This window comes from Haliotis cracherodii, unplaced genomic scaffold, assembly GCF_022045235.1.
Source record: "Haliotis cracherodii isolate W230 unplaced genomic scaffold, xgHalCrac1.p SCAF_8, whole genome shotgun sequence".
In the NCBI taxonomy this organism is placed as follows: domain Eukaryota; kingdom Metazoa; phylum Mollusca; class Gastropoda; order Lepetellida; family Haliotidae; genus Haliotis; species Haliotis cracherodii.
In genome coordinates, this window is record NW_027266341.1 from 11,959,088 (window position 1) to 12,018,114 (window position 59,027).

General features: G+C 39.3%; 2 protein-coding genes across 2 annotated transcripts; both read left to right on the forward strand.

Moving 5' to 3' along the window:
• Positions 1-21,588: 21,588 nt before the first annotated feature.
• On the forward strand, positions 21,589-48,289 carry LOC139450802 (mucin-3A-like). Its single transcript, XM_071232641.1, has 5 exons — positions 21,589-21,985; positions 32,735-32,934; positions 42,073-42,155; positions 42,993-43,188; positions 47,984-48,289. Exons 1-5 carry the CDS (start codon positions 21,589-21,591, stop codon positions 48,287-48,289), a joined length of 1,182 nt encoding a protein of 393 aa, XP_071088742.1.
• Positions 48,290-49,493: 1,204 nt separating this feature from the next.
• Positions 49,494-50,155, forward strand: LOC139450803 (uncharacterized). Its single transcript, XM_071232642.1, has 2 exons — positions 49,494-49,702; positions 49,792-50,155. The coding sequence occupies exons 1-2, from the start codon at positions 49,494-49,496 to the stop codon at positions 50,153-50,155; spliced, it is 573 nt and encodes a 190-aa protein (XP_071088743.1).
• Positions 50,156-59,027: the final 8,872 nt, after the last annotated feature.

The window sequence follows — 59,027 nt, forward strand, 5'->3', positions numbered from 1 at the left end:
TTGAGCCGAGCTCGAGTCAATGGAGTACGACTTAAACGATTCATCGGTTTTGTGGCCGGTAATTTTGCAAATCTCGCGATTTTCAATGCCTGCATTTGACAGCAAAGTAACAGCAGTTGCCCGAAGACAATGGTTTGTATACACTTTGAGACCAGCGTTGGTAGACATTTCTTTCATCATGTTGCCAATGACATTTACACCAACTGGCCTCGTGGTGTACCATTCGGTATCGTCGACGTGGACTCGTCTCTTGGGACCCTGGTAAAAAGCAACATTGTTGAGAGTGAGGAGAGACGTGTATTTTTTTAATGAAAGTACAGGACAGAATTGGTCCGATGTTGCATAAATGCGTTTGTTGGGCCCTTTTGAGTCTTTGAGGTCCCCCCTGTGATTTTTTGTGACTTCGGAGTGTGTCATTTCAATGAACTCAAACCCCTGTTCATCGGTGGATGCACGAAAGGAAGATGCAGTTAATTCCCTTTGGTTTTCTTTACCACGACGAGCGAAACCGAGTGAAAGGTCGAACCACACTTTACTTAGCAAGCCGGAAGGAGTTTCCGTATCCAAACTTTCACGAATTTTTATTATATCATTCTCGGGGATAGCAGCATGATGTGTTGTCTGGTCAAGGCCATCGCGCTTAAGTTTTTTTTATCATGGACAGAAAAACATTGTTTGCAGTGTGAAATTCCCGGTCTTGGATAATGTTAATGCTGCGCTCAGATGGCGGTCCCCTGATGTGCCTGTGTATGACAGTACGAAACCCAACAAAACTCTATTTTGAGTAAAGACTCTCTCAGCATTTCTGACTTGGGCAGAAAAGAACCTGGAAGCTCTTTGAACTTGGTTTCAAAACCTCGGAAACCAAGCCATTCTGGAAGTGAAAAAGATTGCCTTGTTCAGGGTACAAATGTGACAGTAAGTGGGAGTAATTTGTTATTAGTCCTATTACGGCGTCGTGTTTAAATGAAATTTCCGTATATCCATTTAGCATAACATATCTCAAATCTTACAAAACGAAATATTTGATTTACGTTAAGATTTTGGTCAATCTCGTTATATTATTGCCAATTTTTGCGATGACACATTGGTCACGATTTACATTGCTATCATAGCAATGGTGTAAGGGAGGTAACTCTCGCTGATGTTGATCGCATCTGCGTAGGAATTTTAGGTATGTGTTTATGTATTCTTTTATGTTTCAATGGCTTACGTCGAAATATTTTAACTCCCCAGGATGTATTCCGCCCAGTAGATTTGGAGAGGTTCCCATCCACGATGTCCTGTACTGCATTTGCATCAAGGGACGCCAAGCGGTCACTTGACGCTTGAACTTTGGGCTCTACGGAAACGCTGGCTGTATTTCCTAGTTCAGGGGCCATCTCAAACCGGTTTTCAGCTTCAACAGCGGTTGTGAGTAATAAAAATAACAAAATTAGGTGGGTGTATGAAAGTCATAACTATTATAAGAGTTGCAATAAATGTTTTTACTCTGTTAAAAAATGATTTTCTTTTCTTTTCCCTTCGGCCAAGCCCAAAAAAATTACATCATTTATGATTATGATTGAGTAATTAATGAAAAAAGGAGAATTTCATTTACCTTCAAATTCTTGAATTATCTCAATATTTCATCGAAATCTCCGATGTGGAAGTCAGGGTAAGTTTCCATCTGTTCCTCCATGTTGATGATTTCAGAAATAGTTCCATTAATTAATGTATACATACATGGTATTAATGTATACTTTCAGCGATGTTATGCTCATTCGACAACACTTTTTAACCAATCAAGATCAGAGAACATACCAACTTTTATGTTACAATGCTTGTTTTTAAATCGGGAGGTTTGGTGTCAAGGAGGATAAGAAACCGTAAAATTATTGGACCGTGCGATATAGTTTACGGAAAATGTAATGACCGGCCTAACATTCTGTGTTTTCTTTAATGATCATGCGCATGAACGAGAAACTTTTAGTGAACTTTTAGATCGGCGCGCGCCAGTATGGCAGTATCCAAAACAGTAATGACAGACAGCACAAGTTTCTCGTCGGTGCTCTTCTGTACAATTTAGGTCAAAGATTCGGTTTCTAAATTTGTGGTTTTGCGATTTGGGATTCGTTTTATGTCAGTTAAGGGGGAATAGTCCCACTGTGTTATCTTACCTCATGGCAAGTTCTTTGGTCATCCTGAACCATGTGAAATAGAAATATGCATATTATTTAAAATAAGATTGTTTCTTTTTCTTGCTAAAGAGCTCCAGTATTTCATTATAAAATAACAAATTAGAATTACGTTAGTTTGTTTTTCTTTGTTTGGTTGGATTTCCAGATCTTTCCATCGTATTAAAAATAGAAATGGAAATATAAACGAACGAATGCAGCGAAAAAGGTCCCGTTAATGTCAGGGCTCACAATTCTCCAATCAAATGCCGTGAATAACCGAAACGTGAGTTTAATATGTGCAACCTGTGTAAATATCAGAAATATGTGAACCAATATGTTTAAGTCCTGAGGTAATAATGTGTTATAGCAACAAGGCAAATCCTAATTCTCTGTAGCTTTGTTTTACAGTGTACACCATTGTCCCGAAGATACACCACTGAATACTATACATATTTGATTATGTACCAAGAAGGATAGTGGATTACTCAAAATCAAATACTTACGGGATTTTCCAAAATCGTTGTCCACAAGTCAGAGTAGACCAGAAGCCGTCAGCATTACACGTTAATTTATTCAGAATCGTGGTCTTGTGAAGCACGTACAGAACTTTTTATTTATCCACATTAGCTCACTGTCATTTGTATATATTTTAAAAGCATACATGACAATAAGGAAGGATTAGTTCTTTTTTTCAAGTGTATATTTCAATTGACCTTAGGACGAGTGTTCACTGAAGTTCAAATTACACAACTTGGAAGGTTTGACACGATGCAAACTGTATATTGTTAATATGTTTTAAATAAAGAATTTACCGGATTTATCCTGTGTGTTTGTCTACATGTTGTTGTTCCCGCTGACCAGAAACCATCAGCATCACACTGCACTGGTCCAGGTGGGTAAAGCTTGTATCCGTCTTTGCAGACCACATTCACAGCCTTGGAGCCGTTCACGGTTGAGGATGAATGTGTGCTGCTGTTCGGAAGAGGGCTGACTTTAGTCGGGCATAGCGCTGCAAGAACGGAGAAAGAAGAAAGTGAATAATGGTCTTCTATGTCAATAGATAGATAACACTATCAACAGTGATAATTAAAGTAAACTGAGGGGAAAACGAAATGCATGCCTTTCAGTTGATTTATTCAGGTAGCGATAAAATAACAAAAATAACTGTTATATAATAAAAGAAATAACTGTTAAGCCACTCGTAAAAACCGCATAATACACAATTGCTTATTGGTATCTTTGGCATGTTATCTTAGAGAATCATTCGACTTTCTTGTCACGACACAAATTTACAACATTTCAAACATAGTATGGGGCATGCGGTTGCAAATTCATTTCTTATCCCAGTCTTCGTTGAACCATTTTATTTTAACACAAAAGTTCCCAGCCGTAGATTACTTTAAACAAACTGTTGCATGAATGTGTGGTAGTTCAATTGACATAATCCAATTTAACAACAGTTTCAATTTGAAAATTGGCAAGAAGCCACGACTGACCCCCAAATCTCACACAACGGCGAAGGTATATATAAGTCTTCCCCTCCAGTCTCTTGTTTTCAATGGCCAACGAGTAATACGCCGATTCTTTCTGATTACTTACATGACATTGTAAACAAAATATGCTTCCACAACTTACCAAAACTCGGAAAAACATCCTTCGACAAACACCACCTATCAAACACAGTCTCATTTTCCATTTTCCCTCGCAACCTTCACATAACCATCACCACCAGTTACTGTCTAAATGTTTGCCCCTATATTCCTCAGGGACCAACTCCTAAGTCTTCAAAATAGCTTTTTGTCACTGCATCATAACTAACTGATGGTGCTGATGTGAAAGCACGAAAGGGAAGAAATAAGGGAACTTATAAAGAAAAGGTGTAATGACGATAGATGTCTGTAAAATTAATTTCGGGCGTGTAGGTCATTATCTGGTGTGTCCACCATGTTGGGCAATACATGCACGACACCTTGATGGCATATACTGTTGATTAACTTGTGTATGGTTTCCCTTGGTATTGCCCGCCATCACGCCTGAAGCGCTGCCCCACGCTGGGTGAAGTTGGTGGATACTGGGTCTATGGCGTTCACTCTCCACCCGAGAACATTCCACATCCCAATTGCGTGGATCGATGCTCATGATATTAATCACTGGATTGTCTGGTCCAGACCCGATTATTTACACAGCCGTCATATAGCTGGAATATTGCTGAGTGCGGCGTTAAACAACAAACCAACCAACATCCCACAGATGCTCTATTGAGGGAAACGCAAGGGGACTTAGCGGGCCAGTCCAAGTCCGCATGCCATCTCATCGGAGATAAAGGGTGACGACCTGGGCACGAATTGGTTTAGCATTATCATCTTGCAGTTCCCAATTTCTACCGTTAATATATCGGTGACCAGTCCAATGACCATTTATTTATAACTTGGTAGTATATGATTGCTTACTATGATTGTTTTGGTCTCTGATTCGATGGTGATTGAGTTGGTTTTATATTATTGTCTACTGATAGGGTATCGCAAGTCCATCTATACTATCTTCTATGCCATATTCCATAGGAAATTTATCAACAAGCGAGATCCAATATCTTAGTTCAAAACATAGTGGTGTTGTGTACGTCAGTGCATGTGTATACACGTACCCCTTTGTCGTCTTTTAACGTCAGCCATGGCCACACGTTATTCCAATTATGAAACACAATTCGCCGTGCAGAGTTGCGACACACTAGATGTTTCTAGGTTTGTCAGCACCATACCCGTGCCCGTGGGTTTCACAAAATGGGTAAAAAGTCTGAGACCTGCATCACTCCGTGATTTCCTCCCACATTAACCCGACACGCCGTGATATGACTGGAATACTGTTAAAAGCGGCGTAATAAAGCTTTATTTCATATATAGAATTGCAATTCAAATTCTCCAAATGCCTGTCAGTATTTGACACTAAAATATAGCCTGCTGTCCTGTGTGGGACAGATGTGTGTGGTTTTCAGCTATGCCCAGCATCAGAACAGTTTTATGCTAATTTCTGTATATATAAGTTGGAAGTAAGTAAATAATTTTCTAGTAGTGCTATTTTAGCAGAATGTAGCAGAAGCCAGCTGTATATAGAATATAAATATATATATATATATATATATATATATATATATATATATATATATATATATATAAATATATATATATATTCAGCTTCGGTTTTGGTGAGTGTGGCTATCCCAGAGCATTAGTGGTCTAAATTTCTTCTTGGAAGTATTCATGAAACGATTGTGTGTGTGTAATATCCAGATTTGTTTGGATAAGTTTAAACAATGTTATGAATACAAGAGATGGAGTATGAGATGAAAGGAGCTGCCTATTCAAAAACACTATTGGTCGAAGGAAAAGGAGGTGAAAATGTTATTATGTGATACTTTTTTTGCCCAATCAATACTACCATAGGAACTAGGTATATGCCAGTTCACTTCTATGAAAATCCAAAATTCTACTACTATAAGAATTTAGTAGGCAGCAATTCTCGTCATATTCTTATGAATTTAAAAAAATATATATGTCAAGGAATGTTTGACTATTCGACTTTTTTACTTGTAACCATAAGTAATGCCTCTCTGAAGTATGTAATGTTTATATATAAAAGTACATGGACCTATGGCCTATTTACCGAAAGAAACAATAATTATAACATACAAGAGCAATGTACTGGATGACTTGCTTGTTAAAATATGTTGGCTGTAAAACAACACGGCATCTTTAACAATGCAACGTTGTGTAACCGACCGATCGGTCGTACGTTTGGTAGCTAAGTAACTTACGAAAGGCTATTAATCAACCGTTTCTCCATTATCTTCTTACTCTAATTAAAACACCACAGTTCTCTAGCTTTTTCAAGACATATAACTTGTGTAGCAGACAAGAGTTAATAAGTATGCGTCATGATTATTTAAAAAAATATTTTCAGGAATCAATTAGTTGTTTGTTCAGTTTTAATGTTCGTCAATAATAGAATGAGAAATCTTTTTCCCTGGGCAAAACAATCGCGCGTATTAAACCACCATTCGATTTGTTTCCACTTTGCCCAACCATAGTTGACGGAGGTAAACAGGAGCAATGGGTGACAATTCGTAGGTTTGTGATAAAAATGTAGTGGTAAACGTTAAAGACCTGGGGCCGTATGCTTATACATTCTTCCTGGTGAGGTGAAATTGGGTTAACGTCGCGTTCAAGATAATTGCACTTATACAGCGACGTACATACACATATGTGTGTGTGTGTGTGTGTGTGTGTGTGTGCTAGTCCGGACTAATGTCAATTGTATACTGCTAGCTCTCTGGGGTGTGCAGTTGAACATGAATACCCCACTCGGACACTGACTCCAAAGTGACCAGTCCCTCAATGCCGAGCGCCAGGCAAGTACCATATTTTAACGTCGTTAGGTAGGACACACCCGGGGATCGAACCCCAGATCTATACGGCGGTCAAACATTCTTAAAGTGCTTGTGAGGTCTTAAGTCTGTGAAAATTCTGAGAAATACCAAAAGGTATTATTATATCTGATAATTTTCTCAAGTCATATTCATGAAAACTTTTAGCACAAAGAGTACTCCTTAAGTTAAGAGAACTCAAGAGGACTTGAAGTGAATGACGAATGTTCTTAACCTTTATAAATCGACACGATTCACAGAAATGGATATGCCACCTGGGAACTTTCGGGGAGTACATGGTTGTATTTGAAGTACATAAAGTGACTGCAAGATAATTATTCATTTCCACATAATCCGTGACAATCCTTTCATATATTCAGCATACAAAAATGAAGAGTTTATGTTCATATCATTACTGATTCATTCTCAATAGAAATGACAACAACACAGTATGACTGGGTCTAGATTCGGCACAACCCCCAAAACAGTCAAATTATGTATTGAACATTTTAAGGCGCGGTTCAGTGAAGCAGGAAACCAACATGGATGCTATTTATGTAGGAAAATAGCTTCACTGGACGCGGGTATATCACACTTTAATGAAACATTTATGTCGAAATCTGAGTTGTCCACATCCTGTGACTTTAGTTCTAAACTGGACATTTTACTACCAGCTATAAGTGTCGCGAAATTTTATATGGCCCCGGTTAAACATTCACTTAACAGGGTTGCTACGATATTCACGTGCACTTTCGGTGTATGACAGGGCTTGGACAATCACAAAATGGTCATATTTCGGCTATGTGTGGCAGTGCGCTGAGAGCAATACTGCTGTCTTCGTTTGGATCATTAGTGTGGTTCCCCTTTGATTCTGGATGATCCCAGACTCAAACAGGAAAGCCTGACCACCCGATCCAGTTTGTTGCCTCTTATGGCAAGCATGTGCAAGCAAGTGGTCTGTGGTGATGCGAGGGGTGTTCGGGCGAAATGATTTTAGAAGCTGGAAGCTTTGTTTTAGGACGTTTCCACAGAAGGATCGAAAGAAGAAGGAATAAATGCACAATGTGAGATAGGATACGTTTAAACATTTATAATTATAGATTACAAACTTCAAGGTTTCAGTTCCTGACATATTTAAGATATCCTTGGCAATAAATGATCAGAAGAAAACACATACAGATCGACTGAGAGATAGAGATTTCAACACGTGTGTCTCTCAGATACCATTTATCTTACAACGAGTTGTATCAAACAAAGAATTGAAAGATATATATATATATATATATATATATATATATATATATATATATATATATATATATATGATATCTAACAGATACAAGTGCAGTAATCTGCTTCTTACACACCCTAAAATCGCACCATTTTAGCATCGAATCGATACACATACACGGCCTACTGCTTACTACCAACACCTAGTGTGACCCTCCATCATATCTGTGAATTATCAAAGCAATGATGATAAGGCAAACTAGACACGACCAAAGAACATTTATTAGCACTCTAAAACCATAAAGTTTCGACACTTATACTGGGAGACTATTTAAACAAATGTTTTTCATTGATAAATGATAACACGATTGAAAGTAACAAAAATAACTTTCAATATAAATTAGTCCATCGAATATTAGCAACAAACTCCTTTCTTTATAAGACAGGAAAAAATGAGGCTCTTTGTACTTTTTGCAACAGAGAGGGTGAATCTCCTGAAGACCTATTCTTTTATGTGTTAAAACATAAGACGATCTTACAGTTTGAAATTTGGTTAAAAATATAACAGGAACACATTTGGTCATAGACATTAGATCCTTAATGCTTGGAGATTCCAAAGACTAATTTGGTAACTCATCTCTTTCTTATTATCAAACGATAGATATATATTTCAATAATAAACTGTGTATGAAACTGACTTACATATGACGAATCTTACAAATACAACAGAGTTCTATTTTAATCATGAAAAATACATTTGTTGAGAAAACAGCGCGAAATTCAAAAGTAAATGGAAATGTAGTAAATTACACTAATCAAGTATTCATTACCAACCCCGCCCGCGTCCGCTTCCTCTCTACCTATCCACTTTTCACTCAACTCCTATATATTTAACGTTTTTTTTATTACTATTAAATTAAAAATTTAAAAAATGAAAACAAAAACAAAACAAAAGCAGAGCGTACACCAAGGCTGCATGAAAGCTTATTTAAAGGAGTGAACTGGCCCTCGAGTTTCGACACAGAAGCAGGTGAATTCGACCGAAGTACGAGTGACTTTATGTCATTGAAGTACAATCAGGAAAGTAGTCCGTCATAATTTGACCTTAGGTCATCACCATGGAGTAGCCAATCACAGACTTGGCACTCTTTTTTCAGAAACAACAGTAATCGGAATTTTCATAGAAGGAGTTTCGTTGATTGAAGAATCGTATATACATACATGTGTCACTTAAGTAATCAGAAACAATCTGACAATCTGCGTACTGTTATTTGTATTATGTTTTCCAATGTAACCGCGCCAATTAGTCAGTAATGCAGATACCAGCCGTCGTCGTTTTCCGTGATTTTGCGTCATGCCATGGCGTGACAAAAGGACGGAAACCTTTAGATTTCTGTTGAATTTACCTGATCATTGTAATGTATATATTTTTAATTCCAGAATTCGTGCTACGATACTCTTCTCGTGAATATTCTCAAACACGTGAGCCAATGTATGCAGCAATTAGACAAATGAGATCTCTCAAAGTAGGAGAAAACGTCAGACAAGTTCAGTGTTCCTGGCACATCGTTCGTTTCCACACCAAATCTATCTCGCTTAATTTCATCTAGATAATTTGTATTCATGACAAAGACCATTTGTCATTTGTTTCTAAAATGTAAGAGGAATTCAGGGATGTATCGCAGTTGAGTATGAAATATATGTGATCTAATAGGCCTCTCATAACCGGCATCCGTGAAACTTGATTTTGTAAACACTATGAAAATGGCGGAAGTACACTTCGGCCTTCGTGTTTGCGTATTTTCGTAATTCAAGACTACGATGTGTATTTGGCCCTTGTGTGAGCGATTTATTTTTAAATGAGGGTTTGTATGATGTCCCAGCGGCATCCAGGGGGGTAAGACCCTAAAACCATAACGTTCAACACATGTACTGTCGTATGTGAGTTAGACTTAAATTACGATCAGGAAAGTAGTCCGTCATTAACTGACCTAAGGTCATCACCATGGATAAGCCAATCACAGCCTGGAATTCGACCTCACACATGTCAGATACCATTTATCTTAAATAGGCTTCTCACCCACTAGTGTGTAAGAAAATTAATTTCCACATTTAAGAACAACAGTGATCTTGATATTTGGCACGTGTTACGTCACAACAAACAGTGTGACGTCATAGTAATGACCTACAGTGTTGAATTAAACCTCGCGCAGTAGCTTGGCTACACAATGTAGATACCTGTCGAATATGCGAGTAACTATGATGATTTAAAAATCAATGTTTGAGCATATACAGAGCCGTACTTGTTTCTTCCTTCATGCAGATAAAAAACAACAACACAAAAGCATTGAACTCATCCAATGCCGCTTCACTCAAAATCTTCGCTTATACCAAAAAGAGTTCAGGTTAAAATATGCAATGGTACAAAGGAGACAAATAAACGGTATTTTCAATGAACAGCTCGGTTAGCTACGAAAGCCTATCGGGGTCAAAATTGAAATATGTAAAAGACACGAAAAGATTCGCTATAACGGAATAAACATTCGTTATTACGGAAATAATTTCGTTATAGCGGAAAAAAATCGTTATTAAGAAAAAAATTCATTATTACAAAAATATATTCATTATAACGGATAAAAAATCCATATTACGGAAATAATTTCGTTATTACAGAATACGAAAAAAGATTCGATGTTACGAAAAAAATAATCTTTATAACGAAATTATTTCAGTAAAAACGAATCTTTTTTCCGTTGTAACGAATTTCTTTTCGTGTCTTTTCCATCTTTCAATTTTGACCCCAATAGGCTTTTGTAGTTATCTGTATATTTAAGCGCGCTTCATTACTAGCGCTGTAGAATCTATAGATAACCGAGCTGTACATTGAAAACACAAAATGTTAACTGTACTGTTTGCGCAGAAGATTTACAAAGTGAAATACTTACGTCTGTAGTACACATGTCCAGTTGAGGATGAGAGAGAAGTGTGTGTGGCTCTAAATAAGGTGGAATGGAGAAGACATCCGGTGCCGTCCTTGTTGTAGAAGAAGGACACACATTCAGTACTACCATAACACGCAGCTGCGCATTCATGTTTCTTAACATGTGTTAATGCATTTAATAAAGATTCATTACTCGTATAATCAGCCATTGTGTCATCTCTGATAAAGTTCACATCACCGCAGGCTGAGGTACAACATTTCAGAAACAGAAGTATAAAAGACCAGCACGTGTACGCTATCATAGCCATGGTGTCCATCGTTAAATGTTCAGGTATTGATGAACCAGCACAGCAATATTCAAGAGCCTAAGGCAGACTGATCTGCTGCCAATACCCACACTGTCTATCGTGGTATGATTAAGGCATCTGGGGCAACCTAGATCCAGGCGACTTCTGCCTCACATACAGTCTTATATCTACTCCGCTACGCCACAGATTATTGATTTTAGTGACGATTTCACTTCAAGCTATTCTGACTCTTTTTAAACAAGTTAAAACTTATCCAACCGAGTCTTTATTTTTTTCCGAGAGAGAAAGAGAGAAGGCAAGTGACACAAAGGATATTCTAGAGTTTTATCTCCTCATTTTGTTCTTTTTGTTCGCTATCTATTTGAAGAAAGGGGGGTTGTTATCTGAATACATAAAGGATATTTCACGTGTCTCGTGAAATATCGCGTGACGGAAGGAACAGATATGAGTGAAACATGATATTTCACAAGACACATGGAATACCCTATTGATTATATACTTTTTTGTGTAGTCTACCGGAATATAAAATTATTTCATTACAAACGTAAAGCCTTGAAACGTAAATTCTCCCTACCTATCACACAAGGACGGTTCTCCGCCCCTTGTATTTGCAACTTAAAAAGTAGTTTCGTGTTTGCAAAGTCTTAAAAAACATAAACAAAAGTATTAAGAATTATTTAGTGTTATTTACTCTTCGATATGATCATGATTATATACAAAATCCCCTTTAACAAAATATTTATTGAAAACTAGGAGACCGCTGTTGGAAGCGAAAGAATGCACTCTGGTAAAAGTGACAAAAATGGCTCTTTACGAAAGGAACAGTATCGGTTGACGAGTTAAATGAGAAATTTACAGTATATAAGGAAACATATTCGAGAGAATAACAAACGGCAAGAAGTGATATTAACTCCATAAATGACCATCTGTCATTATTTTGCCTTGCCTATGTAGAACTATCGTTAAAAGGACGTCAACAGTTTGTGTGCCGGCTTGACACTTGCGATAAAGGGAGGCAAGTTAAGGGGGTGGTGGGCAAATCTAGGTTGACAATAGTTCCGCCAAACTGTTATGTTCACTGCAGTGAAATATCAAGTGTTATGTTCACTGCAATGAAAATATCACTTTTCACAACTACGGAAGTAGATAATACACTCCTATATTATACATGTTTCAAGTGTTTGTGTCTCTGATGACAGCGTAAAATCAGCCCGGGAGCATGTGTGGACATTATCAAACAAGAAACGTCGGTGTTCAAAAATAGACCGATTCCATTCCCTATTTTGAATTGCACCATGTAGTCTGTGTTTTTTCAGGTGAACACTTGACTTGCTTTTGCATATGTTTGTGACGGGTGCTTCTGGTGGGGCGGGATATGCTTACTTTTCAGGAGACACTTTTTAATAAAGATTCATAAACATGTGCTTATGATATCGTAAAGAGACTGGGACAAAGGACTGAGATTTCGTATGATTATAGAAAGGTTTTTGACACACCTTTAATATCAGCACAACTCGCGCGGTTGTATGTTTCACCAAAGTGGTAAACATCCATGACCGGCTTTCCAGATAAATTAAAAACAATTCATGTCGCAAAATATCTTTTATCGCCCTCTTGCCATTTAGTCAGCCTTCTAGAAATTGTCCCTTCCAGGAACTTCTGGAACGTTGAAGCCTGCCATATTCATGTATACCACATTGGTAAGTTCCCTTACAAAACCTTTCTAAAAAAAACTCCAATCACCTATGTTGACCGCTATTTTATTTCTAGCACGACAGCTTTCAACATCCGTGAATTTACCGAAAAACACATTTAACCCATTTGACGTCATTTTTCTTGGAGGGCCAAGATCAGTTCTTGCTGGTTGGCTAGAGAGTGTTGTCGTTGTCGAACACGACGATCCATCAAGTCCCAGAGGTGTTCTATGGGGGACATGTCGGGTGAGCGTGCAGGTCACGGCAGGACGTTGACGTTGTTGGCTGGGAGGAAGTTAGTGACAATTCTGGCTGTATGGGCTCTAGCGTTGTAAGGCTGATAAATGACATCACTTGGCTGCTGTTGGAGAAATGGTAGGACAACTGGACGAAGAATGTTATCCATGTAACGCTGAGCTGTCAAGTTTCCGTCAACGATGACCAGCGGTGACCTCTCCTGGCCACAGATCCCTCCCCACACCATGAGACTCCCTCCACCATATGGTACGACCTCCTGCACGCAACACGCCGCCGTTCGTTCACCCCTTCGGCGGTAAACACGTTGTCTTCCATCAGCCCTAAACATACAGAATCGACTTTCGTCAGTGAAGACAACCCTCTGCCAGTCACGTCGTACAGTACGGGCCCATCTCAATCGCAGACGACGATGTTGCGCTGTCAATAGCTGTCCTCTGTATGGTCTAAAAGCCCTGATTCCATGAGCCCTGACCCTCCTTGCCACTGTATGTCGACTAACCCTGTGACCTAAGGCATTTGTCGCCAATGACGTCACTGCAAGGAAGCGATTTCGGAGGTGCAAGGTACGCAAGTTCGGGTCATCTATGGGCGTGGTCACCCTTGGTCTGCCTGTTCTTGGCCTGTCAGCGGTCCGCCCTGTCTGTCTGTAACGTTGCATCAAGTTGGTAACGGCAACACGGGTGCAACCAAAGGTTTGTGCAATATGGGCGTGGGTGGCCCTCATCTGTACCATACCCAAGGCTCGTTCACATTGTTCGACTGTGAATCGTGGCATTTCTTTTGTGTTTTTTTTATCACTGTTGATGTCTGACTTGCCGTTGCAATCGTTTTATACCCTTACCCACACGTGCATTTGCAGTTGTCTGTGGTGCACGTGTTTTTCACTTTTTAGCGTGTTATCTCGCAAGCATGTAACAGACGATTAACATTTTCTGCATACGCTATTGTTTGTATTTAGGTTATGTGTTTTAGATAAACTTCATCGAAAAAAATGTATACTTTATCTGAAATTTATATTTTCAGTTGGTAAAGTTTCTTTTGGTCGTCAGTTTATATAATTATATATATATATTGTTTTTGCTTATAAAATACGGACGTACGTTTCATTTTTGGATGGAAAAATCTGATTCAACCAAAACCATCAATCATTTTCACGAGAGTAATTGAATAGAAAATAGTATAGTTTTAAACAAAGCCCAAAACCTCCCTTTGTGGTAATAGGAATGTCTGTAATGTGGGGAATGGTATGGCACGCCTGGTCTGTTATGGAATGTCTGGAATGTTGTAGAATGTCTGGAATCGTATGGTACGTCTGCTCTGTTATGGAATGTTGAGAATGGGTATTGGCATGTCTGGAATGTTGTTGAATGTCTAGAATCGTATGGTACGTCTGCTCTGTTATGCTAGGAATGTTGAGAATGGATATGGAAGGTCTGAAATGTTATACCACGTCTGATCTTTTATGGAATGTTGTAGAATGTCTGGAGTCTCTGCAATGTTCTAACGCACCTGATTTATTATAGAATGTCGGGAATATGTATCCACAATTTCATTACACATATATATTCCTTTACCATCACATGCAACACTGACCCCTATCTCAACGACCATAACGCTGAAATTCTCCTACTTGTTACGATAAAGTGTCAATGTCTTGACTGTTAGCCTAGATACGCGCCCTACCCATAAGTTTACACAGTGTCATTGGGTTCGTCCCTTTCTCTCCCATCACACTTTGAACTGCTTATTGTGATCAGACAATCAGTCAAAACATTACCTCGTTTGAAAGTCCTTTTGCCGCGATAGTCAAGCCACTGTTACGCTAGTAGTAGAAAAAAAATGATATATGGCTTTGAAAGGAATCACGACAATTGTATTGCAACAACAAGGAAACGCGTGTCGACAACAATGTTAGATTGAAACATTTGCACACAGGTCCACGACCTCTCGGCGAATCACCGATTATATCTATTATGCCATATTTAAACGTCGACAAGCCTCTCACGTTATTCAACCTTGAGTCACTGATTCGCGCTTGGGCGTAGAAGCAATATTTTTCGTTCACATCTTTTGTATATATTATATTTCTTGATACAGTGTGCGTATACACGTTTTTTTTTCATTAAAGAGCAGCTTGTTCGTCGCTGGACATCGCTTGAACGCACACTCTACACAGCTGCTGGGTCGTTAAAATCACCGAGGTGGAAACGACTTTATGGTCTCGTTTTGAGGTAAACATACTACAGCGACTGTCGAACATTGAAATATACTATGTTTAAAAGTTAACGATCATTCCAGTTCTTGGCTTAGAGTGGAAGCAATATTCACCGTCTTCCGTTGAGGTTCATGTTTCCTTCCTTTTTTGTAACTGAACGAAAATTGTACAACATGTCATCTCCCGATGGAAAGTGCGCCCGAGATTTATTGGCGAGATCTGAAGTTCATCAATGAAAACCTACAAGTCATAAAAATATCTAGTGGTAGAGTGTCCGCCCGGAGAGAGGAAGGACTACACAAACATGCGTGCCATCTCAAAATTAGTTTCTACACACAGAGCATGGTACCTCCTACTCTATGATGCCTTACAGATGCTCTTGCTTGGTGTTGATGTTGTCGTATTTGTATGCATCGCAGAGCAAGATACACTAAGTATCAAAACTGTTCAGAGGGTTAGAGGGTTAGCGAGCGGGATGGGTGGGTCGGCGGACAGTGCCCACCCCTAATATGAAGACATAGATCATATAAGATGACTAAATATTAGCTGAGATAATGATAAAGATAAGGATAAGATCTTATAAAAAGTATTTGAACCAGCATTCTTGTATCACTTAACGATACACTGCTTGGGCCCCCAAGCTTCAATAGCGTAATTGCTCTGAGCTGAGATAATCGAGACTGTGTATTCTCTGTTATTTATTTGCAAGTGAATCGTGAAAGGCAGTTTCACGATGGTAATTGTGATTAAGAAGATCATTGTGAAACGAGATATTTTTGTTGTGATGTTTATTTATATATTCACAGAAGACAGCTTTTCTCGACATTGCTGACATATGTTGAAATGTGAACTGGCCCCCCCTAGAAGTGTCCCTAAACTCTGTTAGAGCATTCATCCTCCTGCTATACTTTTGAACACCCTGGATGACCAAGGCTATGTCCAGGCCTCCAACACTGACAAGGCAGCGACAATGCTCCATCTATAGAGGATGCTTTCAAGCTACATATGTTGATGTTTCAGACGACAATATGCCTGCAGATAAATCACTCATCTCATCTGCAGTGACAGGTCATATGTGATATGAACCCGAAGGCTTGAGTGACAGTGGCAGTGACTAATTGTTTCTTACTATATTGGAGAAAAATAATGGATTTGTTTATGAGTTACCGACAATATTGAAGCAATTGCATACAAGTAAGTCAATATGACCAGCAATTGTAGTACATAACATAGGCGATAATTATCTTACATATGACAATGACACGATAGATGGAGTTAATGGTCGAAACCTAAATTTGACATTTAAATTTCTCATACATTCCGAAGTGAAGACGAAATATTGTCATTTTCCTATCTCGGCGGCCATCTTAGATGCCATTTCGTCCACCTTTTTAGACAAATCTATGTTTTGAAGCTCATATATGTAAGATACTTAGATGATTCATGTGTCATTTAAACCTATTTGGTGTACAAGAATGTTAGTGTTGTCATAGTAATTATTTAAACATGTAATTATATAATTGTTGTTTTCTTAACAGGATGAGGGTGTGAACCCATTTACTAAATTTTCATACATTATATTATATCTACATTAATTATGGATTTCCCTAAAGCATTCAGGCAGATTTTAGATGTCACGCGACATGATTGTCAATATGGAGGTTATATTTGAAAATGAAAAATGAGTGATTTGTTTCCTGTTTTTGACACATTTTGGCAAATAACTCAGCAGGCTTATATAATTTTGCTTATTGTTTGTTTATTATGTTGTAGATTTCCTAACTCAGCACACTGTTTTTGTTCATAAAACGAGCATTTCAATATGCAAATTTACTTGTTTAGAGCCATTTAATTTATTTATTTCATTTTGACACAGAAATGTGCATTTTACCAACAAAACATGTCTTCCACCAAAAGAAATCAACACAACCAGCATTTTTCTAATGCACAAATGACATTTTGTGAAGAAAAATCTGGTTGTGCTTTGTTTTACTGTGGGTAGGAGTTACTGATATGCCTCTTTTTAAGAGTCGGCCGCTACTCTATTAGTCGCCTCTTACAACAAGCATGGGCTGCTGAAGGTCAATTCTAATCCGGGTCTGCAGGACGTGTTCTACAAAGTGATTGACATGTTAAGGTAATGATCACCAATCACATCTAGTAAATATGTAAATGCCAAATCAGAAGATTCGCCGCAAGTATATAACATTGTAAGCAGCTATCACGACCCTAATTTATGAAGGCATACCAAAAATGCATGTACAGAAACGCTGGTCAAATTTCATAAATAATTAAAAATTGTTAAGGCACGTGAAACTCACTCACCCTTCATAGTTCATAGGCATAAAGAATATCGCAAGTAAATAAAACTGCGTTGAAGCTTTTACAATAGTTTTTCACAAATAAAACATACATGTACGAAAGAAATGACAAGTAGATAGTGAATCAAGCGCCAAGAAAATATCTGTTACCTACACTTTGGCTCTCTGAGTCAGACTGTATGAGCGAATCATTGCAAAATTATCCGCCACCAAGCGCTAAAGTACTGTCGGAAATGCTAGAAATCTGCTTTTTTGCCTGTTAAAAAAGGATCAACTACCGATCGACCTACCCGTGGTTTGAAGGAGACAGGAGACAAATTCGAACGAAAACATAGAAATATGCGCACGTGACTTATAATGATAATAATGTAGTCTTCATAAAACATCTAATCCACACACAAAACTCATTTTGAGACAATTCTAGATATGCGTCTTCTAAAATGACGCTGCCTTTGTTTTGTCAACATTGCTCCGATGTCGCATATTACATTACAGCCATAGCTACGGTACACGATAGGGAGTCAGTGTTGGGAAATGTAAACACGTTCTTTACACTTTAGAGAGATAGAGGGATAATTAATTTATTATGTAAGTGATTAATTGAGACAGGGTGAATAACCGAACTGCCCAAACTATATGGTTTTCAATTCATACTATCAAGTCGATGGTATGATAAATAAAACAAAACAGGTATAGGATTGGTCTCAAAAACATTAATGGAACGACCATGACAACACACGAATATTTTCTAAGTTTATCATCATTTTACCTGTAAAAGTACATTTTAAGGGTAATCACAATGTCAGTTAGGGCAGGCTAGATTAGGGCAATTTGCGTTATTTTGATATATGCTCTTTTTATAGTCCTGTGACTCGTATTTATTACAAGAAGCCAGAAATGCAGTTTTCTAGCATTTCCGACGCTATTATAGTCCAATGTGTCAGACTTTACAATGATGTGTGAGTGAATCATTACACAGATGTAAGACCAACCCAGGTGCACAAAGAATGTCTGTAAAGTTTGTAGATTGTTCCCACTGACAAGGCTATAAAATAAAATAACCAATATATGTAAGCAACACTACATTAATTGTTTGATCAAAGAACTTGGTAAAATCGACATTTAAAATATTGCCACATGTGAAACCAGTATGTTACCTGAGTAAGAAATCTGCCAAAGACCATGTATCAGTATTATAAATTTTGTACTTGACTCTAAAGCCTGAAGACATGTCCATTCTTCTTTTGTGCTGCATTCCAAAGCTCCATAAAACGTCATACAAAAATCCTAACTACAATCAAGGAAGGACTTTCTTGATATTCACAGAAAGTATTTGCGACAAGTCTAATTAAAAAACTCTCAAAAACTAGATTTGCCAAAAACCAGAAAGGAATCATGTTTAATTCTGTTAACACATCTGATTTTCAACTTTGGACAGATCTAAATACGAAACAGATGGTTATTGAACGATATCATATTATCGATATACCTGAAGCTTAAATTAAAGTTTTGTTTTGAAACAGATTACCTTGATTTGAAACAGATCAGCGAGGAAGGAAGCCCAATTGGTGCCAATGGGGATGCCTACTTTTTCTGTCTTACCCCCAAATATTACAGAGATGTTATGTCATTGAGGAAGTTCAGCATTTCGCATATTGTTTTCTCAGTAAAAGTTACAAAGCATTTGATTTCTTGTTTCACAAATTGTCCTGAACATCTGAAGTTAGATATGTAACTGTATCTATGGTCACCACGTTTTCTAACAAAGGCCCCAAGGACCAAGACATGAAAATTGTGCATAAAGATTCAGAGTGACAAAACACACTCCACAGGAATGTATGACAAGCGGGATGACTTCAACTTTACAATAGTAACTATCCCGTCATGTCGAGCATGTGTTCAGTAGCCCCAGCCATTGGAGTCTACATTTCACAACTAATGTCTGTTAAGATTGTAAAGAGCGTCATACAACACTTGCTCAGAAGTTGTTTGATCAAGGTTACAGCATTCAAGGCCCAAGTGAAGCGTTCCAAAAGGTTTATAGTAGACATGTAGAGGGCATTTTCAATTTTGATGCTTCAGTGACAAAAATTATGTCCGATGCAATTCCCTATTTTGACTTGTACCACATGTATATTGTTTATCATTACACATGTTTTATATGAGAATATAAATTCTTTATTAATGTTAGGAATTTACCGTTAATCCCACTTTTAAACGTTTTGTTTTTCCCCAAAGGACCGAAACTTTAGTGAAATCTAAAAATGCGCTTTTCTGTGTTTTCCTAAGCCTGTTTGTTCTCGGCATAGTACATTATTACTTTCAAGAAATGTATCCATTCTGTGATTGAGTATATTTGTAAATAGTTTGCGAAAAAGGGTTGAAACATCGGTGTAAGTAGGCCCATACAAGATAAAAGTGTCAATCAAATATTTATTTTTAATATAAACTGGGACCGATGCCTCGTTGCCCTATAAACCTTTTGTGGCAAACTGTATGTCCTCAAGTGCAATATCATTGCTCAATATGTCAGTTTCATACTGGCTGAGGTCTAAGTGACCGCCTCCATGGTTTTCGGTAGAGATTCCGCCCGGTGAGCGGAAGGTCGAGGGTTCGATCCCAGCCCGCGTCATACCTAAAGACGTTCAAACTAGTACTTGTTGTTACCCTGCCTGGCGCTTGACGTTAAAGAACTAAAAGAAGGTCTGGTCGGCTTGGTGTTAGTATTGGTCTGAGTGGGGTATTCATTTTAAACTGCGGTATGGTATCTCAGTGGGCTAGTACTATAAATCGGCATTGGTCCGGACTAGAACAAGCAGCCACAAAACCACAGACACACACACGTGCATGCACGTCGAAACGTAAGTGCTATAATCTTGAACACGACGTTAAACCCCATTTCACCTCAACTCACATTCTGGGTCTTCATTATCATCATCAATATCATTGTTACCTCCATTTGATTGGCTGTTTAGATTCTAAAAAAATGTCAGATAATTTTTCCAAATCTGGTTCAATATGTATTTGCTCTGAATCATGAGCGTTGAGATTTTTCCAAACTTTTTCAGGGGAGTATTTAAAACTAGCTTTTAATGTCTGACTGATTGTTTTCTTATACTCAGCATTGTGTTTGTTCATACGTTTCTTGTAAATCTTCCTCTGTTGTTTGTAGTTGATGAGTACACAACACCAAGATAAATAAATTATCATCAATAACGCCAAACTTATCTTTTGATAGATTAACATCAAAGAATAAGCATTACTATCATAAAATGAAAACCTTTTGTACAAATATTCCTTCACAGCCAAACAAATATCACCAGATCGTCTCAGGGCTTCCTTCCTTGATGTAGGAATAGGGAGTGAGTTGGGTTTAACGCCGCTTTTGACAGTATTCCAGTTATATCACGGCGTGATGTAGGAAGAATAGGTATTAATGACTACTGATATCATCTTGACTTTTGGTTTTGGTATCTTGTAACCCAATAATATCATGGTTGCAAAAAAGCCATACGCACTCATTTAAGTCTTTTTCTTATGTCATATTCATTTGAACTCAAAATGTTAAAAAGATTGTTCTTGGGAACATACATTTGTCTGAACGGGTAAATACACAGTGCATGAAATCTACACAGTTTTGGCATAACTTTGTAAATTCATTTGAAGCAAATACTTAAACTTTGTGCGAACACCTGGTGTCATCACTGATTTTCAGTGACACATTCATATAATGGTCACCGCTACTTTGCTTCTTCGCCCAATAGTATCTGTTTCGGAGGATAATCGATCGGCGGATAATCGAGACTTAATTTTCTCTAGCTTTGACGTTTCATATTCAAACGAGACTCCATATTATCAAACAATGTCCAAGTATTTTGATATTTCAAAGAATGCGAAACACCTGTGAAAATGTTTGGTTCCTTTTGTGATAATTTCCTTTAGATAAAGTCGCTAAGATAAATACTGCTCCCCTCTTACTGACCGTTGTTCTGGATTGCGTTGACAACACTGAATCAATATTACCATGGGAGTCCCAATAAACATGCGTCAATCTTTCAGTCTGAACGAGCCGCCTCTAAGCCCAGGATTGAACACTTCGTCCGACCCGGGAAATCTCAAACATTTGACAATGGACATCATGGCTTGGTTTCTATACAAATGTTGCATATTTGTAATTTTGTTTTTGGAAAAAGATATTTCTGCTTGTGATATTGTTAAGTTTTTTCGACAAGAAGCAGTGTCTAATTCCATAAGTGTCAACAGTTTGTTAACTGCAGAAACAGACGCGAAGCAACAACTAGCATGTGCGCTTTCTTGTTCTAAGACTGATGGGTGCTTGTGTTTCTTCTACAATGAAGGCTCCTCCACATGCCGCCTCCATTCCTACTTGTTCCGAGCCACGGAGCTTCAACCTTCAGCGGGAGATGTGTACTTCAGACGTAAGTGTTGAAGTTTCTGATAAATGAAACCGTTTTAGAAGTCATAGGCAACATGTCGCAAGACTCATTTCTGTAATGAGTTATATGTAATTTGGCTATGTCTGTATGGTCACGGGTAACTATATACAGGCAGTAAGTTTCTGTTAAATACGTTTGTAAGTACTGACGGGTCTACATAAATGCTCTGCATCAACCTCCTTGCAACAGGCCAAAGATTTGTCCAGAAACCTATGTTTGTTAAGCATTGTTACAACCCTTAATTTACATTAAGGGTTACGTGTTAACTCTTCATGTAAAAACATTTACATTAAGAGTAAAAACCCGCAACCCTTGATGTAAAAAATATTGTTTTTACATTAAGGGTTAATATCGTACATATCGCCCCGTAATGTAAAATATTCTTATAAACAAAGTTTGATTAGAAATATAGGATTGTTTTTGTTAACGTGTTTTATTGTTTTTGCTCGGTTTCTTTCAATTATTCGTAATAAGCGACAGCGTGAAAACTGTCTTTGTTCAGATCCGAAGAGGGACTATTGTAAGAATGGCAGGCTCGTTATTGAGGACATGTAAGGTCCTACTCTGGAAGGTGGTGAGCATCACTTGTTGGCTCCAGTCGATACTGTGGATCAGGAGCGGGTGCTGCCGTCAAGTTCGAAGGTTATGCAAAAGCATATCTTACATTGCAAGGAATATAGAAGATTTAACCATCAAACTGTCCGACTTTGGCTTTGTTTCTTTTGTATCTGAACATGACATTATTGCTTTATATGAAATATAGTCAATAGAAAATTACTTTAGTGACATTTTTCCAGAATATATACTTTTTTGTTTACCAGCCACAAAAGGTCCAAGTTCGGGAGGTATTCGGGAGGAATACTTTTGATAAAATATTCACTGGTAAGACGTGCAATTGATTTTCGATATAGATAACATGCTATTACTATTCTGTTGGATAAAATTATGTTTGGTTTCAGTAGATCTACATTATGTGTGTTTACATATATCAAGCCGGAGAGATCTACCTGGTAATAATAACAATGATAGACAAAATGGGGTAGAGATTTTGCTGTAATTTTTATTGAGTACACTGGAAGAGGACCCAGCTGTTTCTATCATTGTACTTGGATTTGTTTGTTTGCCTGTTGTTAAACGCCGCAATTCAGCTACATAGCAGGGGTCTGTAAATAATCGAGTCTTGACCAGACAATCCAGTGGTCGACATCATGAGCATCGATCGACGCATTTGGGATATGATGACATGCATAAACCAAGTCAGCGAGTCTTACCACCCGATCCCGTTAGTTGCCTCTTACGACAAGCATAGTCGCCTTTTATGGCAAGAATGGGTTGCTGAAGACCTATTCTCCCTCGGATCTTCACGGGTCCATTATACATGAACAGTAGAACCGGTGTGACGCGGGACTATGTGGAGAACGCTGTTATTCACCATGTTGAAAGTAATAATTATTTAAAAGATCTCTTTACACACAGAATTTGAAAGATATTATTTTACAGAATTTGAAAGATATTCATATGATAAATTATTTTGGAAAAACCCTTTTGGAAATTAGTTCAATTCTGAACATACATATTGTGAATGGAAGATTTGGAACTGACAATCAAATCGGTGACTGAACATTTATTGGGCATTTTGTGAGTGCGTGAGTTGGATTTAAGGCGCTTTTAACGGTATTCCAGTTATATCACGGCGTGTCAGCTTAATGTTGGAGGAAATCCCGAAGTGATGCAGGCCTCACACGTTTACCACTACGGTGAAACCTACGAGCACGGGTATGGTGCTGACAAACATAATCGGGGCGAACCGGGATTCGAACCCACAATCATAGGCTTCTGGCGTGCCCAAGGGACGCAAATCTGCACAGCAAATCGCGGCGCCTAAGACGACTTGGCCACCCGTGCCCCATATTGGACATTTAGGGTGTAGTGTGATAGATTATGGTTTAGCATAGAGTGACATGTTCCCCGATGATGACGAATATCTCTGTAAAAAAATGAACGGTGCGTTCAGAAGAAACTAGAGATAACTCATACCTTATTAAGAAATACAAAGTTTGCAATGAATACAGATAACAGGGTGGAATCAATAAGGACCAGTTTGCACAATGTCCCTTTTTGTTTCAGTTTTTTTCATTAACGAATTGGTTACAAAATGGAACAAAATTGTCGTTTTGGTGTTAAGTTACATCCGGAATTTCTTTCTGTTTTCTACTTCTATTGCAGAAGACCTTATTGTGTTTGGCAATACTGTCAACAACGTACAAATGGAGCTGAACATCTTGCATGATGACTGTTGTAAATGGGAAATGCCAGTCAAACTATCGAAAACAAATTTAAAATAGTTAGTTTTTCAAAATAGGGGAGGTTTATCACGTTATGAAAAAACGGTATTATGATAGAAATGCACATGAAGTGGTTACTGGATACAGTTATCTTAGCTTGTAATTTAGCAATATATTACTGAGGTCGAATGCTTAAAAAATATTCCAATTGAGGCAATAAAACTGTTCATGGTCCTGTTAATTAGTATGCATTCCTTGAAACCATACTTGCCTCACTTTTACTTCAAATGTTTTGATACAAATATAACACCCATACTATTATTCGGGGCTGAAATTTGGGGGTTCAGTGACATAGAACGGAGTCTGGCAGATGTTCTATTCAGTCGCTAGCTGTTTTGAAATGTGTCAAATATTGACTGTCTCTTTTCATAATATGCAGGCATCTCGTTTACCCCCCAAAATGTTACAATATGTTGCGGTTGTACGATGAACAAGGCCACGTAAATAGGGTAACGAAACTGAAATCTGTTACTTTCAGATTAGGATTTGGTGATGTCTGATACTTGCAAACATGTGGTAATAAAACCGCGTTTTTAAATATGTTACGTTAAAAACCTTTTTTTTCAGGTTTGGCATAGTTATCTATGCGAAAAAACCCAAATGGCTTATTATGCACAAACATCCTTTTCATGTGAGAACTATTTGAGTAGTATAACTGAAAATCAATTCAGGACTCGTTTTCTGTTCAGCTCAATATCCCTCGTGAATTTAGAAAATGTAAAGTTTGTAACCTAAACCATATCGAAAATGAATATCACATATATATGTTATAGCCATCTGAGGCTTAGCTTTACGTCTTTCAAAATATTCCGAAGTTTAATACACTACTGTCATTGCAAGACCCTATTATCAATATGAACACAGAAAAGTAGTTGTTTTACGCCAATGGTGTAAGAACACAAGTACTCCAATATGCAATATACTTGATAATATGCAATTATATGAAAACTGCTTTTTCAACAACAAAACATGCAAAGGAATGTGTTGTATTTTATACTGTTTGCACCTACATCGTTTGTACAAAAAGACCTGTGGCCTACAAGTACTGAATAAAGTGAAGACTAATTATTCGTAATAGCTTCCTTCAACTGTGCGCGTTTATTCAGGAACAACAATAAGTGGAGCCATTGAACTTGTGTAAGTACGCTACACCTTTCATATTCCAACAACCTCTCATCTACGACAACCTGGTCGTTATTTACAGGTTTTCTTTATGGGTCATAACTGACGATTTTGTTAAATCTTGGTACAAAGGGGTAACTAGGGACACTATACAATATGACTCTATTTACCTTACTATATTGCTTCCATGGAAACGGAAAGGGCATCTGCAGAGCTTATTAATCGATGTTCAGAGATTTCGTTCAAATTTGGTATATAGATACAACGTATTTCAGGGCTCAACCGAAGAGGTTTCTTACCATCATGGCAATATAATCGAGAAATCTGATTAGTCGACATTAAGTTGTTTGATTTTGTCAAAAGGGATATTTAGATATATTTTTGCCCACAAAGCACATTTTATTACAATAGCAACGGAATGGAGTCCTCTGATTGGTCGAAATTTGGATAGTTAACCCTATTTAAGACTATTTTACCATACTAATAAGTGCTCTTTATGAAACTAGGTGTGGATGATCAGCACAACATACAGTAACATAACCTCATTCAGAAATCCAAGATGGTCTAACGGTCGCCATTTTGTAATTTACAGGTCTCAAACATCTAAATGTGTAAATATCTATTTATGAATTCTTTTTGAAAACCCTCGTGAATATCATTTCATTAGATTATTAGTACATTGTAGCCCCGCAACGAAGGGGGTATAATGGAATCAGTGTGTCAGCCTGTCTGTCGGTCAGTCCGCAGAAAATAACTTTCCGAACAAGTCCTTCCAAATACGAAATCTATTCACAATCCAATACGATCTATTCATAATGGTCGGTTCCTAACTGACAAGAAATACTCTGCAGGCCTTATGCCTAATGTTCTTTTTCGCTAATTTCAATCAACAATGGTCTTTCTTCAGGATATACTAAACTACTAGAGGAAAGGTATAGACTTCATGCCCGAAACATATAAACTTTAAGTGGCTATATTTGACTCGGCACGGTACTTGGGAAATCTATGTTTGTTTAACCAATCGTCATTGCATTGGAATTCCTGCCGTTTGTTATAGCATATGATTCTGGTGTATGCTTAACTGTCATATCCGTAATACTGCAACAATATGTCCATTATTTTATGCCTAAAACTCTGTTAATGGACCATTCTAACAACCCACCATCATCTACAACTTGGTCTGATCTGCTTGGGCTGAGTCCTCCATTCTGTCGTATTAGGATAGTAACCTTTGTAACACAGTAAGTTTGATAAAATTCGGTTAAAAGGGTTAGGGGTCATAAACCCTTTTATATAGCCTGAATATAACAACGAGGTGGTCGTTGTAGAGAAGGAATCTAAAAATAATTAGTCATTTGCACATCTAGACAAAGTAACGATCAATTAAATCTGCGATGTTTCATGAAAGTTCGACAAATATTATTTTATAGTGATAAGCCTTAACGTAAAAAAGATTATTAACTATCACTTCAACGCTTAATATAAAAAATATACTCACACGCAAAAGAAACGCAGGTCGAGTATGCAGTATACATATTATTTATTTTCAACAGTAAAGACAAGAAATACTAATAGGGCAAGATTGACAATTTTTTTACTGAAGACAGTTTAATGGATTAAAAAGCAGATGGCATAATTGTTTTTTTCAAGTGTTAAGGGCTTACACAGTTTCGGGTCAATACCCAAAATGTCTGTCAATACCTGGTGTGACCACCATTAGCATTGAACACTGCCACACATCTCCTGTACATTGAGTGGATCAGACGATTTGTGAAGGCCCTAGGGATCCTCCTGCACACATCCAGAGAAGCTGTGCGTAGTTCATCGGCAGTTGTAGGGACTGGGCGCACGTTGTGCAGACACCTTTGAACCTCATACCACAAGTGTTCGATGGGGTTCAGATCAGGCCTGATGGCTGGCCTTGTGTTGTTGCAGAAAGGCCATGGTAGCTCTGGCAACATGGGGACGAGCGTTGTCCAGCTGGAAAATGTGTTGTTGATGTTGTGAAAAAAATGGAACGGCGAGGGGTCTGATCACTTGGTCGATATACCGCTGAGAAGTGACGCCGTGTCCCGGACCTTGACCAACATTCAGAAAGCACATGGGTCCAAGTCTCGAAATAAGTCCAATCCCTGCCCATATCACGACGCTAGGTCAACCCCATGGATCCCTTTCCACAACGTTTCTGTCAGCGAAACGATCCCCTCGACGCCGCCAAATTTTGACTCTTCCGTCTGCATGGGAGACACAAAAGCGACTTTCATCAGAGAAGATGACACGCCTCCACTCACGATGACGCCAATTGCGATAACCCTGTGCCCACTGAAGTCGTGTTTGTCGATGCCGTGGTTGTAGAACAGGACGACGTGCTGTTCGGCGACATCTGAGGTTGTTGGAACGGAGACGTCGGATCACAGTGTCCCGGCTAATTTGTCGATTATGTGTTCCTGTCTGTTGAGCACTTTCACTTGCAGTTAGGAACGGATGTCGCTGGTGTTGACGGGTAATCTGCCGATCTTGCCGAGGTGTGGTGACCCTAGGACGACCGATCCGAGGAAGGTCATCTGTGGTCTGTGTAGCATTGTATCGATGCAGGAGACGGTAAATTGTGGTTATGTTATATTTGAAATAACGGGCAACATCTTGGACAGACTCTCCAGCTTCCAAACGTCCGATATCCTGGTTTCTCTGAATTTGAGTTAGGCGTGGCATTGTTGACCAAGGAGTGGTAGGTCCAAGAATCGGCCACAGTTTTATACCCACTACAGTTCGTGACAGTTCGTGCATTTTCGATTTCGCGAGAAATGGGTGCATGGTACCCACATATTCATTGAAATGGTGCGTTTTGGCGATTCGTTTTTTATGTTGCGTTTTCACTCGGGGCTTCCAAAATGCAACCAAAAATATTGAGAACACCCTCAGGCTTCACTACATGCTAAAACTCGTAGCAATTTATGGTTCCGTGTTTGTTACCTTTGTGCTTAAAACCACTTGCATTTCTTTTGCGTGTGAGTATACATTAAGAGTTGTAACAATGGTGAACCCGCAACCCTAAATGTAAAATATTTTTACATTGAGAGTATTTTTTACATTAAGGGTTGTAACAAAGCATGCTCAATCATATACGGACATAACATTCTCTGCCGTGTAATAATCTGTCTGGTGTCCCCCGCCGAGATATTGCAGGAATATTGCTAAAAGCGGCGTAAAACCATATTCACTCACTCACTCACTGTCATGTAATAGTTTTAGGTTTATTTCAAATCTTGCACAGATCTGTCAGTTCTCACGGTTATTTAAGCAATCGAGTGTAAGTTTTGTCAAGTTGCAGTGAAAGAAGTGTATGAAGAACTTAATGTTAATTTGAGATCGCTGCAATCCGAGGTTTTGTTAGAGTTGCATCATTGTTTTATTTAATATGCATTATATTATTCATTGCAAGACAAACATGTGATAAACGGCTTTTCTACTGGTTGGAATGAATTGTTAAGTATATCAGAAGCTAGAACAGGTAACAGGGAGGTCAGACTCGCTGACATGGTTCATACATATCATCGTATCCCAATTGCGTGGATCGATGCTCATGATGTCAATCACTGGTTTGTGTGGTCCAGACTCGATTATCTTCAGACCGCCGTCATATAGCTGGAATATATTGCTGAGTGCGGCGTTAAGCAACAAATAACACAAATAATGTGAAAGACGGGTGATAAACAGTGTCTTTTAATACAAGGAAATGTACGTTTCACAGCCAAAACCTGCTTGTTAATACTTTGAGGTAACATATTTCATATGAGGAGGTTGGTGGTGGGGTTGGGGGTGTTGTCCCTCCTAGCTCTACGTGTACGTGAGCTGCTCTGTACTGGGGTGTGGGGGGCGTGGTATAAATAACCAAGTGTCTATCTATCTGAATAAGAGGAATAAACCATAACTGGGCAATGGACTCATGGTCTGAAACAACTTCACGTGAAGAAAAGTCAATACAAACATCAGTAAAATCCAACATAAATATACAACATCGTATATGAAACAGTGTGTGTAAACTGTCTAAACTGTTATCCCAGTGACAAGCGTTCTCTCGTCACGCTTGAAAGCCCGATTTTGATTCCCCACATGGATACAATGAGTGAAGTCCATTTATGGTGACTCCGTCGTGATATTGCTGGAATATGTTTAAAAATTGTAGGTAAAATTCTAGATAAGGTGGCTCGTTTGATCATTTTAAACATGGAAATGTGAACTTTCCATTTTATTTTAATAGGAAATAGGACAGATATGATTGCATTCCAGCCATACAAAGTCGTTGGGCATACATGCAGCTTTACATAAATGATTATCACCCTGTGGGTGTGCTCTCTCCGTATTGTTTCTGTAAACAAGAAAACAGTTGCTGCAAAGCAAGCGATGGCGACGGCAACGGGAAGGCCTAATGAGACACAATACGCCAATGGCACAGCCCTATGTACTACATTCATTTACGCATTATTTCTAAGAACATGGAAATTCGAACTTTCCATTTTATTTGAATAGGAAATAGGACAGATATGATTGCATTCCAGCCATACAAAGTCGTTGGGCATACATGCAGCTTTACATAAATGATTATCACCCTGTGGGTGTGCTCTCTCCGTGTTGTTTCTGTAAACAAGAAAACAGTTGCTGCATAGCAAGCGATGGCGACGGCAACGGGAAGGCCTAATGAGACACAATACGTCAATGGCACAGACTTAAGTACTACATTCATTTACGCATTGTTGCTAAGAACCCGTGAAGACTATAGGGATCGGCTTGTCAGGCTCGCTGGCATTGCTGATGTATGTCATCGTATCCCAATTGCGTAGATAAGCGCGCATGATGTCACTCAATGGATCGTCTGGTGCAGACCGTCGTCATATAGTTGGAATATTGCTGAGTGTGAGTGTGGCGTTAAATAACAAACAAAGCAAAGCAAAAGAAGACTGGGACGAACGTTCTTTTGATAGAATATAAACAGTACTGGTAATGAAAATGATTATCAATGACATATTGTAAGTCTATAATTTGGAACAAGGCAAAGATATGATGTTATTGCCTGTCTAGACTAACATATACCACCGACGTAAAGTTATGTATAATGTTAAATAACAGTAATCATATAAAAGAGCCGTCGAGTGATGAGAAACCGCCAAGTCCAGGTTAGAATTGGTTTTCGGCAACCCATGCTTGCCGTAAAAGGCGACTATGCTTGTCGTAAATTGCGACTGAAGGGATCGGATGGTCAGGCTCGCTGACTTGGTTGATGCATGTCGTCGTGTCCCAGTTGTGTAGATTGGTGCGCATGGTGTCAATCAATAGTTTGTCTGGTCCAGACTCGGTTATTGTGTAGACCGCCGCCATTTATCTGGAATATCGCTGATTGCGGATGTTAACCAACAAACACAACAAACAAAACTTAATTTCCTGGAGTTGAATAGAGGATGAGAATGGAATGGGGTGAATGTGTTATAACATATATTCTCTGGAGTCTGTTATAGAGACTACTGCCTGCCTACGATGTAAATTCGTCCCCAGCTGAACTCACGTTATAAGATAAGAATAATCTAAAACCTATTGAAGCACAGAAAAAAGCTCTGATCCATTAGGGGTGATCCATTTGGTTCCGGTGTAGTACAATTCAATCCCGATAATGTGCTAAACATTTCACTGCTCCTCTTGCTTCATGTATACTAACGGAGAAATGTAACTATGCTTCCTAGAAAGTGGTATAAGTGTTATGTTATTGACAATAACAACATAATATTTGGTGATGTGAGGTGAAATGGGGGTTTTAACGATAATCACACTAATATAGCGATGTGCGTGAATGGCTGCTTGTACTAGTCCGGATTATATAGTGCTAACCCACTGCTGCAGTTTAACATGAATGCCCCATTCAGACACAGTATGATGGTACGCCGGGGGTATGTAATAGCCTTGGTCACGGTTGATCGACGGTTGAAGTATTTTGATGTTTTCTGATTTTGAAGTCTGTAGATGTTGGTGGTGATCGAGGGCTTTATCTTTATCCCACTGACAACCCACGCCACAGCATTCAGTGGGATAAAGTCAAAGCCCTCACCACCAATCTCCAATTCAAAAATTAAATTTATATCCAGTCAAATTATACATGTTCCTTCCCTCACTACAAGATTTGAGAAACAAATTTAGAACGCAAGGAGATATAAAGATATAAAACGGAACAAGTTAAGTTTGAGTGATTATAGACTAAACATTAAACTCAGGAAGTATGAGTCTTGAGTCCACACTACACTTAAACGGGTGTGTATTTCTGGTACGAAATTGCAAGATACGTTGCACGGGCTGAATTTGAACATATATTAACGTTTCAGTAACAGATACATTCCATTATCAATTCTGAAAGAAAGATAATTAAATATACAAGTATGTATGTATGTTTGTGTGTTTTAAGCAAATGATGCATTAAGATGCACCTTGGAAATATGGAACGAACAAACAAACGCTAGAACTTGACTATCGGAATCTTCACTTCGCATCTCCGTGAATCTGTTTACTTTTATTTCAAACGTCTCAAACTATATGGAATTTATAACAATTTCAAAGCATTGCACACAGTGTTGCTATTTACTAATATATGTTGCTATTTGCAAAATACTCAAATGTATCCAAACTGTGTCATTTATATCGAACGTTAATATTGTACTTGAAAAAAGTAAATTCATAAATCATATTTCATTACAAGGATGTTTGACATTACTGCAAATGTATATTTCTATGTCTGTCTGTCTATTCAAATATATTTCTAAGTCTCGGCCTTAAAGGACATTGGGTCGGTGGGGTAGTCTAGTAGTTTAAGCGTTCGATTGTCACGCCGGGTTCAATGTGCGAAGCTTATTTCTGGTGTCCCCAGACGTGATATTGCTGGAATATTCTTTGTTTAAGAACGGCGTACAACCCAACTGACACACTCACTCATTAAAAGGACACTAAACAGTATTATAATAACCTGCTGTCTTTATAATGAAGAGCGCATGACACGTATGCGATCAATTTCTTTAAGTAATATCAAAAGTTCCCGCATTTAGTTTTCGTTTTCATGCCGTCCCTGCTCTCAAAATCAGTCTCTGGTTCGCATGTACAGACTCGATTATCTAAAAGTCACTGTCATAAGTCACTACAACATCAAACGTGCCTCCTAAATGAAAAGGTAATGAATGGAAGCGTAAAACAACATTCACTCCTCAATGCCCCTTTTCCGTCCTTGCAGCGCTATGTCCTTCATTACCCGTCAGCCCCGTACCGTACAGCACCATACACACATCAACCGTGAACGGCTCTGAAACAGCGAAAGTGGTCTGCAACGACGGTTACAAGTTGACGAACGACCCTGGGGCAGTACTGTGTGACGATGATGGTTTCTGGCCTACAATAACAGGCACATGTGAACAAACTCACTGGACTAACCAGGTAAAAACTAAATCTGTCTCTCTGTCTCCCTGCTTTCCTCTGGTTAAACGTGTGAGTTCATTTCACAAATGGACTGTACCCTGCGTCATTGTCAGTACTTCAACAGCATGTTCACGTGTTGTCCGGTGTGTATGATACAGGTTCCAGAGTCTTGTGCTTGGTGCTACTTGGAAAATCCTTGCTACAGCTGAAGATGATTCTCCTGTTTGCTTTTAGACGGCCGATGGCGTTGTTGCGTTGGGCTTCTATCAGTCGTGTCATGTTTTCGCCGTTCACTTGCTGTTTTTTTGCGATTTTTTCATCTTTCCACCACATTTCTGCAGTACCTCATTCTTTCCACACAGATCAATGCCCATAAATGCAGAAATGACCAATTCATTTTGGTATTAATTTTTTATGGATGTCCAAAACACTCTGTCAGATATTTACGATTTTGCTTCTTTGGCACTTCTTTTTTGCAGAGCAAACAATGAGTAGGACTCATTCAAAATCCGTTAGTTATCCACGGCCACATTTCATTAACTGACCGGAAATAGACAAACGTTACCACTACACCGTATATCGACCCTATGTACATGTAGTAACGAGTGATGGAGAAAACGCATTGTATGCAAATACGTGATTGTTGAAGATTCCAACAAAAGGCGACCCCAAAGGTGCGCAACGACAAACTGAACTAGCCACCAACTTAAAATTACATGTAACCCACAGTATATAGATCGTACAGATTTGTTTATATGCCAATAGAAAATTAAATTGAATACAAATAACTTATATCAAGAATTTGTACAGCGCATTTTACAAAAATCAACTGCTCAAATGCGCTTAGACCATGATTGATCTCGTCAAAGGCTCTCATGGCGGGTTTTGAGAGTCTTGTCAAAGTTTGTCAGATTTTCTGTTTCATGGATTTCTTGTGGCAGATTGTTCCATAGCAATGGGCCAGCATGTTGAATACTCTATCGCTATATGTTTTGGTACGTGACTTTGGCACCACTAGCAGATCATCTAATCGGAGAGAACGTGCAGGCGTGTATGGTACTATCAGTTCCTGTAAGTATGCAGAAGCCGATGCAATGGCCACGACGCGTATGCTTGGGAGCAATGCAGCCTTAAGAATATGACAAGGGTAATAATTGTTAATTGGAGTCACACTGGAGGAAGGTCCTTGGGATCCGGAACTGTTCGTATTGCAGAAATGCATGTTTACATCCTGAAGCTTTACATCAGTCGCGTTTGTTTATGTATATATTTGAGTAATGCAAATGTATCTGTCAGGTGGCGCAATGGGGTAAAAGAAAATGTACATTTTGTAATAATGCTATATTTCCACTAGTTTTACTAGAATGACTTAACAATTGCCGATAATTTTTCTGTTGATAAGTTTTGTAAATTGTATATACAGGAGTTTTAGCTTTTATGTCATGTATCTACACACGGCTTCCGATGACAATATGAAATAATGGAAACAAAAGTGTTTGCGTTTGCTCCATTAATGAAACCCTATACCTCTGTAACCATTTTAAAATATGAATTGTAGATTATGTAAATCCATGGTACGACCCAGAATATGTAGAGTGCGTCATGGAAAATGATAAGTACAAAATTCGTTGGAATAGGCCCGAATACAACCTCAGACGTATCCAGGCCAACAAACCCGATGTTGTCCTTTTTGATAAATCCAATAAAATCATTTATGTTGTTGAATTTTCTGTCCCTTTTGACATTAATGTGATTGACAAGATTCAGGAAAAACATGGCAAATATGCAGACCATCATCATCATCAAAATAATAAACTGCGCGTACAATGATTCCGTCCATTAACGCTATGCGTCTTATCACAACCATACTCAGTTTTCACATCACTCGTTTTCTATCCCAATTCTATAACCTTAAAATCACACCAGTTCAATTTTTGACAGCAACCTTTCAGATTGAGTTCCCTGACCTATGCAGACATATTGCTTGCCGCTTGTGCGCTATTGTTATGTATATTTGTACGACTGTTATAAAGCAATAAATCCCCATCACTATACGGCGATACACAGGTGTCACAATGATGGCATGTTTTCTGCATGCATTTTTCCCGACTTCTCTTCATTTTTGTACATTCATCGGGGAATAATTAAATGTGACAACAGTAAAAATGTTCCCAATCACTTCTTATTGTATTGTATTGCTTTCCATAAGAACATTTTATATTAAAATACCAATCTTCATCTGGTTAATTACCTCATTTCTCGAGCAGGAAATCTGAAGAAGTCCTGTATCATTGAACTTGAACAGAGAATTCTCCACCAATAACATATAAAGGCTCATTGATATTACAAAACCACGACCGTTATTTTCGAATGTCATACATCTAACAGTATCTACTAATGCATTTTCCGAGGTTGTTTCAAATTGTTTTATTATTCATCACTTCAAGAGGGCTAAAGTACAAATTATTGAATAGCACGGTATATGCACTTTACATTTCAAGTTCTACCTAATTATAAAAAAAACCCCGAATGCTGTCCTCAGCCATTACTGAGTATTGTATTCATGTGTATGAAGGATTCTGATTGTTCTATCATTCTTGTCAGAACGGGCGATGTGCCAAATCAATACTGAAGTATTATGTACTTTACATTCCAAGTTCTTCCAAAGATACGAATGTTGCCAACAGCCAGACTAAGTAGTATAGCTCTGTGTTATAAAACAGCCGTACCGGAAGATGAATCCGTATGTATATGATCTGAGGGTGTAAATATTAATATATAGGCGACAAAACCCGTTCCATGATCATAAGAAATCTCTACTAAAACAGACTCCGTTGTACGATTCAAACCGAGTCTGAGACGTGTGGTGGCTACTTCAACTTTCCTTTCATTTGAGTGTGAATATGGCTTCTTCTTTTTTTATCTTGGTGTGAATTTTGTATAGCAATTAATACCTTCAAACAAGTAGACTGGCAGCTGTTGACTCGTTTCGACTCGTCAACAACAAAGACACAAAATAGGTACAAAACACCGACAACGACACATTCAACCCAACCTTTACTAACATCATACATGAAATAGTTCTAAATGCATCTCCAAATCTAAAACATACCCAGTACACAATCCAGTACCCTGGTGGAGTCCTAAAATTATTGAATTACCAAAAGGTACCCTCATGAGAAGCATTTTATCGCCAACACTCTTTAACTTCGTGATAGACGACATTTTTTTCCAATTTCCAATCAAAACTGAATTTGACCAACACGTAGCATGGTCAAATCCTGGGGCCCAGCACAACTCAATATTCCAAACAGTTCAAACAAAATGCCACAACACCAATAAACTCACACTCAGAAAACTCAACCATAATGCCTCACAAGCTCCATACCTTACCCACCTCCTTAAACTTAACTCCTACATTCAAAACAAACATTAAAACATCCGTCCTGACCAAATCAATAATATCATCCATCTCAACTCTGTACCCAGCCACTAACACATCCCAAATGGAAACCAAACAGCAGACCTGACAGCCAAATTAGCCATAACTTGAGTTATACACCAGTAAGGCCGAGGCCAAAACATTAATAGAAAAGAACATCAAAATTCAAAACTTCGAAATTCCTATTCAAAATTGTAAATCCTTATGGATTAAATCTTTTTATTATAACATCAACAACAAAATGCCACAATTTATCTACCTCGACTCATTTGGACAAAACATTCTAATGGAAAATGTAATCACTGCAATAGCCTGGAGGACCTACATCACATTTTAAAAATCTGCCCTCTTTACTTTCAGCATCAACAAGCACTATACTTATTTGATGAAGGTCCCGGGGCCATTGCATCGATCACATTTTCAATTAGGATGTTTGTTTAGTTTGTGCATATAAGAGTGTTTGGCGCTACTATGGTTCCTGGAAATAATTTTATCTGATTGGGCCGAAGTGGAAAAATTATTGCATTTTGTAAAATAAATTAACTTAAACCAATAAAGACAGAAAATTACTTAAAAACTGGCGTCCAGTTTCCTTACTCAAGTTAAATAAAAATATTGAGTACATGCGCGCATTGCACACTGATTGAAAACAACATTAGACATACTTGTACATGAAAACCAAACCGGATTTATTCCAGGAAGATGTATTTGCCAAAATATAAGATTGCTGTATGATCGTATGAAACAAAAAAAAGTAAACAAACCTGGACTTCTTTTGTTAATCAACTTCGAAAAAGCTTTTGTCACTGTTTCAAAATCATTTGTATTGCAAGTATAAGAAAAAAATATCTTTGGGCACACTGTGATCAAATGGATGAATATTTTAATAAACAACACAACGTCATGTGTTCTACGAAATCGACGTCTCTCTACAGAACGGGGATGCAGACAGGGAGACCCAGTATCCCCTTATATATTTCTATTAGTAGCTGAAATACTAGGATGCATGATTAAAGAAAATCCTCACAACAAAGGAATTACGCTTTAATGATGTAGATTACAAAATCGGGCAATATGCGGATGACACTCAACAGTTTTTGAATGGACCAGAAGACTGTCTTCGTGTAGCTTATGAAACATTGAATAAGTTCTGAAAAAAAGTCTGGATTGAAAATATATGTAGACAAAACTAAAGCTATCTGGATGGGTGCAATGATTGGTTGGTTGGTTTGTTGTTTAACGCTGCACTCAGCAATATTACAGCTACATGACGGCGGCTGTAAATAATCGAGTCTGGACCAGACAATCCAGTGATTGATGTCATGAGCATCGATCCACACAAATGGGATCACTGACATGCATCAACCAAGTTAGCGAGCCTAACCACCCGATCCCGTTAGTCGCCTTTTACGACAAGCATAGTCGCCTTTTACGGCAAGCATGGGTTACTGAAGACCTTTTCTATCCCAGATTCTTGAGGTGCAATGAAGGGAAGTAATGTTTTGTAAGGAGATCAAACGTGACTGGCACACAAGCAATTTTAAAATATTATGTATAAATCCAAACTGTAAAAAATAACCTTTTGGGAATCAACAAAAGGAAAAGAATAGACAAATGAAAATAGAATTATATCAAACTGGCGTAAGTTTCTTTTTGAAAATCGCTGCTATTAAAATCTTATGTGTCTCTACTCTCTCTCTATTTTTTCTGCACTCCCAAACCTTCCAAGAAATTCCTTGGACCAAATTAACTCAATTGTGTCTGGTTTCTATGGAATAACAAAAGTGATACGATTTAAAGAGTTAACATTATTAAAAAAATATGATGATGGGGGACCAGCAGGTAAAGATTACTTTATGTCTGAAGCATAAACCAGCAAATGTTGTCCTTTGAGACCTTTTTAAAGTTTGTCACGAACATTTGTAAAACAGAAAAATATAGTAATTATTACAATAACACTCAATATTTATTTCACAAAAAATGGAATTGATTGACAACATACTCTCTGTTTGATCAAGAACCACTTCCTTTTTTCATTTTTTTAAAGATTTGAATTATTTTGTGACCACAGCAAACAGTTTTGTGTCGTAAGTCAAGTACCGCACACCACTGATCCACTGAAGCGCTCATAAAATATCATGTCATTACAGCAATTACTAACTACATGACACATTCGTTTATACTCATATATCCACTGTTTGAGATAATGCCTCCCGCCATTTTGTGTTTGTTTGTTGTTTAACGCCGCACTCATAGTTATTCCTCCTATAAGATGACGTCTGTAATAATTTCTTGCATCAACCAAGTCAGCGAGCCTGATCACCCGATCCAGTTAGTCAGTCGCCTTTTACGGCAAGCATGAGTTGCTGAAGACCTGACATTTAAACGTTTGGCCAATTGTTTGAAAACGGTCTCTCTTTGATTGCTTTAGAGCCTTCTTTCCTTGTTTTCATGCATTAATAATTTCTTTGCTCCACCAATTGCAAGGTACTGGGTTGTGGGCAGTGTATGCTCTATGCTTTTTGAGGTTATTTCATGTATTATTTTGGTAACATTTTGTTAAATATGTCTATGTTTTGGGCATCGTTTTGTGTACAACTGCCAAATTTGTCTGTGTAATTTTCTTTGTCCCACAGTGGGTGGTGAGCATTTAGGTATCGTCTAAAGAGGATGTTTGGAGTTGAATACTTGGAGAGTATCGACATGTCAGTTCTTGTAAATGGTTTAGTTTAAGTGTGATAGATATATATAATTGTAAATTTAGCTTTGTTGATTGCAGGAGTTATAGTCAGGACTTCTACATTTAAGGTGGGTATATCGATTTCGACAAATATACCCAAGGGATATGGCATCGTTTTGTGTACAACTGCCAAATTTGTCTGTGTAATTTTCTTTGTCCCACAGTGGGTGGTGGGCATTTAGGTCTCGTCTGAAGAGGATGTTTGGAGTTGAATACTTCATGGAGAAGAGGCTAAATTCTATTTGAGAATTAGGTGTTTTTATCCCCCGCCGGGCCAGAATGGCCGAAGGGGGATTATGTCGTGGCGCAGTCCGTCCGTCCGTCTGTCCGTCCCACAGAGGGTACTAAGCTTGTGAAATCAACTCCTCCTACAGTTTCAAGAGAATATCCCTGAAACTCTACACACAAGATGTCGACATGTTGATGATACGCTTATCGCAGTCTCGTTTCCTTTCGACTAATATTGACAGAGTTACTGCCCCTGTTTTACGGAGCTTCATTTGCCTTATTGTGAGAGAGGGTACTAAGCTTGTGAAATCAACTCCTCCTACAGTTTCCAGAGAATATCCCTGACACTCTACACACAAGATGACGACATGTTGATGATACGCTTATCGCAGTCTCGTTTCCTTTCGACTAATATTGACAGAGTTACTGCCCCTGTTTTACGGAGCTTCATTTGCCTTATTGTGAGAGAGGGTACTAAGCTTGTGAAATCAACTCCTCCTACAGTTTCCAGAGAATATCCCTGAAACCCCACACACAAGGTGAGGTGAGGTGAAATGGGGTTTAACGTCGCGTCCCAGATTATTGCACTTATATAGCGACGTGCATGCACGTGTGTGTGTTGCTGCTTGTACTAGTCCGGACTGATGCCGATTTGTTTTGCTAGCTCACTGAGATACCATGCCGCAGTTTAACATGAATATCCCACTCAGACACAATATACTGACTCCGAGCCGACCAGACAGGGTAACAACAAATACCATCTTTTAACGTCTTTTGGTATGACGCGGCCGGGGATCGAACCCCGGACCTACCGCTCTCCGGGCGGACGCTCTACCACTAGACCACGGAGGCGGTCCCTCTACACACAAGATGTCGACATGTTGATGATACGCATATTGCAGTCCCGTTTCCTTTCGACTAATATTGACAGAGTTACTGCCCCTGTTTTACGGAACTTCATTTGCCTAATTGTGAGAGAGGGTACTAAGCTTGTGAAATCAACTCCTCCTACAGTTTCCATAGAATATCCCTGACACTCTACACACAAGATGTGGACCTGTTGATGATACGCTTATCGCAGTCCCGTTTTATTTCGACTATTTTTGACAGAGTTACTGCCCCTGTTTTACGGAGCTTCATTTGAAATTCACGTGGGGGATGTGCTCCCAGAGCACTCTTGTTTATTCGTCTTGTTGGTTGAGGGCAGTTTTAATGTTTTGAAAGGATGTTTGGTATAGTTCGGCGATGAGAGCAAATGTGTGCACATTTTAGCAGTGGGATGTTTTTGGAGAATGGTAGCCGAGACAAAGTCTATTATTTTGTTAATATAGGCGTTTAGCTTCTGTGGTGTAATTATTAGTGAGGGAGCTGTTCTGAGTTTGGATTGTGTTTGCCAGGATTTTTTTCAAGTTGGGTGTTTATTGTATAGTTTAATGTTTGGTGACAGTATGATTGTGAGTCCCCAATAATTTCATAGTATGGTGTGATTGCAGTTGGTTTTGGTAGGTCAACTTGTGTGATTTGCCTGTTTATCCTAAAGATTGTTTTTTGTTTGTAAGGCATGTATTCTGAATGGCTGTGGCGCTGCAGTTTACACAAAAGGGGGCCCTTGTGCTCTCGTGGATTGAACGTCTGTCAGAGCCACACTTGAGAATGGGAATTTGACTTTTGCCTCAATTGTGTATATTTTTATACTCAACCTGGGTTTTTGTAGACAGAAAGCAAACTTGTTGATGGAGAATGTGGAGTCAATAGACAATAGAGAAGGCCAAAGGGATAAATTTCGGAGTAGCTGATGAGGTTGGGGTTGGTTTAAAACAGGTTTTCGTTAGTTTCTTTGGTCTTCAACAGATGGCGAGGCGTTTGGTGTTTGTCGCTTTTGCTAGATTGGTTGGGGTAATTTGTTGGTGTAACATGGTTTGGATGTGCAGGTTGGATAATTGTCGTGGCTTCAATTGGTTGGATAGTTTGTGTTGTTTGGCTGGTGAGACGTCCGCGCACGAATTTTCCAGTATTCAGCCTAGCTACAATATGTTCATTTATCCAACCAGCTGCCCTCAAGGTCAAGGCAACCAGCACCGCCGCCTCGGCTCCCCTCCCAGCCCAACTGTTTAACAAAAGTTTTAACTTTTCACCCCATTTTCATTACCTACAGGCCCTGGCGATAAGTATGAGCTTAAGTGATCAATTTTCCCTGACCGATTAGATATATATATATATATATATATATATATATATATATATATATATATATATATATATGTATATCCTTATGTTCAAAACACTTTATATTTTTTTCTGAATTTCTTATTAATTTCACAATTTATCTTCCAATCATATTTTTAGGAGCAGGATTTACAATTAATTGATATTACAGATATTTATGTTTCTCATCTCATATGCCCCGTCCACGAAATTGGAACCCAGAAGTGGATGTAAAACCCCAAATGATGACGATGGTGGTTGTATTCACTCCAGCTTGATCACGGTGTAAGAATCTACATTGAAACGTCGCTACTTGCAATTAACCAGAAGTATGTTCTGAGTAGTTACTTCTAGAATGCCAATCAAACATTTGATACCAGTTGTTCGTGGAGAGGTGAAAGTATCCTGACTCACAGGTTGCACCCATCACACATACATGCAAAGGCAAGTCAATGGTGCATCTGGAAATTAACGTCCACTCACTCATTCAGTACACCCGGCGGGCAAAACTATCTCCATTCTTTGTGATATTTAATTTCAGATTGCGCCGTTCACTGTGACTGTACCTGGCAACATGTATGTTGGAGCAAGCATCAACTTCACCGCTCGCTTAACCGGATCGTTGTAAGCATAATCATCATCTGTAGTAATTAAAATCTCAGGTCGTAGATGTGTACTAATTTGAAGAACAAAGAGGTGATGTAAGGGTAAGTCCCAGATACGAATCCACAACAAGCTGATCCTGACATGGTGAAGGGACACACAGTGTTGTGAATGTTGCGTCATAGCTATGTTTGGTGCAAGTCGCCTTTAAGTTATTCCACAACAACCCTGTTGCGTCATGGACAACTCACACTACAGTGACTTCTCCGGAAGTGCGTTTTCGATAATTTACATGTTTATACGTCAGCACATGATTCCAAATCCAGTTAAAAGACATAATGACGAACCCTTATCTGAACCCTAATGAACACCATTGGGATCACCTAGGGCACCATGTAAGAGCAAGATACCCTCCGGTTAAAGACGTGAATGAACTGAGCCAGACACTGCACCTGGGTAGAATAGGTCTACAAACAAAACACTATTGACTAACATTACCAATAAGTGTTGAATGTGGGCGAATGTGGGGTGAAATATTTTGGCACTAAAGTTACATTATACAACGAAATTATTTCTTAAACATCGACTATTTTAAGAATAACATAACATGATGAAGAGATCATTGTTTTTAATACGAATAGATGATACATAAACCAACTCAGTTAATAATCTCTGTGTATGATTCTAGATTTAACTCTGAAACCTGCATCACTTCGGACTTTACTCCCCAATTAAGCTGACACGCCACGAAATAACTGGCGTTAAGACCAACCAACTCGATCACTTAATCATGGTGTCATTTGTCTTTGTTTTGAGAACACTCAATGCGATATCTTAGCCATGTGTTTGTTTATGCAGTTACACGTTCAACATGTACTACGGTAACAATGATGTCGCACTCCAAATGAGGGCTCTAAGCAGTGGCACAGTGATGTGGTACAAAAGACAGAGTGGCGCTTGGGAGAACGTTGGAAGTGATACAACTCGTGCTCCTTTCACCCCCATCAACACGACCACCACCTGCCTGGTGGAGACGAGAGTGGACAAGATACAGGTAAAGATTGTTGGTTGGTTGATTTGTTGTTTAACGCCGCACTCAGCAATATTCCAGCTATATGACGGCGGTCTGTAAATAATTGAGTCTGGACCAGACAATCCAGTGATTAATATCATGAGCATCGATCCACGCAATTAGGATGGATGACATGCATCAACCAAGTCAGCGAGCCTGACCACCCGATCCCGTTAGTCGCCTTTTACGACAAGCATAGTCACCTTTTACGGCAAGCATGGGTTGCTGAAGACCTATTCTACCCCGGAATCTTCACGGGTCATACAGGTAAAGACGACAGGGGAGGATATTTAAACAAATTTCATATTCCTTTATTCTGTTCACAAGGAGTGCTTTTTACATAACACAATTGGTATACTTGAAATGATAATAGTATATCCAGCGTGGTAACATGTATCGGAAATTTGAGTATTTTCTCTCTTGTTTTATTTGGAAAAGCTGCATTGTGAATACGAAGATTGTAAGCACTGTAGCGAAAATTTCAATACCAGTGCAAAACATGAATTGTTCATATTTATTTTGAAATAATAGAAACTTACTTTTATATTTGGAAAATAGCCTTAACCATTGGTAAAAACCCTTCCTACTGCTGTAAGTCTGTAAATAGCAAGAAATTAAAATAACGTATAACGAAAACATTGAACGTATATAGCACCATATGAAATTGTCAAGACTTCATATAAGCTTGAAGAATTGGACTTGTTTATATTTAAAAAATAAAAAAGTGTAAAAATTATGAATAGAACTTTATGAGGGCTAAATTTCTTCAAACAAAACACGTGTTCCTTTGAATTCTTTAAAGAGCATGATCGATGTTAAGGGAATATATGTGTATATCATCTCCGCTGCTGGCACCCGTCACAAACACGTGCAAAGCCAAGTCAACTTTTCACCTGTGAAAAACACACGGGAACATATGATGGATGTCAAAATAGGGGATTGTATCAGACATCATTTGGTAAAATTCGGAAATATCCTCCAGATGTCTACCATTAAGGTTTTTAATAAGGCTTTGCATATAGTAAAGAAGTGCATTACGACCACTTGTAATGACACCACTAACACAGTACGCACAGTACTTGCAAACAAGTATGTAGTCCCATGGACTGTTATATATACTCACACGCAAAAGAAACACAAGTCGAGTATGCAGTTGACATGTTATTTTTTTCAACAGTAAAGACAAGAAATACTAATAGGGCAAGATTGACAAAAAAGACTGAAGACAGTTTAATGGATTAAAAGGAAGATGGCATAATTGTTTTTTTCAAATGTTAAGGGCTTACACAGTTTCGGGTCAATACCCAAAATGTCAGTCAATACCTGGTTTGACCACCATTAGCATTGATCACTGCCCCACGTCTCCTGTACATTGAGTGGATCAGACGATTTGTGAAGGCCCTAGGGATCCTCCTGCACACATCCAGGGCAGCTGTGCGTAGTTCATCGGCAGTTGTAGGGACTGGGTGCACATTGTGCGGACGCCTTTGAATCTCATCCCACAAGTGTTCGATGGGGTTCAGATCAGGGCTGAGGGCTTGGATGTTGTGTTGTTCCAGAAAGGCAATGGTAGCACTGGGGACGAGCGTTGTCCTTCTTGAAAATGTGTTGTTGATGTTGTGCAAAAAATGGAACAACGTGGGGTCTGATCACTTGGTCGATATACTGCTGAGCAGTGACGCCGTGTCCCCGACCTTGACCAACATTCAGAATGCACATGGGTCCAAGTTTCGCATTAAGTCCAATCCCTGCCCATATCATGACGCTATAGCTAGGTCAACCCCATGGATCCCTTTCCACAACGTTTCTGTCAGCAAAACGATCCCCTCGACGCCGTCAAATTCTGACACTTCCGTCTGCATGGGAGACACAAAAGCGACTTTCATCAGAGAAGATGACACGCCTCCACTCACGATGACGCCAATTGCGATGACCCTGTGCCAAGTGAAGTCGTGTTTGTCGATGCCGTGTTTGGAGAACAGGACGACCTGCCGGTCGGCGACATCTGAGGTTGTTGGAACGGAGACGTCGGATCACAGTGTCCCGGCTAATGTGTCGATTATGTGTTCCTGTGGTCTTTGAGCACTTTCACTTGCAGTTAGGAACGGATGTCGCTGGCGTTGACGGGCAATCTGCCGATCTTGTCGAGGTGTGGTGACCCTAGGACGACCGATCCGAGGAAGGTCATCTGTGGTCTGTGTAGCATTGTATCGATGCAGGAGACGGTATAATGTTGTTAACGTTGAAATGACGGGCAACATCTTCGACAGACTCTCTAGCTTCCAAACGTCCGATATCCTGGTTTCTCTGAATTTGAGTTAGGCGTGGCATTGTTGACCACCAGGCTTCACTACATGCTAAAACTCGTAGCAATTTATGGTTCCGTGTTTGTTACCTATTTGCTTAAAACCACTTGCGTTTCTTTTGCGTGTGAGTATATTTGTCTTTCGGGTCTTTAAATATGGTTTATATTTAAATGCAGGTTTCTGTGGATGGATCAGAGTATTTCAGTATGGCGTATTTCCAAGATGTGACAGAGATCAATAAGGTGTCATTCCTGACTAGCGTTGATATCCTAGAAGTGGACCTTCTGGTATAGAAAACTGGACGACGGGCTGTTCACGTGGAGACATCTTTGGTGATTATACGAACCCCTGGGAGACTAGAGACAATGCTGAAGACCCGTAACGACCTACCGCGTATTGTCATTTTGTATAAAAAACACATTTCCATCAACGCTGCCATTTCAATTTAAGACCAAATGCAACTACAGCATTTGTACTTCTTTATTATTTTCACATATATTTTGTTCTTGTACACATGTACATTTTGGTAAGGGCAAACAATTCAGGTTGAAGTTGTTTTTTTAACATTATCTTGTGACACGATGCACGATAAACTTTACAATTTTCCGATTTACTGACGTTCACTTACACTTTGCCTCAGCAGGACATCCAATGATCAATATATTTAAAGCTGAAATTATTTTTCATCCTCAAGACTGAGGGATCACATCCGAAGAAAAGTTAGTTTTGACCCTTAAACACTTGGGCTGGACTCAAGGCTGAGCTGGTTGTACTTGCAGTCGAAATATGTGCGTCATTGAATAAAGTGTGATGACCAAATAAATGTCTTGACTTTCAGAAAAGGCTGTTCTGTAATTAACCGTGAATATAGGACTATCGCTGGTGACAGAAATGTACGTGATAAACAAAAAGGATTATAGGTTCACTAATCAGAGCCCTTAGTATTAATTTTTCTCAGGAGAATACATACACAGGCTGTGGTGTTTCAGGAAGTCTGATGAACACATCACTCGAACTACATTACGAACTACATAACGAACAACATTACATCCTAAATTACGTCCCACATCACCTAATACATCACGTCCAACATCACGTCTTACATCACGCCCCACATCACTTCATACATTACGTCCTACATCACGTCCTACATCACGTCCTACATCACTTCATACATCACGTCTTACATCACGTCCTACATCACGTCTTACATCTCTTCATTCATCACTTCATACATAACGTCCCACACCACCTCATACATCACTTCATACATCACGTCCTACATCACTTGATACATCACTTGATACATCACTTGATACATCACTTCACACATCACGACCTACATCAAGAAGTACACTCCTGCCTAGAAGTTTATTTCTATATCAAGAACTACATCATTTCCAACATTACGTCCTACGTGACGTCCTACATCACGTCGTACATTACGAACTACATCATTTCCTACAGTAAGTCCAACATGACGTCCTACATCACTTCATACATCACGTCCTGCATCACTTCATACATCACGTCCTACATCACTTCATACATCACGTCCTACATCACTTCATACATCACGTCCTACATCACGTCTTACATCACTTCATACATCACTTCATACATCACGTCTTACATCTCTTCATTCATCACTTCATACATAACGTCCCACACCACGTCCTACATCACTTGATACATCACTTGATACATCACTTGATGCATCACTTGATACATCACTTGATACATCACTTGATACATCACTTGATGCATCACTTGATACATCACTTGATACATCACTTGATACATCACTTCACACATCACGACCTACATCAAGAAGTACATTCCTGCCTAGAAGTTTATTTCTATATCAAGAACTACATCATTTCCAACATTACGTCCTACGTGACGTCCTACATCACGTCATACATTAAGAACTACATCATTTCCGACAGTAAGTCCCACATCACTTCATACATCACTTCCAACATCACGTCCTACATCATTTCCTACATCCCGCCCTACATTACGAAATAAATCATTTCCTACATCACGTCCTACATCACTTCATACATCACGTCCTACATCACTTCACACATCACATACTACATGACTTCATACATCACGTCCCACATCATGTCCTACGTCATTTCCTACATCCCGCCCAACAATACGAAACTAATCATTTCCCACATCACTTCATACATCACGTCCTACATCACTTCATACATCACGTCCAACATCACGTCCCACATCACTTCATACATCAGGTCCCACACCACCTCATACATCACTTCATACATCACGTCCTACATCACTTCATACATCACGTCCCACATCACTTCATACATCAGGTCCCACACCACCTCATACATCACTTCATACATCACGTCCTACAACACTTAATACATCACTTCATACATCACGACCTACATCAAGAACTACACGACTGCCTAGAAGTTTATTTCTACATCAAGAACTGCATACTTTCCTACATCACGTCCTACATCACGTCCCACATCAGTTCATACATCACGACCCACACCACCTCATACATCACTTCATACATCACGTCCTACAACACGCCCAACATCACGTCCTACATCACGTCCTGCATCATTTCCAACATTACGTCCTCCATAACGTCCTACATGACGTCCTACATAACGTCCTACATGACGTCCTACATGACGTTCTACATCACGTCCTACATCACGTCCTACATCATTTCCTACATCACGTCCTACATAACGTCCTACATAAAAAACTACACTATTGTCTAGAAGTTCATTTCCCTAATACGCATGGGCAACGCCCTACGCAATCCGTGTGCACCGGGTTGGTCACTCGTGTGGAACCCGTGCGCCACCCATGTGCAACGCGTGACACTCATTACAGGGGGAATACACTGTTAACCAAAGGAGGGCCCGCTTTAAGCTGAATCTGAAGGTGGTAACAAGGAGAGACAATTTTGATATCATGACGAAAAATGATAATACACATGTACTTGCTGATGTCTCCTTTTTAGATGTGATTTTGTGGGGAAAACATGAGTTCTGTTACTTACTTACATTGGAGATTTTACGTGCGCTTTCCGACTGCGAGCGTATTTCGCACACGAGCCCGCCAGGCCATTAAGTGAAGTTCAAAAGGGATTGAAAAGGGTTGGTGCAACCCGGAGTGGGGCGTTTAAGGGTTGCTTATGTTGTAATTTGGAGATTTGGAATGGATGAGTACTGTTTATGTGAGAACTGTTTATGTGAGAACTACATAATTTACTACATTACGTCCTACATGACGTCCTACATTTCGAACTACATCATTTCCTACATTACGTCCTACATGACGTCCTACATCAAGTCCTACATCACGTCCTACATCATTTCCAACGTTACGTTACGTGACTGTCTCCGTGGTCTAGTGGTAGAGCGTCCGCCCTGAGAGAGGAAGGTCCGGGATTCGATCCCCAGCTGCAGCTGCGTCATACCAAAAGACGTTAAAAGATGGTACTTGTTGTTACCCTGTCTGGCGCTCGGCATTAAGGGGCAAAAACAAGGACTGGTCGGCTCGGAGTCAGTATACTGTGTCTGAGTGGGGTATTCATGTTAAACTGCGGCATGGTATGTCAGTCAGCTAGCACTATAAATCGGCATCAGTCCGGACTAGTACAAGCAGCCACACAAACAAACACACGTACATGCACATCGCTATATAGTGCAATAATCTTGGACGCGACGTTAAGCCCCATTTCACTTCACCTCACCTCCTACGTTACGTTCTACTTCACATCCTACATGACGAACTGCAACATGTTACTACATAACGTCCTTCATCACGTCTAACATCACGTCCTACATCACGTCCAACATCACGTTCTACATCACGTCCAACATCACGTCCTACATCGCTTCTTACATCACGTTCTACATCACCTCCTACATCACGACCTAAATCACGTCCAACATCAAGTCCAACATCACGTCCTACATGACGTTCTACATGACGTCCTACATCACGCCCTACATCATGCCCTACATCACGTCTTACATTACGAACTACATCAAATCCGACATCACGTCCTACGTCGCTACACACATCACGTCCTACATCACGCCCAACATCACGCCCTACATCACGTCCTACATCATGTCCAATATTACGTCCTACATCCCGTCCTACATGACGTCCTACGTGACGTTCTACATGACGACCCACATCACGCCTACATTACGAACTACATCATTTCCGAGATCACTTCATAAATCACGTCCAACATCACGTCCAGCATCACGTCCTACATCACGCCCAACATCACTTCCTACATCACGCCCAACATCACGTCCTACATCACGTCCTACATCTTTTCCAACACCACGTCCTACATCACGCCCTACATCACGCCCTTCATTGCAAACGACATCATTTCCGACATCACATCCAACATCACTTCATACATCACGTCCTACATCACGTCCAACATCACGTCCTACATCACGTCCTACATCACGCCCAACATCACGTCCAACATTACGTCCTACATAAGGCCCAACATCAAGCCCATCACGTCCTACATCACGTCCTACATTACGAAGTACATCATTTCCGACATTACGTCCAACATCACGTCCTACATTCTGGTTATCTTCTAGTATACCATGATCCTCAACGTACGTTGAAAGACGTTTATATAAAATGCTGCAATAAATCTTGTAAGAAGCTGTCGTAATCGTAAGACCTCTGTAAGAGAGTGGGTCACTTCGGTCCAGTAGAAGCCTTCGGAATAGGGTTGATGATGCCTTTACCCCAACTGGCAGGGATACACCCAGAGTTAAGACCACTGTGAAGAGTTTGTGAAGATATTTATTACACGTGTCATTACATATATACTCCGCGGGGACGTTGTCTACACCACATGCCTTGCCTTTCTTAGCGTTGAGTACAGCATTCCTTACTTCTTCAATAGAGATAGGTTCATACATCGGCAGTTCATCATTCTCTAGTTCTTGTGGGGTGGGGCAGTCACTGGTGACGTTACAGTTCAGAAGTTCAGAGTAACTGTCTCTCCATTTGGACATCACAATATGAGGCTCAGTACTTTTAGAGCCATCGTCAAGTGTAACTTCCTTCGGGATGTTATTCAATCGTTCACATCCAACTCCTACTTTACCAATTTTCTTCCAAAATTGTCCATGTCTACATCACACAGATTCTCTAGATCATTAAGTGTAGCCTTCATATATGTCCGTTTAGCTTTCTTACACTGCTTGTCGAAATTATTCCGTAGGGTTACATAAACAGTTTTGTGACGATATTTCCTGGGTCCCTTGCACATACACCACATTTTCTCAGCTTCACACAATTCACTCCAACACCTGTGTAAATCTTCATTCCACCATGGTTTCTTAGCTCTGTGTCGTCTTTTTCCCAAACGCGAATGGTGTAGAATAGTTCTTGATGGTAAAGTACCTGTCATTTCATCCACATATGTAATATCACTAATATGGTAATCATGAATCTGCATTATCAAAGTATCAAAGAAGTCCGAGGCATCTACATGCCTTGTTGAATTCTCCGGAGGGAGATAGCAAACACATGCTACCACAGTAGTCTCATTAGTAAGCTTATGTTCAAGCTTTATGCACAGTATCCCTTCATATGAACTGTCAATCACTTTTACATGATTAATTTCACACAGTTCATTTCCTGTCTCTGTCTGCTCTGTACAGCCTTCCGCCGGAAACTCTAAGATTGCCACCCACAGAGTCTGCTAACACGCGCATATTAGCCTCAAACGTGCGTTGTTGTATGGACTTGTCGCCGGCGAAATACACATCCTTATAATTTCTTTATGTCTTTCAGTTTCTTTTTTTCTTCCAGGATTTTTCTCTTTTCCTCTTGTGACCGTCACCTTGCAATAATTATTCCAGGATACCGGCTGTGACGAGATACCTTCCTCTCTGCACTTTCAACCTATATATGTCTCAGTCTTAGTCCATCTCGAAGAAATCCATTCACATTTGACAGCACGTTTTCAGAGTTAGATTCAGCCGCATTTTCAGACAATAGATAAACGCGTGTCTTCTGATTTAGCCACACTTGTATAGGAGCGTTTTAGTTCAGTGACATTAGATTTGATGTTGTCTGTATCACGTGAGAGCTCATCTCTCATTCGGGTCATATCTTTGTTTACATTGTCAATTCTCTCGTTAAAGTCTATTCAAACATCCTGAACTTCCGACTCTAACATTACTTTCATCGTGCCAGTCAGACAACATGGCTGTTCATATTCATTTCAAAAATCCTTTTAGAATAAGTAAAACATGTTAGAGTCCCACACAAAACAGTCAAAGCAAAAAGTGAAAATTCAACCTCACAGGGAACAAAATTACTTCTGTCTTTCGCAATACCAAGCCTGCTTATTGTCTTCCAAAACCTGCGCGCGTCGCCTTGATTATAGTTTTCCAATAAACGCTGCTGTTCAGCTAGTTGATACGAACGTTTATGTTCACGTAGAATTGTATCAAAATATTTACGTTCCTGAACAAACTGATTCTTTCGGACAGGAGATTTACATTTAAGATAACAATGTTCAGCTTCGCACACGTTATCCCATTGCTGTTCGAGCTCCAAACACCGGTAAGGTAATCTGTAATCTACTACTGATGACCCATTCTTGATGTATGTATAATTCCGTGCCGAGCCGACCATTTATCATACACAAATTGGTCTGGTAAACAAATCAATTAACAGAATACCATATGAATTGTCCCTACTGAATGAACTTCACATATGAACTTCCCTATCTGGGATACCATCAACCTCCTAAAATCCCTCTCACAACCAACACGTGCATTAAAATACCCACATATACAAACAACTCATGCAGCTCATCTAAAAACAACTGAAAAAAACAATTCACCATAATTCACACGTGATGAAGATACAGGGGGTAAATAACAAACACATAACACAATTCTAAAATCGGGTACGACCTTTGAAGTTAATCTATACCAAATAACTTCATTTGTACCTTTATCTAAAAGTTCCACACTAAAAGACTGTAATATAGAATTCTTGAAGAAGGCACCGATGCCTCAAGAGTTCCCCTTTGGCACGTTCGTGTTGATCTCGGCGATTATTACCGATCCATGTGTAACCGTCTATAGACAAATTATTATTACCTTTTAGGAATGTTTCGCAAACACCAAACACATCATAATCCAAATTGTGAACGACACTTTCACATTTATTGTTGAGGTCTCCAGTGTTCCAAAAACCTATACGCAACATGTCATATTCCTTAGCTGTCACTTGGCGTTTCCCATGAAATCTGAAGATACGCGACTTGCCGAATTCTTTGATTATTGTCTGAATGTTGGATCTATTATTCAACTCTTCTTGAGTGAGGGCTAAATCAATGCACACACGAGAAAAGCACCCCTGTCACATGCGTGTTAGGGGGATGAACTTCCAGGCAGTAGTGTACATCACGTCCCACATAACGTCCTACATCACGAACTACATCAGGTCCTACACCACGTCCTACATCACGAACTACATCAGGTCCTACATCACGAACTTCATCACGCCCCACATCAAGTCTGACATTACGACCTACGCGGATTCAGTTTGAACACCGGTTTTTCGATACATACCCCAATGAATCGAAAACACACACAGTCAATCCTTAATTGGACCAACCTCGATTATCCAGTTTATTATGTAGGCGTTCACCATAATGGAGTGGATATACTCACACGACAGGTACATCCTGTCCAGTCAAAGCTCAGTCTCAGCATGTTCAGCGATAAACCACATCCTCCACAAACATGATTATGCTAATTTTTTTCTCTAATGAACAGCGGGGTATTGCAAAGACATATTGTATTTTTCTCTATAGGTTACTTCCCTAGCTAATACCATTTAAATAAGACGTGAACCATAAACGTTTACTGATGTGTTTACCCAACGGGTAAATGTACCCAAGGGGTTATTATATGCATATAAACGCATTCCGACATTTGCCCTACCAGATTCACTGTCTTGCGACACCCCTACATATTTACAATGGACCAGCTCACAAGGAATATCCTGAAAATGTATAAATAGATATTATGCAATCTATGTAGAGGAGTTTCAGAAGTCAAAACCAACAACACTGTCCTGCTAAATTGAAAAACGCCGCCAAAAGCTAAACGTGCTCGAGGTAATGTGTGGTCTGAAGAGGATACCAAGTGTTTGCTAGACATTTAAGAGAATTACATATACAGGCCCAGCTTGGTGCAAGTGCTACAGATACAGGCGCGAAGGTGACCACAGCCATGAAGGTCAAGGGTTTTGTCAAAACAGCAGGCCAGTGCAAAGAACGGCTGAAAACACTGAAGAGGAGTTACAGGACATGCAGAGACAAACTACACGGAACTGAAAAGGATTCTTGAAGACAGGCCATCAACTTCGTCAAACAAGGTGGTACAGAGTATGGTACCTGAACGGGATTTGCCTGATTTTGACAAACAATGATTATATCCATGATGCTGTCATGCAGTTGAGGTCCAGCCAAGTGGTAGTGCCATCAAGGATTCCAATGTGATTGCAGATGGTGAAATTAGTGATTCTGATACTGCAGTCAGGCAGAAGCAACTGTTGGAAAAGGCAAATATGCTGCCTCTGGGAAAACAAAGCTAAAGGGAAAGGAGAGAAATGTCGTCTTGAGCTCTTAATACTGTGATGGACAAATTCACCAAATCAAACGAAATGATTGAAAGCAACCATATCGATCTTGAAAAGGCTCAACTTGAATATGAAATTAAGAAACTTGATGACGAGGTCTCTAAACGTAATTTTGAAAGAAAATGGACAGGGAAGAGAAACTAAAATCAGCCGACCGAGACCACCAGCTCTGAATGTTTCAAATGATCCTGGACAACCGCCCTCAGTGTCCCCGCCCAGGACCAAACGCATTTGACACCCCATACTCCGGTGCATCAACACAGCAAAGTTACCAACCTTACAACTCACGCAGTCAACATGGTATGCAGACAACCTCAAGAAGAGTAATAGACGACTCAATGGAGGATAAAAAATAGTCTTCCCGTCGCCATTATCACACAATGAGCAGTGATGGACGTACCTACTTGAACATGTAAACTGTACATGACCACTGCATTGCCTGTTGGCCCCACAATCTTGTTCATTATTTGTTCATTATTGGTGTGAGACGAAGATTCTTCGTTTTGTTACTTATCACGATCTTTTGGTATTGAAACACATAAGTTGTTCGTGGAAATTGTGCCTTTTTACTATTTATTTAGTAGTATATTTGTAATCATTTTAAGCAGTGTTATGTTAATACAAATGGTATTTTGTCACAATGCGATGCATGTACACATGTATGTAACATGGAAACACGAGAGTCTTTCTATATTATCAAAGCTAACGTCACACTCATGCACACTCAACTGTTATACTGTAATTGTCATACTGTAAGACCTATCAGATAGTATTGGTTTCTAATGTTTGTTTCCTAGCATATGCCATAGATACTATATTTGCGACGATAACATTTTTGTATTTGAAAACATATCATTTCAGATTAATTTTCAATCTAATTGTCCACGTTGTCTATGTTCTCCTTCAAATGTGATCCTTGCAAAACTGAAGGGTCAACGCATCTGTGATGTCGGTGCCAGCTGCATGTATGACCCCTACGTTGTCTGTGGTTCCTGGTTGTGCTGTATGTGCATATTGGACTGCAGCATGCTGGTCTGGAAGGTAGGGCTAATCCTTCTTTTCACACAGGTTGTGAAGTGCGACAGCTGCAGCCACAAGAGTTGATACGAAATTGACATCAACGTTAGTCTTCCAGAGGAAGTGCCTCCATCTCCCTATGAACCGTACGAATGTGTTCTCAATCGTTAAAAGGGCACAGACGTAAGCTGTCCTCTATTGGTGAATGGTTTCAGGAGCCAGGAGGACAATGGGTAAGCTGGGTCCCCAATGAGAACTAACGGCATGTCCACAAGAGCAGTGTCCAGCCCAACAGGTGTTACCCTCTCAGGTGACGTTGGCAGGAGGCTTCCATTGTCGGCCATAGACTTCAAAGCAGAGTTGGCAAACACTCTTGCATCATGCACTCTGCCAGGCCAGCCAATGTAGACATCTGTGAATCCGTATTAATCATCACACACGGCGTGCATAATGATGGAGTACCACCCTTTTCTGTTCACAAAAATCAGCCTGGCAATAGTTCGGAGTAATAATGGAAACATGGGCGAAACCGCATTATCGGTGGTTCGAGAAGGGAGCTAACTCCGTTTGCCTAATCGAAAGGTCGAGGTGGGCCCACATTCGAAACTTAACGCACTTGTTGTTGAGAATATGTACAACGTAAACAAACCCGCATTACGAACTGCTATATATATGAAGCTTAACGATTTATAAATGTGGTCCCTCCTGTTGCAATCACTATGACGGAAGAACGTCTACCTACTAGGCGACATACAAATGTGGGCCCACTTGTTTCGATCACCATATATGACGGGAACAATGTGGGCCCACATTGAGAAAATGATTATCAATATTTAAGTAGAATTTCGCGATAAATAAATGTGGTCCCTCCTGTTGCAATCACTATGACGGAAGAACGTCTTCCTACTAGGCGATATACAAATGTGGGCCCACTTGTTTCGATCACCATATATGATGAGAACAATGTGGGCCCACATTTGAGAAAATGATTATCAATATTTAAGTAGAATTTCGCGATTAATAAATGTGGTCCCTCCTGTTGCAATCAATATGACGGAAGAACGTCTGCCCACATTTAGGAATTGATTATCAACCGAACTAAGTAAACAACCTAACGAAGCTAGGCGATATACAAATTTGGGCTCATTTGTTTCGATCACCATTTATATATGACGTGAAAAATGTAGGCCCACATTTTAGAAAATGGTTTTCAGCACTAAACCAATCTAAGAATATGTACGGATGGAAACATAAATATATACTGCATTCAAACATTTAATTAAGAATACGTTTTACCTTAGCGATAAGCTGAGCATTAAATAGCTGGACCAACAACGTACGGCGTGACTGACGCCATTTCTCGCAAATACGAAAACAACGGAGATAGCTCCCGTTTGAAATTAGAGTGACCTCCCTTTCCCAATATGAACCACTGATAATGCGGTTTCGCCGAAACATGTGTAGCATCAATTGCTCCTGCGCAGTTCGGAAAGTTCAGTTTGTTTCTATACCCATCAATAACCTCCCGCAAGGCTTCACCACGTGGAATTCTGACCAGTTCATTGAACATCCTGTGATATATGGCTTCGCAGACGTCATGGACGCAGATACACGCTGTGGCCCTGGCTGTTCTCAACAAGTTACCGATAGTAAGGTACTCAGCTGTGGCCAAGAAGTACACAGCTACTGCAACGCGATGCTCAGTGGTCAAGGCTTCTCTAACGTTTGATGAACGGCGCAAATCTGGCTCCAATTGTAGGCAGATGACTTGGAAAACCTCTTGAGATATCCTGAAATTTTCAAGCCATTGATCTTCATCAAATGTTTTTAAAACAATATCGTACCACCAACTTTCGCTTCTTTCTTTCATCCAGATTAATCTTTCTCGAAGAAAAGACGACCTTATTGCAAGAGCAAATGCCTGCATAAAACGTTGCCTTCTCCTTTTCCGAGCACTACATCCAAATCTCTCCATTGTCTTGACTCAAATTAGTTAAATTGATTGATAATATCATGGAGTCTATATGATATTAGAATGATCTACCCCCAAGTATACAAGTGCATATACACACAACCACATTTTACCCTTTGCCCACGTGGGTATATTTACCCTGGGGAGTATTTTATACCTGGGGGCAAAGAGTACTTTAAAAAAAGGCTTTAGACACTCGGCTCGATTTGTCTACCAAGACCTCGACCAACACTGTCATGAATCCGTACTGTCACACGCTACAACCAGGCGGCAGTCGTGGGCATTTGAACCTGTTTTCCGTTTGCTTTGATCTTCAAATCAAAGGTTAATTGTTAATGATATCAAGTGCAAGAATAATATGTCTTTGGAAACGGAAGTTGCTTGATGAACATCATTGAGTGGGGTGGGTTACACGCAAGTGTACACGCAAAAATGACTTTCTTTCTTATTTTAAACAATATGCAATTTTAGAATTAATTAGTATCAGTGATTGAAAATGAACACTCATTTTTCTCATAGTGAAAGTACGGAGCTCACAATAAGTGTGAAAATGTCATCCCGTGATTTGCTCGTTTTCCGAGCTAAACAGGCCTGAATTACCCCCCTTAGATTATGACGTATTTGGTGCCCAGTTAACTGGGTCCCTGTCTTGTCACAACGCAATAGATATTAAGTGCCAGTTTATTGTGAGACAACATAGCATCCGATATATTGCCTGGTCCGAAGCAGTTCCCTTGACCCTTCAAGAAATCGCAAAACCATACGCTTTTGAACCAAAACGAGCAAGCTTCGCGGTATGAAACGATGAAAATCAAGTGGAAACAAGAGAAGACCCACATCACCTGATGTGTCACCGACTCCGTCTCGACATATTCACAATTACCAGTGACAACGTGGTAAGAATAACACTTTGATGTGTGTATACCTAAATTACCTATGTGCTCATTATTACGTTTTCAAAAGCGGAAACGTAATATCCTAAGAAACGTTTGTCACGCCTGGTGACCCGCATGCTTTTTGAGCTGGCCTATTCATTCTGTCCCACCCTATTACCGACCTATCGCCGGTATCGACATTGTCGTCAATCTGAGTTTGTCTGTATTAGGTGTAACTATTCCCACCACCTATAGGCTACTGATCCATGCTACTTGGCAAATACGATCTGTCGCAAAACGTTGTACAACAAGATTACACATTAAGTCTACCAGCTGATTACGAGACCATATGCTTAGAGTAACACGAAAATGGGGTACATCCCAGTACGTTTCTAAAGGTTCTTTTTAATTTTTTCCCATCCGAATTCAAAATAAGTGCCATATCTTATGGATACGTAACTGAATGTCGTACTTCACACCAGCACCAGCACCAACAAAACAGTCCCCATTTGAAAGTGACACGATAGATCACTCCACTAATGTGTGTAGTGTTTGAAACCAGTTATTGCAGTTGGCCTATATCTTATACTATACAATAGATAATTGGTTATTGGTTTGATCTGACAACCATTCATAGAAAATGCATTGCAACTTTGCAGGGAAACTATTTATCATCTATTATCGGGCCAGATATTAAAAGACGTGTTTACAAACTATAAAAAGAAGAAGAAATATTTAATATATTAATATTTAATTCATTATTAAAAACAGTGGGTTGTTCAACTGAAAAGCTCATTTACTGTCACTGTCAGTATAGATGAATTATCTACGAGACTAGTAACACGTATTGAATATTAGTAAAGAAATATTGGAAATTGTAAATCTTTGTTTGGAAATTTGGACCTCCCGACCTGACTAAATGTTAAC

Excerpts from the sequence above, each read along its gene's own strand:
- LOC139450802 (XM_071232641.1), top strand. The coding sequence starts at position 21,589 with ATGCGTCAATCTTTCAGTCTGAACGAGCCGCCTCTAAGCCCAGGATTG. Across the intron at positions 42,156-42,992 it reads GCTCGCTTAACCGGATCGTT|TTACACGTTCAACATGTACT; the intron begins GTAAGCATAATC and ends TTGTTTATGCAG. Across the intron at positions 43,189-47,983 it reads CGAGAGTGGACAAGATACAG|AACTGCATACTTTCCTACAT; the intron begins GTAAAGATTGTT and ends TTCTACATCAAG.
- LOC139450803 (XM_071232642.1), top strand. The coding sequence starts at position 49,494 with ATGACGTTCTACATGACGTCCTACATCACGCCCTACATCATGCCCTAC. Across the intron at positions 49,703-49,791 it reads TACATGACGTCCTACGTGAC|CATCACGTCCTACATCACGC; the intron begins GTTCTACATGAC and ends CATCACGTCCAG.